Genomic DNA, 72,089 nt, shown 5'->3' with positions numbered 1-72,089 from the left:
TAAACAGGAACACACTATACAGGTGCTGGTCATAAAATTAGAATACCATGACAAAGTTGATTTATTTCAGTAATTCCATTCAAAAAGTGAAACTTGTATATTAGATTCATTCATTACACACAGACTGATGTATTTCAAATGTTTATTTCTTTTAATTTTGATGATTATAACTGACAACTAATGAAAGTCCCAAATTCAGTATATTGGAAAATTAGCATATAAATTAAGACCAATGCAAAAAAAGGATTTTTAGAATTGTTGGCCAACTGAAAGGTATGAACATGAAAAGTATGAGCATGTACAGCACTCAATATTTTGTTGGGGCTCCTTTGGCCTGGATTACGGCAGCAATGCGGCGTGGCATGGAGTCGATCAGTCTGTGGCACTGCTCAGGTGTTATGAGAGCCCATGTTGCTCTGATAGTGGCCTTCAGCTCTTCTGAATTGTTGGGTCTGGCGTATTGCATCTTCCTCTTCACAATAACCCATAGATTTTCTATGGGGTTAAGGTCAGGCGAGTTTGCTGGTCAATCAAGAACAGGGATAGCATGGTCCTTAAACCAGGTACTGGTAGCTTTGGCACTGTGTGCAGGTGCCAGGTCCTGTTGGAAAATGAAATCTGCATCTCCATAATGTTCGTCAGCAGCAGGAAGCATGAAGTGCTCTAAAACTTCCTGGTAGACGGCTGCATTGACCTTGGACCTCAGAAAACACAATGGACCAACACCAGCAGATGACATGGCACCCCAAACCATCACTGACTGTGGAAACTTTACACTGGACCTCAAGCAACATGGATTCTGTGCCTCTCCTCTCTTCCTCCAGACTCTGGGACCTTGATTTCCAAAGGAAATGCAAAATTTACTTTCCTCAGAGAACATAACTTTGGACCACTCAGCAGCAGTCCAAAGGCGAGATGCTTCTGACGCTGTCTCTTGTTCAAGAGTGGCTTGACACAAGGAATGCGAGAGCTGAAACCCATGTCTTGCATACGTCTGTGCATGGTGGTTCTTGAAGCACTGACTCCAGCTGCAGTCCACTCTTTGTGAATCTGCCCCATATTTTTGAATGGGTTTTGTTTCACAATCCTCTCCAGGGTGCGATTATCCCTATTGCTTCTACACACATCCCTATTGCTTGTACCACATCTTGTCCTTCCCTTCGCCTCTCTATTAATGTGCTTGGACACAGAGCTCTGTGAACAGCCAGCCTCTTTAGCAATGACCTTTTGTGTCTTGCCCTCCTTGTGCAAGGTGTCAATGGTCGTCTTTTGGACAACTGTCAAGTCAGCAGTCTTCCCCATGATTGTGTAGCCTACAGAACTAGACTGAGAGACCATTTAAAGGCTTTTGCAGGTGTTTTGAGTTACTTAGCTGATTAGAGTGTGGCACCAGGTGTCTTCAATATTGAACCTTTTCACAATATTCTAATTTTCCGAGATACTGAATTTGGGACTTTCATTAGTTGTCAGTTATAATCATCAAAATTAAAAGAAATAAACATCTGAAATACATCAGTCTGTGTGTAATGAATGAATCTAATATACAAGTTTCACTTTTTGAATGGAATTACTGAAATAAATCAACTTTGTCATGATATTCTAATTTTATGACCAGCACTTGTACACTCATGTTCAGCAGTGAAAGTGAAAGCCCTTATAGCTTTTAAAGGAAATAGCTAGATGACTAGATGATTTTGGAATACACAAGGAATTAACTAACAAAACTAGATGGATGGCCTCCTCCATTATGAAAAATTATTCATGTTCTTATGTTGACCTTCGTAGCAGTTGCATAATTTTCTTAGTGTTCTTCTTTGTAACATGAAGCCTTCAGAACTGCAGAAGACCATCTGTACCAAAACAAAATGCAATCCAACATGTAAAATACACTAAAATATAATGCATATTCATGTCATGCATTTCAGATATCAGTAAAATGATTAACTGTTTTTTAATATGGCAAGCAATGAAGCGTATTGTTTTTGTTTCCATGACTGAGCACTAATCTTGCCAAAAAGAAACAAAAATGACCAATTAGTGTCAAGAGAGGGCCAAGGGACATCAACAGTAGAGGTAAGAGGCATTGCAGTCACAACTGTATAGTATGTTCTTAACCAGTGTCTAGAGCTATGTGATCTTGTAACAATCCCCAAGATGAGTTACTAACACACCAAGGTTGAATTCAAAAAACTATACCCCTTTAATTTATGGTGTGAAACAACCAAAACATATTTAGAATTCTAGAATGAATGCATCAATAACTACAAACACTGGAACATACTGTACATATCTATAGATACAGAAGTACAAGGTTTAAATAAAATCAAGCAAAATGAGTCTTATTTTCTGCTTTTCCACTGACCAAGGGAATATTCTCCATTTTCATTACAAAATAGGACTATCTCACCCATTCCTTGTGGACCTTCTTAACCAATGCTGGTTGTTTTTTTTTTCCCTTTGTCTAGAGTCAGGGAACATCTGGTAAGTATAATCCATTATATTAGTTATCTGGAAGCTACTACATTCCACTTAGAACTCCACAACCACTTTGTAATACTTTGTAGTCCTTTGTAATCCTCATGACTAGTCCCAGCAGCCTACTTTCCAGGCCTGTCTTCCCCAAGATGGAGGATCTCCTCTCTCTTCTTTCTTTTCCAGTTTTCTTTTCTTCCTCAGGATGATGAGCTTCCTGTTATACTTTCCATCAACATAAAAGTGCTTCCTGTGTTCACCTTATCCCTGGCAGTCTTTTCAAAATAAAAGCTTACAACAGGATTTGAGTTTCAGTAACCCCCGCCCCCCCCCTAAAAATCACTTCCAAGTATAAAATTCTGGCTCACTGTGCCTTTGTCACAATCTAAAAAGGTAAAAAATATAATGAAACTGAGATGGAAGACACACAAAGAAACCACACAGGATGAGCAATGTGAAATCTTAGAATAACTGACGTTTCAACGTTTTGCTTAAAACAAGCAAACTCCTTTCATCCTCCTTCCATCCTCCAGAGGAACACCTCTCACATGATCTTCATCACTGGAAATGCAGTTAAAAAACACAACTTTACAAACCTTGACAATTTAACCACACTGATAATCAGCAACAATCAACATTAGATTACTTATCCTGAAAGTAAACTTTTTCAGCAAGATCAGAATTACACATCTCACTGCTTTGTTAAATCACATTGTCTGTGGGATAGAACATTTTTAGCAAGGACTGCACCAAAACACAGCACTGTTTGGAATGCCTTCTTGTCCTTACCATTGAAGCCCTTTGCCCCACCCCTTAATGCAGATTTGTCATTTGACTTTATATAATGTTGGCACAGTTGAAGCATGGTCATAGAAAGAAAAGCAATGCACTCCAAACAGACACTTAGTTAAATATAATATACTAGGGGGCTCTGCCCCTGTTCGCTTCGCTCGCCAACCCCCGGACGGGCGTTACGTGCTAGCCACTTCACGGCTCTGCTGCTTATGGGGAAGCAGATGTACTTAAACAATATTTAAACAGATTTTTATTTTCATGGGAATTGTTACATATGCATAATAGACTTAACTATTTTACATTACAGCGAGTAATTAACCACATTAAAAAATACTAAAATGTAATAAATTGAAAGAAAATTATGTTTCATGTTGTGTTAGAGGTATTCATGGCGTTATATGTTTTCATTCTGTTTGGCTTTGAAATTAATGTGCAAATACTTTTTAAACTTACACTTTTACTGTAAAACTTCAGTAAAAACAATATTTGCAATTAACTTTTCATCAATATCCAACTGAATTTTGATTCCGTTTTTGGAGTTACATCGTGCAATGTATAAATGCTGTGAGTGAATATTGTTTCTTTCTCTCGAATAAGTAAACTGACTTTTTCAAATGTTTTCTCCCTGTGATTTGTTAAATGTCATAGCAAAAGCTATTCTAACGAGAGAAACTGTAAACGTTTTAATATGAATGGCATATCAAGATCTCCTTTGGTGTCTAATGTTATCCATGGAAGATGTACTACATTACCTTTCTTGTCGCCTGTTAAAATTTTACATGTCAGAAATGTTCGACCAATTTTGAATACAACTAATCTTGTCCTATTGCATAGCCCATCACTCATACATAAATTACACAATAACATTGCTATACATCCTTCTTTCAACAGTAATTCGGCCGGTGGAAGACCGGATGGTGTTAACAGTTGTAGATATTCTACGGGATATTGTAAGTTGATGTTTTCATCTTCTGCACCATCACCACCAACTGTTTCAGCATAGTCTATTGATATGCATTTAACCAATTTGCCATGTAACCAATCAACAATTTTCACGTTAATTCGTTTGACTTCATCGTTTCTTGGTGATAGGATTGCCCGTGTACTCATTTCTTCTGTAGATAACCCAATCGGGATGAAATTCTTCAATAAGATTTGGATATAATAAGTCCTCTTTTATTGGGAACTTAAAGTGAGGAAAATGTAAAAATTTATAAGAGCTGAGAGTGCAGGAACTGTGTCTGACAAAAGCATTCACATGAATGAGAGGTGAGAGGACCATGGGCGTGAGTCGTTTACCTGAAATGGTTGAGAGGTGGGCGGGTCTTGAAAATATTTTTTGGCAATAGTCTTGTCTCAAGATTTTCTTTTATAATATATATATATATATATATATATATATATATATATATATATATATATATATATATATATATATATATATAACTAAAATTAAGCTTTGGTATTGCATTTCACATTGGTTCAAATATTGTATGTCACATTGAAAAGAAGTGAATCATTTGACTAATTTCTTTTTAATTATGTCATGAAAGAATTGTTAGATTTCATTTAATTTTAACATGGAGAGTATCTTAATGCTTCAGTTTACTTAGCTATTTCTGAGATTAGCAAAATGTCTGTCAGGCTAAAGTAATGACTGGTACATCTTTGAATTAGATTTGTTTGTTAGGCTCCAAATGATGGACAACTTAAATTTCCTACACAGAAAATGTTGAAGATTAAATACATGTACAAGTATTTGACCATTCATTTGACTTTTAAAACACTCCCATGAAACTTAAAACTATTTGCTAACTGCAAAGTAATTTATTTGAAAAGCCACCTGTATAAGAGAGCACATAAAAATAAATACACCACCCAAGGAAATCCAATAGCTTGTACACAGCATGCCACAGATTCAGTTACTGAAAGGCAGAGACTTAACTAAGTCAGGGTCGAAAATTGAGCTCAGTCTTCTGGTCATTTTTATAATGTGTCATGACACGAACAAATTAAAAGTCAGAGTGAGGTTACCATCTTACTCTGAGGTTACTCTCATGTGATGTCATATGAATTACATGCAGAATACTGTAACTGAAATAATCAAATTCAAGTAACCAATCACAAATACTTTTCTATTATTTTTCATTTGGTGTACTATATTAATCCCCAAGTAGAAATTGTCTTTTCACATGACCTCACCAACTCAAGTAAATACCTTGAACAGTAGAATGTGTGACAATATTAAATGACACAATGATGGCTACTTTACTAGGTGTAACAGTGAGTAAGAGCCTGAACTCTGCAATTCTTCTATGCTGTATGTAGTGACCTCTAAGTTGTAAGAGACAGAAAATGTCACAGTAGAAAAGAAGGAATAATAACCTTCTTGAAGATAACACTCAGCAATATTCAACTCAGTCTCAGAACTGTTAGAATTGTACCACTTTGTACATCTAGGACAGTGTTATCAGGTCTTGCAGCACTGCTACATAGTGCATTCATTTTTTTTACCTTATTACCTGTGCCATTGTTTTGTTTTGTCATCCTGATGTCATTTGAAAAAGTATCTGGAACACTCAGAACAATGGGGCAGAGCCTAATGATGGCCCTTGAGAGTAATCATTCCCGGTGTTAGCAGTTGCTATGGACTTTTGTTTTGGCACCATCAAAGGCCATTTAAATGGAATTGAGAGCCACAAGAAAAAAGAGTTATAGACCCCCGTGACCCTGTGTTAGGATATAGTGGGTTGGATAATGGATGGATGGATGGATGGATGGAGAAGAAGAAACAACAACAAAAGCAAACTTCAGAAATAGCCATATAACATAATGGCTGGTGTACTGAGTAGTAGCTTCTCCTAACCAGCAAAAAGATGGTAGATCACTGGTGGGTAGGAATCACATTGGAAGAGGTGGCCATCAAAGTTGATATTTCTAGTAAGCAGCTGGAGAGGTATTGCTTCATAAGCTTCCCAACAGTAAATTCGGTGAGACCAGTGAGAATCAGTTTTATATTTTGGGGATAGTGTCAATGGCAGACATACCCACCAGCTTTGCCGACCTGTATACATTTCCTTCCTATTACTGTAAAGTTTAAAATAAAGATTTTGATTTTGCTCTGGACTTTCTTAACCTGTGGATTATATGTAAACTGTCACAGTATCAGGATTCATGGTAACCTATATTTGTATAGATCTGTGAGGTAATTTGGGGTAGTTGGTGAATGTTCATTGTCGAAGTATATTATGTTATATGTTTCTTATTAATTTTATGTTATTACTGTTTAGACTTTAATCAGTTTTATTTGTTTTCTTGCTGAGTGTAATCATGGGGATTCTTGTTAAAGGGTGGGAGGAGTCAGAGATGATAGATGATGAGAGTGTTGGCCTTCTTTTTCACTTTTACTCCATCCTAATTATGGTGGTGAAGTGCAGCAAGTCACACTTTATAGGTGGCATTTGCTATTGACTTTATTTTAGTATGTTGTTTAGTTATGTTAATACTATGTCTCAAAAACTGGAATTCAAAAAATCAAATATATAGAAATTATTTTGCTCCTGTAGGCCAGACCAGCATAATGTGGGGGCCTAAGGAAAAATTATGATTCCAGATTGAGATGAAATTGTATACTAATCATTGAAAGGGTGTCAATACGGAGCACTCTGGCAAATATGGCTCCTACATTTTATATTGGTTCAGACATAATAATTAAACAGGGATCACCAAGTATAGTCACCTTTATCTCAGAGGAGTTGGCTTCTAAGTTGTTGAGCCTACACATTTAGTCTCCTGCCGTGGCTGTAGCATCTGACACATCTATTAACATAGACCATTGAAAGTGGTGTCTGACCTGACCACCACTGTCGAGACCTGAAACACCTTCACAAGGAGGCTACTTGAATAAGATGGCATGAAGAAAAAACTGTAAGTATAAAAGAATAAAGAAGAGAGAAAGAGCATATGATGGTAAATGGATGATCCTCTCAACAAAACAGCCATCCATTTTTACATTGTGATTCATGTGCACAGGAAGGAGAGTCTGCATCTTTACAGACATTGTTTAAACAACGGTAATTTTTTTTCTTCTGATTTTTTTTTTCTAGGATTTTAGATTTTAAGTTAGCTAAGAATAGAATGAAGTATGAGTAAATTAATCAAAACTGATAATGGATAAATTAATGTGTAATGGCATGGAAGTATTGTTTTCTGACGGCTCTTGACTCTGCTTTCTCTCTGTCAGAAGTGTAAATGTGAGAATAGTCATGTGCATGCATTCAGATTTTTTTAGTTATATTCAATGTTTCTTCCAAATTATATATTATTTGAAATTTGGATGACACTTCTGTCCAAGATAATTTGCAAGTTCAAGATGCTTTAAATCAATACAGTCTTTTTCACATAGATCGTTTGACTTGTTTAAGGTTACAAATTCAGCAACAGGCAGGAATTGTACCAACAGCCTTGGTGCTTTAATCCAATGCAAGTCCCTTAAAATGTAAAAATTGTAATTGGAATGCATGAAAACATGATAATGTTTAAACAGAGATGAGAAAGAAGTCATAGATAGATAGATAGATAGATAGATAGATAGATAGATAGATAGATAGATAGATAGATAGATAGATAGATAGATAGATAGATAGATAGATAGAGGAAATTCACATACTAGACCAGCTCCAGTCAAGTGTTCTTATTCAATTTTCAAATGAATACATTTTTGTGTTTTGTATTTGTGCATCTATCTATACATTTCCAAACCTGCTAAATACAGTTCAGGGTCACATGTGAACATCTGCTAAATTATTTTTAAACCTGTGCTCTTATTTGTCTTGTACTGAATGCAACAACCAAAAAATACCACATTTCTCATTTGAGGATACTTTGTATTAATGATATATTCAAGTAAATTTAAAGTGAAACTTAAAAAACAACAGCTGCTCCCCTCTGAAATGACTTAAAAATAAGTCACAAATGATTCATTTTTTTAATTCCAAACAATGTAATAAACAAATGCAGTCTGATTCTTGTTAGAACAAACAAAGAAGATTGACAAAGAAATTGCAGCAAACACCATTCCCAGCAATAGGTCATTCATTCACACAAAAGAGATGCACAATGAATAACTAAGATGGGAATTAATAATAAATGTATCTTTAAATTATGCATTCAATAGGCAACAAATTATTCTGGCTGAACAATAAATGGCCTTTGAAAAATACAGTTCCCTTGTTACTTTAGAAGACCAGGACTAAAACCAACAAGGAATAATATTGTCAAGGCTGCACTTGACTACATGAATAAAAGCAGACTTGCTTGGTTTACACACCTTTCTGTTTCATGCATGCAGAGTATGAATGTAAACTGTAGAAATGTTAACTGTAGTAAAAAAAACAAAGTATTACTTGATAGCTGAAGAAATGCTTCAAATTAATGGTCATTAGTGACATAAAGATAGGGATCTCAAACTCTAGTCCTGGAGGGCCACAGTGGCTGCAGGTTTTCATTCTATCCCTTTTCTTAATTAGTGACCTGTTTTTGCTGCTAATTAATTTCTTTTGAATTAATTTTAATTGACTTGCTCTTGAAGACTCAGACCCCTCAATTGAATCTTTTTCCTTAATTAGCAGCCAAACATTAATGAGATACAAAATGAACCAAAACATGACCAGCAAACTGTGACCATCGTGCAAAATCTGAAGATAAAAAGGATGGAGGTATCAGGAATGTTGATTTGCTCAGGTCCCCAAAACATTTTAACAGTGTGCTCTTATAAAGTAAAGAAAAAAATCAACAATTTTGAAAATGTATGCTATTGCACAATGAGAGCATCAACAAGCCATGGAATTAAAGAACGGGTTTAAATAACAACAAGAATCAGAGCCGAATTAAGCAACTGGTTGAAGTGAAATCGGTTGGAGTTTGAGTACCTGACTTAGTTGGTCTTTTGTTGGCTCACTCACTTCACATTTTATTTCTGTTCAAGGAAAGAAATTAAGCAATTCAGAGGAACGATGAAAAAAATTCGGGGAACAAATCTTAAAAAGGTTGACAATTAAAATTAATTCAAAAGAAGTTAATTAGCAACAAAAACAGGTCACTAATTAAGAAAAGGGTTAGAATGAAAACCTGCAGCCACTCCGACCCTCCAGGACTAGAGTTTGAGATCCCTGATATACATATATATATATATATATATATATATATATATATATATATATATATATATATATATATATATATATAGTAAGACAAGAAAACAAACAAGTAAAAGATTTGGGAATCCATCCCATATATTGTAACACAAGGACTTGAAGAAATAATGCCAGAGCAGTTTCAAGGTTGTAGTCCAAGATAGGACAGGAATAATTCTGGCCTTACACACAGTGTGATTTGGATTGTCTCCAGCTAATGTCAAATATTTTAACATTTTTGCTATTAATAAAACTAGTAAATCCACATAAAATTGAAACAAATATTTTATAGTAATGCATCTTGAGTTTACTAACAGGTAGCAATTTACTTGTGAATTGAATTAACAGAAACTTTCCTCTTACTGTAGGTCTGTTTCTGAGGCTCTTGATTTTCATATCACTATTGAAGAGTAACATACACTATGTGTTAACAGCCTCTGCTCTTTACTGAGATGTACCAACACCCTCACAGCTACACACAATACTAGGTCAGTCTGCTTGCCTTAAAGGCTTTAACTTATTGTCTGACATTAATAATAATAATAATTCTTTACATTTATATAGCGCTTTTCTCGTGGCTCACTGATGCAGGAGACTATGTTCATATCACAACCTAGACTCCATGTGGGCTAGGGGTGGCATGTTTTCTCTGTGTCTATGTGGGTCTTTGTCAGGCTACACTCATCCTAAAGACTTTAGTGTTGAGTTACTTGTTGACTTTAATTTGGCCCAGTGTGAGTATGCCCTGAAATAGACTGCCACCCTGTCTAGTGCTCAGTACTATTTACATAATGTACTTGTTTTGTTGACATTTATGTTTTCAATGAGAGCATCAACAAGCCATGGAATTAAAGAACAGGTTTAAATAACAGAAACAATCAGCGCCTAATTAAGCAACTGGTTGGGGTGAAATTGGTTGGACTTTGAGGCCCTGACTTAGTTGGTCTTCTGTTGGCTCACTCACTTTCATTTCATTTCTGTTTGGGTGCCATTTAAGGAAAGAAATTAAACAATTCAGAGGAACAATGAAGAAATTCAGGGGAACAAATCTTAAAAAAACAAGTTAATTAAAATTAATTCAAAAGATGTTAATTAGCAGCAAAAATATTGCATTAATTAAGAAAAGAGTTAGAATGAAAACCTGCAGCCACTGGGGACCTACTGGACTGGAGTTGAGGACCCCTGGTGTAGATATTGTGTAGATATTATTTTTCAGATAGATAGATAGATAGATAGATAGATAGATAGATAGATAGATAGATAGATAGATAGATAGATAGATAGATAGATAGATAGATCATTATTTGCCCCATAGGTAAGGTCAGGTGAGGTTGGGGAGCATGCGCTGGTACGGCACATTGCTGCTCCCACCACAAGATGAAACAGCTCAGGATCTCGGGCCAACCCTCCAGGCAGTCATCTATCTGACAAAGGCAGGTGTAACGTGGGTGTCTCCTTGGTCTTGTACAGCTACTAAGAAGTCTAAACACCAGGAACGTTTACTTTTTTACAGAAGCTCAGAACAACACAGAAATATTTGAAGAAAACAACAATAACTACACACCCACACAAACAAGTATCATAAAAAGAAATCTTTAACACTGAAATTAAGGAATAATATGTTGTGCAGAACCTAAGCATTTTAAATTAATTTAAGGAAAACAAGTAGAATAATAAAGAATAAATAAGGTATATCAAACAATCAAAATACCAAATCTACACAATGTAAATCTACAATTCTGAAATACAAATATCTATCCAAATTGGCATTACTGCTGCATAATGAAATCATCACCCACACACTTACTTTTACCACCTAATCCAAGTTAAGTCATGTAGCCAGAGCTAATCCTGGAAGCACCAACCTTGGCAAGGATGGCAGTCCACTGCAGAGCACACTCATACACCTGCTTACTCGCAATTTTCTGTTCCTGCATGACTATTCCCCTGTGCACAAAGCCAATACATAAAGACTTGGTTTGATAAGTTTGATAAGGAGAAACTCAAGTGGCCTACACAGACTCCTGACCTCGACCCTGCTAAACACTTTTGGGATGAACTGGAACACAAATTGCAATCCAAGACTTCTCGTCCAACACCATCAATGCCGTTTTTGCTGAACAGGCACAAATTGTCATAGACACAGTTCAAAAGCCTTCCTAAAAGAGTGGAGGGTGCTATTTTGTACACTGTATTAATCCCCAAGAGGAAATTGTCTTTTTGCATGACCTTTGGAGTTACATTCACAAAAGAATTAATGCCAACAAGATCACATAGATGTCTAACAAGATCACATAGGTGTGATGGTCAGAGATTTGACAATGGTGTCAAATTCCAAAATACAGGCTATAGCCTTTTTTTTAACCTGTAACTGCTGTTCGGTCTTGCTTTGAGGAACCCCGTCTTCTGGCTCGTAACAAAGTGTGAGACAACTCCTTCTGGCAATGTCCAGCTTTATATGACTTTGGAGCTGTGAAGCATCAGTATTTGATATATTCTCAGAAATGTTTAACCCAACTAAGGGTCAATGGGGGACTGGAGCCTGTCCCGGTAGCATGTGGTACAAGACAGAAAACAACCCTGGACACATGCCAATATATTATTGGAAGCACAGATATACACACACTCACATTCACTAACATTGGGGCCATCTATCATAAGTATTATTTTAAAAAATAAATGTTTAATATATTTAAACTATAAAATACCACACAAGCAAAAACAGCATAATATAACATTTTTCAATCTGCATTAATATAGCAATGCAATGTGGAGTTTCACTCAGACTTCTTATAAAACCAGGCTTGATTAAAATTCACAATCTGAATGACATTCACTGCGTTGGGTTGGCACCCTGTCCGGGTTTGGTTCCTGCCTTGTGCCCTGTGTTGGCTGGGATTGGCTCCAGCAGACCCCAGTGACCCTGTGTTCGGATTCAGCGGGTTGGAAAATGGATGGATGGATGAATGACATTCATATGTGATTTTTAACTTATGTGAGTTTATTTTGTGGTGGCTCTGAGGTTAGGGATCTGTGCCGGCAATTGGAAGTTTGTTGGTTCGAATCCCCTAAATGCCAGAACTGATCCCACTCCATTGGGCCCTTGAGCAAGGCTCTTTATTTTTTTTTGTTCTTTATTTCGCCTTATACAATTTCTTGCATTAGGAATTTGTTAGTTTTCGCATACCCCTTGGTGTCAGAGCGCAGGGTCAACCATTGTACAGCGCCCCTGGAGCAATTACAGGTTAAGGGTCTTGCTCAAGGGCCCAGAAGAGTAGGATCTCTTTTGGCAGTGTCAGGGATTCGACCCGGCAACCTTCTGGATACCAGCACAGATCCTTAGCCTCAGAGTCACCACTCCTGCGATTGCTCCATCCTGGGTATGATGTTAACCTGCATCCAGCATTGCAAGTAGATCCTCCAACTTGCAGGGAATACTTTGTGCTTGGAGGCAGGATGGGCACTCCAGCCACTGTAAAAAAGCTCACACTGTTCCAGTGTGGTGCTGAGGTGTCACCCATTGCATGAATGCGCTTGGGTCCTAATTTGGGATCCTGAGGTGGTTTGCCGTGTAGCAACGTGCTGTATCAGTGCACGCTCACGATCTGAGTTTAGTTACTGATTTTTGAATGAATTGCTGTAAGATTATTCTGCAAACTGGAAAAGCTTGCCGAATAAAGTTATTAACCTCCCCTCACATTTTAATACAAATCCAGAAATTGCTGAGCAAGTATTTGAATGCTCTTGCTTATGTCATATGAACAGACACTTATCTCTTAGAAGGCTATTTGCTTGTGGGCAGTGTGCTGGATGGCTCAGAGGTTAGCACTACTGTATCATATCTCTAGCGAGCTTATCAGTGGCTAAGCACAGTTTTTATGTTGTGTGGATTTTCTACAGCTACCCCAGATGATCACATTTGGTCGGAGGGGGTGTATATGTGCCTTTTGTTTAACTAAACAAGCTTGATGGACTGAATGGTCTGCTCTCGTTTTTGAGACTTTTTATGCTCTTTCTTTTCCATCAAGAGTTGGTTCTTCTATTGCAGGTCTGACTCCTTGCAATTTTTTAACAGGACAGATTCCAAATTTGACGGATGACTTAAGTAAATATCTTAAAGTTATAGTTGGATGCAATTAACATAACGTAATAACGTAATTAAATGAAGCTGCAGAGTGTAACCTTCTCATACGAAGCACTATTCTTAATCATCTTTGCTGTATCATAAAAGTAACTATTAGCCTACAGCCCAGGAATTTTGTGGTACCATTTTCTTGGACTGTTACTCATCACCCTGCGCCAAGAGGCTCGGTATTCAGATTCTGGGAAGGTGCACGTCGCCATGGATACTCAGCAAACACCGTTTGCTTTTTCCGCCGGGGTTCGCACTTTAAATGTGTATCGCTATTTACGCGAAGTGAGCCCGGCCCCTCGTCGTGTCACCGGCAGACACCGTGAAGTTTCACGTTACACTAGACGAATTTGATCGCGACAGCCTAATTAAAGGCAACACTCTTCACGGGCCCTTCTCATTTAAGATCATGTCAGTTTCAAGTAAGTTGTACACGCCTCAGGCTTCCCACGCGAAGACGATCCTCATGTACCGAAATGGGGATCCCTTTTTTCCTGGAAGAAAGTTTATCATAAATCCACGACAAACACCGTCTTTCGAAAACTTCTTGAGCTCGGTGACCCAGGGAATCGAAGCGCAATTCGGGGCCGTCAGAAACGTGTACACTCCCCTGAACGGACACCGGGTGCTGGCCATGGAGCACCTGCAGCACGGACAAAGATACGTAGCAGCCGGCGCTGAGCGCTTCAAAAAGCTCGAGTGAGTAGAGCCAAAGAGCAGTAGCAGTGCATGCAGTGCGAGATCGCGTGTGAGTGGACAAATGACGAATGAGTGGACTGTGTTTAGAAGCATCCTAGTGCTTAGGCTAGGAAAGCACCGAACATACACGTCAGCGCACATTCACGGGCTGTCTGTGGCAAAGGGGTGCACTCTATGAGGGGAGGAAAGAAGACTGTTATACTAACCGGGGTGTGTGGTTTTTTCTTGTAAATGTACTGATCTCTTGGTTTATCATTATTGTTTCAGTATTATTTAAAACGAAATCTCACCTTATAGTCGTGAATTATTAAAACCTGGAATCAATAATAACCGTGTCAACAATGTAATGACTTTGCTTTATTGTATGCCTGAACTTTGTACATAAAGATTGTTTGTTTTGAGTCATACGGCCTACATACACATAATCTATCCTTATGTTGTGTAACATAATTTATCACCCTGGCAAAGTGTTTTGCTAAGAAAAAAAAAGATGCAGGGTTATAAACAGTATATTTTCAAGCCCACTTAGAGTCAGGGGAGGCCAGAGTTTATTTGGGCACAGTCTAGGAACCAACCCAGGGCTGGGTGCCAGCTATTAATAGGGCACATCATCACCACTACAATACCTATTGATACTGAGCCAATTTAGAGTTGCATACATCTTTGGCAGTAAAAACAGGACACAAGTAGTAACTAGGCCTGACACTTGAACCCAGGAGGGGCTGTGAAGTAGCAGTATTTTAAACATTCTCAAAAATGTTTAATCTAGCTTAGGGTCAATGGTATGGTGGGGGCTGTCCCAGTAGCATGTGGTAGAAGACAGAAAACATCTCTCAATATATTACTCTGATGCTCACACCCACACTGGGGCCAGTTTAGAGCTGACAGTAACCTACATGTGTGTGGAAACTGAAGTACTTATAAACTCTACATAGAAATCAGGAAAGTGCTAGAACAGAACATTAGAACATCTGAACAATCTAGACGAGAACAGGCCATTCAGCCCAACAAAGCTTGCCATTCCTATCCGCTTAAATATGCTAAAATTTGATGTCACCTAATCCTAGAAAGCACAGTAATGTTAGTCCTTAATTCTTTGAAACCTAGGACTCTGGATGCATGAGGCTACAGTGCTAACCATTGCAACACTATGCTATGCTATATATACAGTATATATTCTGTATATAACTGTATATAAAATTAGAAAGTGTTTCTTCAAACAGAGAAAAATAGACACACAGAATAAATTACCAAGTGGTGTTGTAGAGGCAAGACTAGAATAAGACTCCCACCGGCCCCAAGGATGACTTAGCTCCTTAACAAACTGTTGGTCATACTTTTAAGAGTGCAGCATGTGGACACCGGGTCATTTAATGCAGAGTGGTATGTCTGACTCTTGATTTCAGCACAAGACTTGGTCACTTCATCATGCCGGTCATTTCAACTTACGGAAGCAATCAGTCCCTTTGATCATTTCATTGAGCTGGGGGGGATCCCTCTTTGTCATTTTGGCCGTTGTGTCATTGAGCGAGGGTTAGGACTACCCAGAATGCCTTTATGGTAGATCCACTCCTGGATAGAGAGTAGGACTTTAGGGACCCTCACATCTTATTTTAGACAATCTAAGTGAACAGGATGAATGAGCTTGTTGGGCTGAAAGGTCTGTTCTCATCACAATTTTTTGAATATCCTCATATACACATTATACCAAACTGTTTATGTGAATGTGCGTGTGTGTGTGTACTTTATGTTTTAGATGTGATATAGTCATGTTTCCAGGAGAATATGTATTGTTTTCTGTCAAAAACATATTTGACCTTTCTTCACCCAGTGGGTAAATCTAAGTAATTGAACTGTTGAACTTTTAGAGTGTGCATATGCGGCCAGTATGGGTAGTGCAAGGACTATATTTAAAAAAAACAAAACTTTATTATAATGAAGACTAAGAGAGACATTATATAAAATGAGCTATTTTGAATAATGTGATTTTTTTATTTGTGCGTGTAATAAACTCACGATATAAGGAAAAATAAAGGAGTACATGAAACTTGCCGTATTAAAAGATAAATAAATTAGGAATTACAGAATTTTGAAATGATATGGGTAGTTTCTTTTTTATTCTTACAGCCTACTTTTTCAGAAATTTCTTTTATCTGAGTCCTTTCACAGTGACTATAACCTAAACTTGTTCAACAAGATCATTAGATAGCCTAAACCTTAAGGCTCTGTACCCTCAAACTGTTCTTTTCTCTAGCAGGCCACCCTTCTCGGTGCCAAAGACTCCTTGATTGCACTGATTCAGTAGAACACTTCATGCCTCATCCCTAACCTCACAGCTCTGCATGATCTCCATTAATGTTCTGACTAAATGTAATGTATGTGCAAATTCCTATACTGGCTTCCAGTGTTTACAGCTTATGTTAATAATATTGTCATTTAACACAAAGACAGTGCATAGCAGACTTTAAAAATGGCAAATTCAAGTAGAATAGTAAAGAAGTAGCAAAAAGGTTGTTGTTTTGTTGCAGATGGTAATAATTGCTGAGGTTTTGAATGCATATCAGCAGTTACCAACTACAAACCCAGTGCTATTTACTTTTCTAGTTGGTGTTTTATTGATTTTCTATATCACTCTAATAGATAAAATATACTGTACACATATCTATACACTGCTGCTGATAACTGCTTGACATATGCTTGGCTCAGAAAGTCATTTATCTAACATTGCCTGTTTGTTTTTTATAGTTACCTTCATATAACAACAAAGAAACCACAAGAAAAACAGCATGAAATGGTAAGTTTGTGGACATGGTAAGTCTTCTTCTGAAGCTACAACACATAAAGTAGATATTATTTTCCAGTAATCCGGACAAAAGAAAGAATTATCATTGATATTCCTGTTGCTTTTCGTGTAGAACAAGTCTAAAATACATCAGGTATAGTTCAGTACTTAATAAAACCAGGTCAGTTCCATTGTCCTGCAATGGGAAAGGCCCAGGAGACTCAACTAGGAAGACAAATGTGTGACAGAGGCCTCTGCCCGAACTATTTTTGTTTCAGTGTTAAATGTTTAAAGGTTTGCAAGGCAGATGGCAATTCTCTAAAATGGAGACCTAAGCACAACCTCTTACTATCTGTTGTTTTTCTCTAGTAATTGTAAGAATTTAACGAGAAACTCTCAGTTTTTGAAAATGATTAGTGGCAACTGGCAAGTCTGAGTGTAGACTTTAGGAGTTTTTTGTGATCAGAACCGGTGTAGGGTTATGATAATGTAGAAAGTTGCCTGGTTTTGTTTCTGATGTGACATGCAATGCTGAAGCATCTATGAAACATAACTCTGTTTTAGATAGATAGATAGATAGATAGATAGATAGATAGATAGATAGATAGATAGATAGATAGATAGATAGATAGATAGATAGATAGATAGATAGATAGATAGATCCACATAAAAGAAAGTGGTAGGATTGATCAATGAAACAGAGAAAAAGGTAGAAAGATAAGTCTTACACGGAGCTGCTGGAAAGGCTGCCACTCGCGGCGGCACCTGTGGTCTTGAAGGATAAGTTTGGTACATTTCAGGTCAAAGTTATTTCATCACAGTCGTGGTATAGAGATTAATTAGACACATTAAATTGTGTTCGGGTGGCACAGTGATGGTAGCACTGCGGTCTTGCATTAAGGAGGCCAGGATTCGCGTTCCAGGGCCTCCATGCAAGGAGTTTACAAGTTCTCTCCATGTCTGCATGAGTTCCTCCAGCTGCTATAGTTTCCTACCACTGTCCAAAGATGTGCAGGATAGGTGAATTGGTGATGCTAAAATTGACCCTAGTATGTGTTTGGTGTGTGGGTGTATGTGTTTGCCTTGTGATGGACTGGTGCCTTGTCCAGGGTTTGTTCCTTCCTTGTACCCTATGCTAGCTGGGTAGGCTCCAGTCCCCCAAGACCCTGGTCTGGAGTAAGCGGGTTAGAAAATGACATGACAAATGAGAAAAATGAAGTATTTTTAAGTGAAACATTTTTGATCAATTTAAAAAAAATATATCTAGTCTGTTGTTGTATTTTAAAATAAAGGTCAAGGGGCAGAGGTCCAATCATGCACTCAAAATCCTTAAAACCTCCCAAATACATCAATATTTCAAGTGAAGAGTATTAACAAGCATTGCGATTGCACATATATTGTAAAACAGCATATCCATTTAAGAAGGAAAACAGTAAAAAGCAAAACATTTTTGTTTGATTCAGCAATTTTTAAAAAAGACCCACTGTTCTGTTCACCTCAGTACTCATCTTCCCCCATGCAACTTTTCAACCCCACAGGTATGGTTTCCTCTAGCATATCCATGTCACTTTGAAAATTCCATGTTAAGCTAACTTTTATTTTAAATTGATATCAGTTTACGGTAGCTAAAAGTCTGAACACAAGAACCAAATATGTTTATATGCCTTGGAAATAAGACAAAGTTAGATATCACAAGGATTTTTTTTTGATAATGATAGTTTGTGTTTCAGGGGTATTTTAGATAAAATTATTTTTCTATTCCTCAAAGAATATTAAAATGAATAATGGACAAATACAGTTTATGTACAGTGGGTCCTGATTTGCTCACTCAGAAAGTGCCACTTTTAGACTTTGCATAGTAGTTTAGATTGTGTACATAAACTGTCACATTAACAAAAGCATGTTGGAGAAAAATGTGCCAACAAAAGTTCAGGCAAACAAATACATGCAGTAAAAATATTCTAAGTAACAAATGTACTCATGTTTAGAGTATTGCATCGCCTGTTTTGCTAGATCTTGAATGCACAATTGAAGTTTGCCAGAATGCCAAAATTATTCATAGCAGCACAGTTAGTGGCTTGAGTTTTCATCTTGTGTTGTCACCTTGGAGAAAAGCGCAGGAACTGAATTTAGTGTACACTTATAAAACAAAGAGAGATGTTTGTTTGCACATTAAGATATTATAAACTTTACATTTTGTGCTATGTGATGATATGTTTACTTCTGTTGAAGCACTTGTGGATCCTTTCTCTCCAGAGTTAGATGTATCTAAATCAAGATGTGTCTAGCTGATACAGATAATACCGATACCTGGATAAGTGCCGGTTTTAGACTTTTAGCAAAGAACTGCATATACTGTAGTGCTGTAAATTGTGCAGCTTATTTACACTTTTATTTTCATAGATTTCTGTTTTCTCTCATTTTTATATAGTATTTCTCCTCATGTTACATGTTTTGTTTTGCTACATTTTTAAATGTAATTAATTTTGACAAATTAATTCTCCTCAGGGATAAAAAAAAACTTTTCAGTAGTAAAATCACAGTTCACAAGAGACTAATACAATATAACTGAAATTATATTTATATGTGTGCAGTATAGGTAATGGAAAAAGTACTACTAAAGGGGTTTTCCTTTCCTTAAATATATAAACATTATTGAACAAATTTGTCACTGTGCACATTTTTCCTGAGTGTATGTGTCTATGAACGATTTTCTAAGCATGATGTTGTCACATATACTTTAGTCATGACCACCTAAACTTTTATCAAAGAAATACAAGTTAAGGAGAGTGAGAAGTGCACTATCATGGAATAAGAAAATGTAAGTTGTGGTGATTGGTAGCGCTGCTGCCTCGCAGTTGGGAGACCTGGGGACCCGGGTTCGCTTCCCGGGTCCTCCCTGCGTGGAGTTTGCATGTTCTCCCCATGTCTGCGTGGGTTTCCTCCGGGCGCTCGGGTTTCCTCCCACAGTCCAAAGACATGCCGGTTAGGTGGATTGGCGATTCTAAATTGGCCCTAGTGTGTGCTTGGTGTGTGGGTGTGTTTGTGTGTGTCCTGCGGTGGGTTGGCACCCTGCCCAGGATTGTTTCCTGCCTTGTGCCCTGTGTTGGCTGGGGTTGGCTCCAGCAGACCCCCGTGACCCTGTGTTTGGATTCAGCGGGTTGGACAATGGATGGATGGATGGATGGTGATTGGTTACATGGAGAAATAAAAATGGAAGGACAAGAATTAGAGGTTGGTAGATTTGACAGAGACAGTATTACCGCAATTAATTATTCCATTATCCCACATAACTACCACTGTGCCACCGTGCCCTCACATTTAATACAGTAATCCCTCCTCCATCGCGGGGGTTGCATTCCAGAGCCACCCGCGAAATAAGAAAATCCGCGAAGTAGAAACCATATGTTTATATGGTTATTTTTATAATGTCATGCTTGGGTCACAGATTTGCGCAGAAACACAGGAGGTTGTAGAGAGACAGGAACGTTATTCAAACACTGCAAACAAACATTTGTCTCTTTTTCAAAAGTTTAAACTGTGCTCCATGACAAGACAGAGATGACAGTTCCATCTCACAATTAAAAGAATGCGAACATATTTTCCTCTTCAAAGGAGTGCGCGTCAGGAGCAGAGTCTGTCAGAAAGACAGAGGAAAGCAAACAAATCAATAGGGCTGTTTGCTTTTAAGTATGCGAAGCACCGCGGCATAAAGCTGTTGAAGGCGGCAGCTCACACCCCCTCCGTCAGGAGCAGGGAGAGAGAGATAGAGAGAGACAGAGTTTGTTTTTCAATCAAAAATCAATACGTGCCCTTCGAGCTTTTAAGTATGCGAAGCACCGTGCAGCATGTCATTTCAGGAAGCAGCTGCACAAAATATAGCAACGTGAAGATAATCTTTCAGCATTTTTAGACGAGCGTCCTTATTGTCTAGGTGTGCGAACAGCCCCCCTGCTCAATCCCCCTACGTCAGGATCAGAGAAAGTCAGCGCAAGACAGAGAGAAAAGTAAGCAGGGTAGCTTCTCAGCCATCTGCCAATAGCGTCCCTTGTATGAAATCAACTGGGCAAACCAACTGAGGAAGCATGTACCAGAAATTAAAAGACCCATTGTCCGCAGAAATCCGTGAACCAGCAAAAAATCTGCGATATATATTTAAATATGCTTACATATAAAATCCGTGATGGAGTGAAGCCGCAAAAGGCGAAGCGCGATATAGCTAGGGATTACTGTACATGCTTTGTTGCATTTCATCATGAAAATATCAACTATACATCTTAGTATTCTAAAATGTTCGGAGAGCTGTAATTTGAATGTAATGTATTCTGTGTGGCGATCACTGCCTTCCACACTCCTGACGACATAAGAGAAAGCCTGTTTAAGAAGCAAGTAGCAATTAACGACTGGGTCGGGGAACACTTAGAATGCGAAGCATTTATAGTGCTACTGCAGTTGGGGTTTGAGAAATTCTAGTAAATTAAACATTGATTTTAAGATGAAGTTTACAGTGTTCTGCTTTAATGACAAAATAAACTACAAGATGGTAGTTCTGATGGATGCAACTCGCCTTTTCACATCGACTTTGATAGGTGATACCTTCTTTTTTTATTTTGGGCACTATGCTACTTTCTGAACTTGAACTTTTGAATGCTTGTGCCACTGTGCCACTCCATCAGTTTCCTTTTGTTGGTTATACCACTGCTTAAGCCACTAAATAGTACGTTTTACCATGCTTCCATTATACTGAGCTGGACCACCATTTCACATTTGCTGAAATTCTTCTTTTTTACACATGGGTTTGCAATTTTCTGTTAACAAAACTCTAAACAGATGGGTCTATTTATATTGATTTGCATATTCAAATAACTGTAATTCCAGGAGTAGTCGGGGTGGGGCTTAAGATGCATGCATGTGTATTAAGTTTCATGTTTGTTGGGATTTATAAAAGGAAAGTTGTATGAAACTTTGCTTACACACAGTTTTATGCATCTGAATTTTTTTGCGTGTATGTACATTTCTAGTGTAGTCCATTTTTACACCATTTAATGTTTTTTACACAATTTTTTAGTGTGAATTCAGTGCATGGCATTAGCCATGGGGCCCTCAAGTGTTTTATGGACATGAACTAATTCAACAGTCCTTAGGTCATGTACAGAAAAAAAAGGATGAAGTGTGTGCTGCATTTGATTGTTATGCTGCTTGTTGTCTTGACCAAAGTGGGTGCAGAAGGCGTTAAGTTCATTAGAGTGAGAAAATGCAGATGTCTATTCACATGATTCTTAACTAGCATATAATTACATGCTTTAAATGACATATAAGAACACAGAATGGAAATAAGAGAAAAATGAAAAGGAGACATGAGCTAAAAAACATCCAAGTGGGATCTGAAAGTTTTTAAACCATTTTACAAGTTATGTTTTATCTTCCATATTTCAACATGATTTCACAAGGCAATTTGGACTCTTAAGGTTACTACTATCAGTGGTCATGTTTTCAGATTCATTCTTGAAAAACAGCATTATATAAATAAATATTTGGCTAACTTAGCAGCATCAAACCCAAAACAGAAATCAGCTCAAACACTAGGTGCCTCTCATAGCATAGAAACACACATCACACTCAGAGAGACTGCACCAGTTTAGATTGTATAGTTATTTGCAGAAAAAGCTGACCTTCAGGGTCATACAGTTTGCCCAGGAATTTGAAGTTTTATTATTTAAGATTCATAGCATGTGCTCAGTCTTCATAATAGATTCACAGAGAATATTTAGCTCTGCAAAATGACATCCATCCATCCATTTTATGACCTTGCTTTATTCTTTCCTGGATCATATGAAGCCCTGCCTGTGCAAGGCAGGATTCACCCCTCAAGATCACAATAGTTTATTACAGATCATTTTAGGCACAGTCACTCACTTACTTGATCAGTGCTAAACAGTACAATGTCTTTAAACTTTAAAGGAATTGGAAGTCCCCAAAGGCAAGGCATACGTTTGGCTTTAAATGGATTAACTTAGATGTACTTTTGCATAAAACCCACCTGTCGAAATGGCTGAAGTGAACCATTCATACAGCATGTTGCTTTCAGGATTGGGGCTTCTCATCATGATTTCAGAAGTGAAAAGCTTTGAGGTTTAATGTGACTGGGGTTAGCCTTTTAAAAAAGTCCTTAATTTCCTTTACTTTTGATGTTTTTGTATACCATATAGATAGATAGATAGATAGATAGATAGATAGATAGATAGATAGATAGATAGATAGATAGATAGATAGATAGATAGATAGATAGATAGATAGATAGATAGATAGATAGATAGAGTAATATTATTTTGGATTCTGGGAAAATATGCTTCATGCAAGGTTGGAAAATCTCAACATCTCTTGGATCTCTTAATATCCCCTTGATAGGGACTTCAGTCACTCATCACAGTTTTTAAATTTATCACCATCATCTTCAAGCATTCATTCTCTCCGTTTAACAGGATTTGCTATTGTCATTAATTATTTCCTTGGTGAGTTATAATATAACATATGTGTAAAAAATATTCAAGCTAATTAATTATATTTGCTAATGACAATAATTCTTTGTAAGATTAATTAATCAACTAAATTAATTAATGAAAGTTTTCCATGCAGCTATAAATCATAGTTTTTGTCTGATAATTAAAATGCTTATTTAACATTAAAGGAACTTTTATGTAGAATGAACCTAGTGAGGGCAGCATGGTGGCGCAGTGGTAGCGCTGCTGCCTCGCAGTTAGGAGACCCGGGTTCGCTTCCCGGGTCCTCCCTGTGTGGAGTTTGCATGTTCTTCTCGTGTCTGTGTGGGTTTCCTCCGGGCACTCCGGTTTCCTCCCACAGTCCAAAGACATGCAGGTTAGGTGGATTGGCGATTCTAAATTGGCCCTAGTGTGTGCTGGGTGTGTTTGTGTGTGTCCTGCGGTGGGTTGGCACCCTGCCCAGGAATGGTTCCTGCCTTGTTGGCTGGGATTGGCTCCAGCAGACCCCCGTGACCTTGTGTTCGGGTTCAGCAGGTTGGAAAATGGATGGATGAACCTAGTGAATTGTATGAATTTGACTATATCCAAAATTGCTTTATAACTATATGGCATGAATTAAGAACAGAACATGGAATCTTCATTTTACTTGGTTATGAGTACTGGTTTTGTGTGGTGTGTAGTGGCCGGAAAAATGGTGCATTGTTTAGCATAATTTCTTGTTGTGCAAAACATGTTATACATACAATTTATTCAAATGTGCATGGTGCTATCTATCTTACTAAACCACAGTTAATTTATGCACGGCGGACGCACCGAAGCGCATGCGCACTGCGGCCTTGGCCTCCGCCCCAGAGTCCAGAGTCAAACGCTGCCAAAACGCGGCGGCTTCCCAGAGTCAGTAGGTGGCGCCCAAACAACACAACCTCTGAGCGCCCAAACAACACAACCTGTACAGTCAAACGCAGCGGCTTCCCAAAATGCGGCGGATTCCCAGAGTCAGTAGGTGGCGCCCACACAACACAACCTGTAAAATACACTTGCTCTACTCCACTGTGCCAGGAGGCTCCCACAACGCGCTTCACACACACCAGAAGCAAAGACATCATGGCTCCACAATGAAAGAGCTCAACTAACGGAAATACAAAACGACCCCGTATGGATAAACACAATGAACGAGCATGCCCACAATGCGCTTTTGACACAGCACGGGCAAAGGAGACACGTATCCAAATGGAGGGAGCTCAACGATTAGTAATACAAATACGAGCCCGTATGGCTATGACCTGTAAACGAGCCCGTATGGATACAGACAATGAACGAAGGCGCCCACACAAAGAAACCGCTTTAGTTCAAATAGGGTTATTGAATTAAATGGAAACTTTACCATGCCTACGACCTGTGAACTAAACCTGAGGTAAAGCGTGCACGCCAGGTTGTACAGCCGCACGGATGCGACTGCCCACACCACCGCATATACCCTCCATGATATTTCATCATGCAGCGGCTTCCCACCGAGGTGCATATTACGCCGTGGCGCACGCCCCAGAGTCAAACGCAGCGGCTTCCCATAGTCAGTAGGTGGCGCCCAAACAACACAACCTGTTCACTGCACTTGCTCTAATCCACTTTGCCAGTAATATAGATCACATAACGGTCAAAGACTCGAACCCAGCGGCTTCCCCGACTCAGTGGCTGGCACACGAACACCACAATCTGTGAACTAAACTTGCTGTGCTCCACTCTGCCAGCGGTCGGTGTCAGCAAAGGCAACAGAATCACGTCTTCACAAAATGAAACCGCTTTAGTACAGATATGCTTATTTAATTAAATGACATTTCCCCAGACGCACCCACCCTCCATGATATGTCATCCATCCACATATCGGACGGAACAGAAACTGATTGTCATTCTCGGATTTCCGATTCGCTAGCGAACCACGGGTTTACTTGAAAGAATGATAAAAAACACTGTGTGAGTTAATGGTTGTGTATTAAATGGCTGTTAGCTCCAAGACTGAACCTCAGATCATATGGTGATAGCACCATTATTATTTTTTTTAACTCTGAAAACCCATAAACTGTATCCATACAATTTGTATTTAGGCTTTAGAACTAAAAACACTAGTCTAATATAAAAATTAAATTAAATGTCAATGTCAATTTATTTATAGAGGACATTTAATACTATACCAATAATGCTGATGTAAAGTGCCAAAGTGCTTTATATAGAAAATAAAATACAGAAAACATGATAGAACCAACAGTAAAGTGAAACAAACCACTGAGTAAGAAGATAAGATTACCAGTATTACTGAAGATCATCAAAAGCTAGAGAACAAAAGTGAATCTTCAGTCTGGTTTTAAACAGATTAATTGAAGGTATGTTCTTAATGTAGTAAGGTAAAGAATTCCACAAACGTGGTGCAGCGGCCACAAAAGCCTTGTCATCCTTAGTTTTACACTTAGTACGAGGGACCACAAGAGACAACTGACTGGTAGACCTAAGCTCTCCGGATGGCTGGTGTAAACCACTGTCAAAGTATCAAAGTTTAATGATTATAACATTTACCCATAGTTCCTCTTTACTGTACCATTGCTAATGTATGCAAATGATGCTTTATTATTCAATGAATTCTCAAGTCGTTTTTTTTAGCTCTAACTATTTTAGTATGGCAGAAGGAGTGAATGTGAAGAGTACAAGGCCAAATTAAGACTCCCCACATGCCACTGGCTGACTTGGCTCCTTGACAGAGAGCTGATCATACTTTTAAACAATGCAGCACAGAATTTCTCACTTTTGATTTCAACCTGAGACTTGGTTGGGTCCCCCCCAAGTCTCATAAGTTTGCACCACACCTTTTAGCTTGTAACAAACAAAAGTGTTTAGACAAGCATGCAGGAGGTGTTTTACTTTAAACATTTACATTTGTTTTAAAGCCTATTTTGCATTTTATTGTTTTAAAACTAATCTTCTTTTATTGTTTCATATTTTCCCAAAAGCAAAACTTTTATTTTTTTTGTCCATTGTTCAGAGAATTCACTGTATTATGAAGTCAGTTGGGTTAGGAAGGGGATGTGAGGGTTGACGGTAGATGGGTGGCACAAATGCACTTTTCCTCAGGCGACGTTATTCTGGCCTGAATTAAAGTTATTAAAAGAAGGTTGGCTGCAGAAACACTTCTTTGTTTGCACATTGGATGTTGCTTTTAAAGTGTGTGTATTATAGTGCCGTAATTTCTATGCACTACGCAAGATGTCTTTTTAAAGACTAATAAATTTGAACATGTCTTTTATGGTATGCTGTGTAGGCCGGTGTATGAAATAGTTACTTAATTTGCACTCTGAGGATATGGCTGTTTTTCCTAGACCCAATCTAGATGACAAATGTCTAAGTGTAATGAGAGCCTCAAAACTGAATAGGTATGAGGTACTGGCATGTCATGTTCTACACCCTTGTAATTATATGATTTTATTTATTTTATCATGGCTTGTGCTAAATGACCACTATATTAAATAGCCTTAAATATAAAACCCTCTTTTATATTTAAGGCTGCTTTATTCTTTTTTATGAAGATGGCAAGAACAATAATTAATTTTGTTGCATTTGCTTTATGAATGCAAAATGCTTGCATTAGGTTTTAGAGTATGAATCCTACTTTTGTTTACATTTTAAGGGCTCCCGTGATCAAAAGGAATTGGCACACATTTACGGACTTGAAGATTCATATACTGGACCTGCTATTTTCAGATCTGAAATTGTAAACACATTCATGTATGGCATTTGTACACAAAGCTTATAATAAGGATGTGCAAAGCTTGCCATCTGATTTCTTGTATCTATTGTAAATCTATTTTCTTTTTTTTGCCGATGGGCTGCATTATGCCAGCAAAAACAACAACATTTATTTCTATACCACATTTTCATACAAGGAATCAAAGTACTTTACACAATATAAAAGAAAAGTTACAAGAGAAAAGAATAGCAATTTACAAATAATTATGTATAACTAAATAATATATAGGTGGCATGGTGGTGCAGTGGATAGTGCTGCTGCCTCACAGTTAGGAGACCTGGGTTTGCTTCCCGGGTCCTCCCTGCGTGGAGTTTGCATGTTCTCCCCTTGTCTGCGTGGGTTTCCTCCAGGTGCTCCGGTTTCCTCCCACATTCCAAAGACATGCAGATTAGGTGCATTGCCGATCCGAAATTGTCCCATGTGTGCCCTGCGGTGGGCTGGCGCCCTGCCTGGGGTTTGTTTCCTGCCTTGTGCCCTGTGTTGGCTGGGATTGGCTCCAGCAGACCCCTGTGACCCTGTAGTTTAGATATAGTGGGTTGGATAATGGATGGATGGATAAATAATATATATAAATGAATCTATAAAGAATCAATATGCACTTACAAATCACAGATATACTATCAGTAGAATACTAATTTGAAGATAAGTTTATTAAATCCCTGTGGTGGGTTGGCACCCTGCCCAGGATTGGTTCCTGCCTTGTGCCCTGTGTTGGCTGGGATTGGCTCCAGCAGACCCCCGTGACCCTGTGTTCGGATTCAGCGGGTTGGAAAATGGATGGATGGTTTATTAAATCCATTAAGATAAGTCCAATCTATCGTTAGATTTCCAGGGAGAACAACTTTGTTGATACCTGGTATCTAAAACTATCCTGGACTAACAGTTTATTTCTAAAAGTAGACAGCTTTTCATCAATTGTTTCCACCTAGTGAAACGTTTTTGATCCTCAGCATTATGATGAAATTTCAGCGTTGTATAAGTTGAAGTGAATGCATTTCAAAGCTGCAGTATTCAGACAGCAGTACCCTCCAAACCATGCAATGAAGGGTCAGCAGGGCTGCGTTTCAACATCTAATAAATTCAGTGGTAAAGACACACTGCATTTTTAACCCACCTTCTGGAGGTACTTTTATGTTGTGCGTTCTTCACTGTTGACAGGTTAGCTTCTGCTGTTATAGATAATTTGTCAAACATGCTTTGTTAATTTATATCCAGTGAGACAATATGCATTTAGAGGTCCATGTTATGAACTGTGAAGACATTAGACAACTTGAATATTTTATTGACTTGGTATAGTTGTTTCTGATTCAATCACATTCTCTCCAGTCTCCACTATATTCGTACTGTAGCCTAAATGAGCAGGACAAGTGGAGTGATTGGGTTAAAGTCAGATGAATGTTTAAGAAATTACACACTAAACCATCATCATTCAAATAACCAGTGTGAATGAGGAACTTATACTCGACACTCACTAGTACATTTGTTGAAGCTGAAATATAAAATGCTTGTCATTGATGATCTCATAGCTCCAAATCATACATTTACTATCTGTGTGATCTCAGCACTTCAAATAAAGTGCCTTCTTGGAGTAAGACTGTCTGACATAAATTCTCTTGCTAGCCATGGAGTCTTTATCATAATACTGCATGTTGGTACTGTGCAGGATTCAGATAAGAGTAATAAATATCTAAAAAAATGTAATTAAGATGTTAAACACCACAAAAACATTACTTTGTCAATATTCAGTCAGGATTCAACCTTGAGGTCCATACCCTTGGGTAGCTGGTTCCAGAGTGAATACTGACTTTCAGTCAAGTTGTGGCTCATAAGGCTATGCAGATTGTACTGGGTGCCTTTGTAAATAGTTAAAGTGATTTTTGGGATCTGCCTGGATTTTTCAAGAGAAGTGGTCCCCTTGTCTAACTGCAATATCACAACAAAATTGGCAAAGTTACTGGTAGAACTTTAATGCATGCCTACTTTAAGATCATTAATGACTTGGCCCTCGCTGTGTAACAAGCATACAAGGAAAAAAAAATTGGTTTCAGCTAGTGAGATGTGCTTAAACCACTCTCACCCAAAAACAGTGCTGGGTGATATTTGTTTCTGTCTGTAACAAATCATCTGTTTCTTACATTTGTGGTTGTTTCATCCCCTCAAGGCTGTATGTGGGTCGTCAGTGAACTTACAAAGGTCAAAATGTGTCCTGAAGCCACAAAGGTTGCGAAACACTGCCAGATTTTCCATTCTACATGTTTTTCAAAAAATAAACAACAAACTTGCAGTGCATTCTAGTACAGTCAACGCATATACTGTATATATAACTGGTCACTATACACAGGCAACACAGCACCACATGGCTAGTTATGCTTGCACATTAGGCTTGTGCTCAGCAATGCTCTCAAAACAAGCCTTAAAGGAGCCCTCCCCCTATCAGGAAACAGAGGATAAAATGTGACATATTAGAAACAAAAGATTTATTACTATTTACAAGGCATTTCTTTATTCTTGATGGAAGAAAAAAGTGTGAAGCATCTGCAAAGATACATGGCGAACAAAAATGGCATGCCCGTTGTGCTCAGAACTGCCATTGGAACAAGGCAGTCCCTCGCAGCCGCTTCATTGGACAGCCAATGTGTGTCCAAAGATTGTTGCTCTCTCAGCACAATTACCCATGTTTTATTTTTTGCTAGTTTGTGACCATTGGTTGTATTTTATTTTTGTTATTTGTTCCGTCTGTATCTTTTGCTGTTTGAGTCACAGTGGTTAGCCTTGCAGCTCAGATCATATATTTGGCCACAATAATCAGTCCAGAATTGTTGGCAGACATTTCCCTAGACCTCAGGAACACTTAAAAGACCATTGCCCCATTATAATCCACTCAAAACCTTTTCAATTCCTCCTTCCTAATTGATTTCAATGCATTTTGTGGAGTTAAGCGAAGTTTACAAAAATTTCTGTGATTACACCGAACTCGGGGCAAAGTGAATTCAGCGGGGTTTGCTCAACAAAGTAAAACTAAATTTTAATTAATAATGAATAAAAATTATATTAAACTAGCCATGTGTGCACAACTACTTGCGCGTGTTAAAGTTGTCTGTGAAGGGCTCCCTGTTTAAACGCGGCTGCCAGTCGTGAACTGGGCCCTTCGTCGCACAACATTATGATTTTTTATAAGGGAAACAAAATTACAAAACAAAACCCTTGGACATTTATTCGATAGGAACGGCCTACTCGGAATCACTGTCCGAATAGTAATTATGTGGTGGTGGAGGAGCATTTCTGCTTCTCTCCGTTCACAGTCCATCTCGTTTTCATGACGCTGTCATTTCCTCTCACGATCTCTTGTCAACCTTTCTCCAATCTGGCAGGTTGCTTTTTGGTAATCCAAAGAGTAAAGGAGAACCAATGCTTTTTTCTTGAACTCCAAACGCCAACTGATGGAAAATCACAGAAGTGTGTCCGACTTATATACTCTGACTGCCGACTCCAAGAAGTGGGTGAACATTCGATTTGGACGAAGTGCTGCCAACAACGGTCGATAGAAACACAAAAAACCACAGTCTCAACAACGAAGCAGGTGTCGACGCCAGATCTAAACACAAAGCACGGTGTTGATGTCAGATCTAAACACAAAGAGCGCTATCGACAGTGTTTGTAAAGAAAAGTAACAACCAAGGCAGTGTCAGGGGAACATGAATTCGTGGACAAACAAACATCAAGATCCAAATGAAGATTATATATAAAGATGCACAGATGTGATCATTGTGATAAATAATCAATCATTATTATATCATATGATCATATATAAAACTTCTGAGCAGACAGATTTGCTCATTGTGTTGGTTACTACCATGACTTCAATGAGGTGTCTGCTTCTTCTTGAGGCGTACTCAGCAGCAGCTTCACTAATGAAGACTGACTAACGTACTGATGTTCACAAGGCACAGTGGTTTGAAAAGCATGACAATAATATGAGCTGTCCCAGTCACCAGATCCCAACACAGTTGAGGGCCTTTTGAATGGTGCTCACAAACAGAAAGCTGTGATTAGTAGATAGAAAGATGGAAAGGTGTGATATTGATTTAGAGCAGCTATAAGTATCTGCAGGATAGTGTGGTGAACCTTGTACTGCATAAATAAGTAAATGAATAAGCACTTGCTCTTCAGTGTTTGAATGATGAAATTATTTTATTTTTTTTATTGTAAAAAGAAATCTTTATTTAAACACAAAATGACAGGCAGACAGGAGCTAAACAACTTTCCTTATGTTTTAATGGTACAAATTTTGCTAGTTGTTAATTATTTTAGTCATCACTAAAACTGAAAAAGATGCAACAATACAATGTACAATGGCTGACCCTGTGCTCTGACCCCAAGGGATATGCGAAAACTAACAAATTTCTAATACAAGAAATTGTATAAGGCAAAATAAAGAACAAAAAAAAAAAAACAATAAGTGAATTTTTAAATATATAAAAAAACAACACTTTGAAGTTGGCATCTCCAAAGAAAAGGGTATATCCTGTGGGCAGACTTAAAACTGTGTGCTGGTGATTAATATTTTTGCCAACAGTTTTTTAAGAAAGAATGCCTGTAAATCACAGGGGTTGGGATGTAGAAGGGATAAGATACCTAGATCTGAGAAAAGGGAATGCATTAATTGTGTTGATGCCCGACTGACACTAAGGAAGGGACGACATATGGCAACCTCCAATATTCAGTGCTGAGTTGGGAAAAAAAACATTGTAGAGGTGCCAACTCAGCTGTAGAACCATTAATTTTTCAACTTGTGTCTATGTTTGAATGAATAAGATATTAATAATGCCTATAACAGGAGAGGGAGACATTAATGTATTAGAAAGAAATGGGAAATGAGATAGGACAAAGGGGGGAAATATATTTAGTTTCTATGAGAAGCCAGAAAGGGGCTTAGGGGTACAGATTAAATGATGTAACTCAAAGTCAAAGCAGAGACACCCCCATATAAACTGTTGAAGATCAGTGTGGATTGTTTCATAAATGGCCTTTTGTGATTCCAGAGCGATAAAGAAACAAGTGACTTGATGGTGCGTTAGTATTTAAAAAGGGAAGGAAGCAGCACTCTAGAGTGCTAATAAACTTAATTCTGGGGAGCATATTCATTTTTATAATTGCCAATCTGGTAAGGAACAAGAGAGCAGGTAAGAGAGGAAAGACCAAGCAGAAATGGAGTCTCTGACACCCTTCAGTACATGGTAATAGTTGACAGCTCTAAGCTCTTAGACTATAGCACAGATGTCCAACCCTAGGTATGTGGAAGACTCTGCCTGAGGAATTAAAGAGGAATGTGAAGAGAGATGACAAGAAGGACTTAGTGGGAAAAGAGCAGCATTATACAAATTAGTTTTATAGCCAGACAGAGCTTCATAGGTGTTGAAGACACAGGTTGAAGACATACAAAGAAAGATCAGCAGAGCATGTACTAAGATAATAAAGACTCAAAGTTAGGCAGACAGGTGAAACCTACAAGAAAGGCAATGTTCCAGCTCAGGCAAGCAATTTAACTTGGTAAACGTCAATAACAAGAAAGGGTTGAGGCAGAATACAACAACAGCATTTGGGATTCCCGTAAAGTGTGGCCAATGTATAAACGCTTGCATGTTTCATTCTAAAGCCAAATTTCATCCCATACACATTTTCTGTCCCAGCTAACTTAATGCTTACAGTATTTGCTATGACCACATAACAAAACACTTTTTTTTGAGTTCTTTCAGACCAACATGATTGATCTCCCCTTGGCTCTATTGACAACATTAGAAGGATTCTGAAGCTAAAATTTAGCTTTCTTAAGGCTTACAGTATATATTTAATTTCGTAATTTGAAAAATTGTAGCAATTAATTATCTGGAGTTTCACTGACAATTTAATGTCATACCAAGAGAAAATACCACTCCCACCTTCTTTAAAAATGCCATAATTATCCCTTTGCCAAAAAAAAGCAATAGTGGTCAGTCCCAATAATTATCAATCAATGTAATTTGCTCTCACTGTGAAGAAATTCTTTGGGAGACTAGTGCTGAGTCATATTAAACATAAAACTTCAGAAAATATGACCATCTCTAGCTGATATAGTTTCACGAATGGCTCACAGAGGACACAATATCCCTTACACTTAATGCCTCTTTAATAAAATGCCAGAGTACTGCTTATAGACTATAAAATTTAACACTGTTGTACTATCAAAGCAGATCACCAAGCACCCTCAGCTTGAGACGAAGTATCAACCTCTAAAAATTAATATAACTGGCAGAGACCAGCATGTGTAGATTGGTTTTATCACTTCCTCCAAACCTACAGACTTGTATGGTGAACCTGATACTATAGCCCTTGTTTACCTATAACTATGTGGCCAAACACAGTTCCAGCTCTATCATTAAATTTGATGATAACACAACTACAAGCAGTCTGATCAACAAAAAAGACGAGACTGTTTACAGCGAAGAGTTTTGCCATTTAAGATAGTGGTGGTGGGACAATGTTCTCTCAATCAATTTCACAAAAACCAGAGAGCTGGCCATAGCAGGAGGTACACCTCTATACAGGAAGGGGTGCTATGGAGAGGGTCAGCAGCTAAATTTGTGAAGCTGGCCCAACAAATCTTAGTTATCTTAAAGTCTCATGAATGCCTTTACTTCTTCAGATATCTGAGTAAAGGCTTGGATGTCTCAATCTATGTTCCCCAACTTCTACATGTATAACACAGAAGTCAGTAATAACTTGCTGTATTACATCCTGGTAAGCAACTCTTCATCTCAGGACAGCAAAGCATTAAAGAGAATGGAAAAGTGGCTTAACAGAGAGATATGAAGAGGGAAGTGGTGAGGTGAGGTGAGCATTTAATGGTACCTGGGAGGTGGACAAATGACTAATTCACCCATCCTTGTTGACAAAGGTTTAGTAGTAATTTAAGTTAACCCAGAGAGACGACAGCTTGTTTCTTAGGAGTTTTTTTCTCCCTAATTTATTTAACTTTGAATAATCATTTCAGTTTTAATAAATTTGGCCTCTTTGACATTTTGCTGTGTGCAGAGAAAAACTGAGGCCTTGGGAAGTGTCCTCTCTTGTCACAGTATATATTCTCTCTGAATCTGTGCTCTTAGATGGCATATTAAGAAGGACAATGCCCAATAAAATGAGATCTAAAGGCTTATTATTTACTAATTTAATTATGCCAGATATTAACACAGAGTTGACAACATGGGAGTAGTTAAAGGAGACATAATTTTATAGGGTATTACAGAACAAGGCAGCAAGGGTAACCTACATCTCACATACAGTACATGCTCCATGCTCCATCATATACTACTATTCAATCATTTCTTAATTTTTAGTTTAGGAAGACGTTAAGATCCCAGAAGGAAATTTGTTAATTGTTAATTACTAACGTTGTTAATTTTGATCAACATACATTGTAGTTCACATACAATACATTCTTAAAATGTTATTTACAAAACTAACAGATTGTTTTACACTTGGTTTGGACAAACCAAGGTTGTGAAGGAGGGCTGGAGCCTATCCAAGTCAGCATAGGGTGCAGGGCAAGAACAAAGCCTGAAAAGGGCGCCAGACCATCGTAGTGCGAACACATTCACACACCCACACACTAAACACACACAAGAGTCAATTTGGCATTGCCAATTCACCTAATATACATGTCTTTGGACAGTGGGAGGAAACCAAAGCACCTGGAAAAAACCCATGCAGACATGTGGAGAACATGCAAATTCCACGCGGGGAAGACCCAGGAAACAAATCCTGGTCTCCTTACCGCAAGACTACTGCACTACCACTGAACCAACGTGCGGCTCAAATAATAATAATCATAATAATAATAGAACCCAACAGGTACTGGAGACATCTTAATAATACAGGAAATGCATACCCATAGCACTCATCAATTCACATTGAAACACTAAAACACATTTAGGGATTTGCTTTTGTTATTTTTGCTACACTATTCTATTTAAGGCAGACATAGTGCATCGGTAAAACAATGAAAAGAATTGAACATAATTCCCATGCTAAAACTGTCCACCTAATTTTAAGAAACAATTATACTGAAAATGTAGAATTGGAAATTAATGAAATAGCAAGGAATTTATTGCTGTGTTTTAAGTCTTCAAATGGCACTATAGCGCATTACTTGTTTGAAGACTTGTTTTACTCTTGACAATAGATCATCCTGAATGAATAATCTAATATGTACAGCTGGATAGGTCAATTACTTTTCTAAGCAAGCTACATATAGAAAAACACAGTGTTGTTTAGGAGAAAGGCAGCTTTCCCCTCCCTTCCAAAGTGAATTTTGGAAAATACATCTCAAAGCAGTCTAAGACCAAGTAGGTCTGTCAGTTTTGCCTACACTTATAATGGCACACAAGGGCATTCTTTAAAACAACAGAGTTGAGACAGACCTACAGTGTAGCTCTACAGTACCTTCATTTTCCTACCTCTTGTCTACAGTCTGCATTTCAGTGTGTGGAAAAGTCCAGAAATATATTCCTCAGTTGCTGGATGGACCTAATTTTCTTTGCAGCCTACAGATGGAAGCCAGACTTCAGTTAAACCTCTGAATTTCATCTGATTAGAGCTCGTGTTGCTTTTCCTGGGACCAGAAAGGCTCCAGGAACAATACAATTGCCTGAACTGGAGAGTTGAATCCTAAGATACTAGATGTAAATGTGCTAGGATTCTAACATGTTACTAAACCTCATAAACGCTGGCCTCAAAGTTCCAGTAAGTCTTAACCATAAATTAAGAGTTACCTCTAAACTAAAGGTGCTTATCACCTGCGAAGGCCCAACAATGCGTCTAAGGCTTTGAAAGTCCATAAGCCTCAGAATCGAGGGAGAGAGAAACTGTGAAACCTCTGGCTCTGTCTATATATTTATAATTGTTAAGGAAAAAAAATCAATGTTCCTTTATATTTACAAGTTTATTAAAAAAAATTGAAAAACAAGAACAAAAGCAGCAGCACAGAAATCAACAATAAGGTACATGCAAAATGCAAACCTACAATTAAATAAATCCAATCCATAAAAGAGAAATCCAAATCAAAAAAGCAAAGCTGAAGTTAATTAACCAAAGACAATTTTCAAAAATTACTGTAGTAAGCAAAATGTGAAATGCAAAGAAGAGCCAAAAGCAGAAAGTTTAGCCACAATTTCAATATAGCCTTTAATTGGAATGCTGGCTCTTAAATAGCAATGGAGGCAGTTCCCCAACTCCAGCATTGGGAAGCCCCCATCCCTCTGCTCCACCAGATTCAACAGACAGAGAACTACTTCTTCCTCTTCATCTTTTCCCACCTCTATGTGTGGTTGATGTGCTTTTACAGACAGAGAACAAGGATCATAATTTACAGAACTGACACCGCAGTAAAATATTTAAAAACCCATAACACATATAAAATAACAAGGAAAAACATTAATAATGCAAAATAACAATAAATAATCAACCAAAAATAACATAAACTTCATAATGTAAAAGAAAGACTAACGAGCAGGGGCCTGGTAAAAACATAAGAATGCCATTTAAAGACAACACTGAACATCCAAGAAGCAGGCTGTGACTGGCTTGCTAGGAGTAAACTGTGAACCAATCAGCTGCAAGTAAAACCTCATGACCAGCACTGTAATCTGACAAGAAGGTATAGTAAAACCTTGTTTCATCAGTGTGGAAGACAGCTGTATCACAGATCAACTGGGTGCCACTGAACGAGTCACTTTTCCGATGACATAACAGGCAAAGAACAAGGAATCTTCCAACTAAAGCCAGTCCCAAAGATCATTACTGAAAGCTTGGGTTTAATTTGTGCCAAGCTAAATTAAACAAACAGTGTGGTGTAGTGGTTAAGGCTTTGGATTTCAAGCCCTGAGGTTTTGGGTTTATATCCCACTACTGAAACTTTGTGACCTTGAAAAAGTCACTTCACCTGCCTGTGCTCTATTTGGAAAAAAAAGTGTATCTCGGATGTTGTAAGTTACCTTGGATAAAGGCATTAGCCAAATAAATAAATGTGGAACAATTAAGAACTAGTAAACAACCAGTCTAAATACTGCTGTATTACTTTCTCATATTGAAATGTTACTATGTAACAAGGGTCAGTAATAATGATGTGGAGTAAAGATCTGCATTTTAATAGATTTTCAAAATAAGTACATATGTAGTATGACATTTTTTTCACAGTCTCATTAAAAGTTGTGCATTATAGCAAGAAAGTGTTAAGTGTGCATGACATGACACCATAGAAACAGATGAAGTTAGCAACAAATGTGTAACTTAACAAACAATGTGAGAGATATTGTTTGAGATTTATAATGTGACAATTTTAGAGATTTACAAATTACAGTAATTTGAAATTAAACCCTATTCATGTGTGAAGAACAGAAAATCCGTAAATAAACGCAACACAGCAGAATCGGGATGATAGTTATGCATGTTTCCATACAAGCAGTTGTGTTTCTATAGTATAACCCTTGTGTTTATCCATAGATCATATTATTTCTATTTCTTAAAGCAAGTAGAGTTCAGTTTCCTTTATTAAAGTCTAATAACTCAATCCCCTGCCAGCAATATATGAAGGATTTTAGGAGTCTTACTGAAGGTTTCATTAATTATTGGTTTTGGCAAAAGAAAAGCTGATAAATAATTTAATAATATAACTTTTTTTTCCACTTTCCTACAATATGATCTATCCTCAATCAACAGTTTTGGTTTGTTGTTGGGAGTAATAGGGGAATACAATCCCTCCAGTGTTGTCCCTTCAGTATTGCTATACTGCATTTTCATACCTGTTACAAGTGGTGCATAAATAGTTTAAATCATTGAATTTTCTTTTTACAATGATGTTAGAAAACACAGTGGTCTTCCACAGGCCAAAAATAAAGACCTTATGGGGTATCAATGGTAGGGTCTCATTTATAACAAGCGGTAAAAGTTTCTGCCTGCTGTAAAATTCTTGAGCTCAATATTTTCTGTATATTTACTTAGGATTATCTGAAGTTAGAAGAATATACACAGAGTGATTTAACTTACTATATACTGTATATGTTTAAAGAAAAGCAACTATGATTACAGCAGTAATGCTTTGGCTGTCTGAGAACATTTTTTTAATGAAAATGCAGGGCAGAGACAATGTGTTTTTAATTAAAATAAACTTTAAATTCCAGACATAATAGAGAAGAGTTTCATTTTGGATACTACAGTCTATTTCAGCCAAAACTATCATTAGGAAAATTGTTCGTGGTTTTAACTTTGGCAATAAACACTTTTTATTTGTAAAGTACAATGCATCCTTACATTTCTTCTTTTTGTTTCACCTTATGCTGTGAGTAACTAACATGCAGAGTTCTGCAATGGAGCATAACAGTTTACTAATGGCTTTAAACTAAGTGCTCCATCATTATTTATTACGTGATCTGTTAATTTTACAATAGGCTAGTGCTGTGCTGCACTTTTTAGAGGTGTTGCTTCACATCTCCAGTGATCTGTTTGATTCCTAGGCCAGTTGCTGTGGAGTTTGCAAACAAAGATGTGTGTGATTTGTGTAAATGGACTTCAGTCCCATCCAGGCTTGATGCATGCTTTGCACTTGAAGCTGAAAAGGAAAAAAATGAACTGTTTGGAAAATAAGTGGGTTCTAGTGTAGACAGCAGTCACTCTCGTTTTACTCTACATACATTAATTCTGAGCCATTCCTTCAGCCTCTCCTGTTCATTTCACAAGCAATTACTAAAAGCATCAATAACTATTTATTGTAGACACACAGCATTCATTTTCTGCACATAACAATACAATTTGAAAAATTAAGATATACCATCCAGTTGACATTATGTGGTGCAATTTCACAGTTTACAGCTTACAAATCTTACAAGTGATCTCAAACATTGATACACTCATTTTATAAATAAGTACCATGTATGAGCATTTTGCTGATAGTGATTGTCAATTGCATGTTTTGAACAAATTATTTTTGAACATTGTAGAAAATGTTTAGAATAGAGATGCTATCATTTTATTCATTGAGTATCCTGACAGCATTATTTTTTAAAAAAAATGTACTTTGACAGAAGCTGCTTTAAAAAAATAGGTGTGCTGTATATAAATAAGATGGCCACAAGGGGGCACCAGGAGCACTGGCATTTGATACCAGGTCTGGGAATGATTAATTTCAGTAATGCACCTTATAGTAAACACAAGGATGGAACTGCTGTTATTTATGTGTCTGTTAATTTCAAATTGATTGATACAAATGTTGGACAACCATTATTTTTTATATTCTTTGATTACAATAAATAAATGTCAGTCAAGTCACTTTTAGGGCACTCTCAAATAAAGCAGTATTTCCATAATTTTCAATAGTATCTCATGTAAGAATGTTTCTTGACTTTTTTCACAGACAGGTTTGATTTTGTGCACTTTGATATTTTTAATTGATTGTTGTTGAACTGATTGTCTTCACAATGCATTCATTATAGAACAAGAAATATACTTTGTGAGGAAGAATTAAAAAATGAAAGAAGCCATTTATATCATGAACAAATAAAACATAGACAATGATTTTTAAAAACTTCCTTCTATCAATCCATTTTCAAATCCCCTAAAAACTAGTTCAGAGTAGTGGGCTGAAGTCTTTACCGGCATCTTTAGATGGAAAACAGGAGGAGCGCACTATCATGCACACAACCACATTGGTGGAGTTAACCTAACATGGTTGTATTTGTGATGCAAGAGGAAAAACACAATTGTCTTGCAAGTACAAGATCATTTGTCATTCTACGTCTGTATTTAAAGCTAACAAATACTGATCCTCATGATTATTCAGCACCTAGTGTTGCCTGACTTACAGTGCTGGGAATCCAAATTGATTTCATGATGACTTGACTATTGTGCAGAATTTTTATATCAATACTTCATGTCTTTGTTAATTTGAATTTTCATCAGTTTGTTCAGTTCTCTTCCAGACTATCCATACATGTTGCTATTTTGATTGCCACAGGTGAGTGTGCCTAATAATGTCCTGGCACCACAGCCAGTTTTGGTTCTTGACTTTGTCCTGCTGCTGCAAGGATGGTCTCTGCAATTTGGAGCAGAAAAAGTAGGCTCATAAAATGGATTCATGACATGGATGAAAGGCCCTTGCTGAAACTTTGCCTATAAAGAAAACATTTGTACATAGTTAAGCAGACGTTTAGTACTGTAACTTTAACAACTAATTAGTTCAAAAAGACGAGCTTGTCTTTATGTTTGACATTCCAAGGGCGATATGATTGTGAAATGCTATAGGAAACATGCAGCAACTATTGTAGTCCTGTGTGATGTCAATGCATACAGCCTTCTGTTTTAATTAAAAGAATGCTTTGTAACTTTTTGTAAAACTAGTTGTAATACATTTATGTTAAAATAAATGGTATGTAATGAAATCAATGACTCTACAAATTTATTGTGACACTCAGTGTGTTGAATTATTAATTAATTAATTACATTTGTATAGTGCTTTTCTAACCTACTCAAAGCACTATATTAGCTTGACAGAACCTAGCAATGTGTGTGGAACATATTCATCAAAAACTTTTGTTTTATTCGTCAAGCAGCAATATTAAATTTTTAAAATGTATTTATTTATTTAATTATTTATTTTTGTTCTTTGCTATTCTGCAGATACAACCAGTCGTCCACAGCAGAATCATTGTTTCTGCAAGATGGAAAAAAGTTCTTCATGAATCTTGCACTATAAAGTGAGTACTACTTGTTTATTTTCATTTTTCTTCACCTATAAAGTGTCAGCATGTTTGTGACCCATAGCAGGCACTTCTCGAATGAAGGTATTACACCATGTGTGATGTTCTTATCTCCAAAAATTCTGAAACTTTTTTATTTGTCCAATTCAGTTTGTTTACATGTAATCAAAGGCTTGAAATCCCCTACATAATGAAAAACTGCATTTCAGGACAGTCGATAGTTTAGAATACTTCCTCGTAACAGAGTGTTACGGTCTCTCACAGATAATAATAATAATAATAATAATAAATTTTATTTATATTGCACTTTATATTTTAGCAATCCCAAAGTGCTACAGAGTAAAAATAGAATAATAAAATAAAAAAAAATAAAAATTAAAAAAAAACCAGAAGAGTCTATAAAATACTTTAACAAAATGACTTTCTAAAAAGAGGTTTCGCTTAAAGGCCTCAGTCGACTGTGGGGCTCTCAGGTAATCAGGGAGGGCATTCCACAGCCTCGGCGCCACCGATGAAAACGCCCTGTCACCCATGCTGCTGAGCTTAGTTCTGGGGACTTGAAGAGTGTTAGTGTGTACAGAGCGGAGGGAACGTAAGGAGTTATGAGGGGTAAGGAGTTCCTGTAGATAAAGAGGGGCATGTCCATAAATGCACTGGTGGGTAAGAAGGGAGACCTTATACTCTATTCTGAATGAAACAGGGAGCCAGTGAAGGGTTTTCAGGATTGGGGTGATGTGATCATACTTTCGCACCCTCATCAGGATCCTGGCAGCGCTGTTCTGAATATACTGGAGTCTCTGGATACTCTTGCCAGGAATCCCAATGAGGAGTGCATTACAGTAATCCAGCCTGGAAGAGACAAAGGCATGGACGAGTTTCTCTGCCTCTGCCAGGGTGAGTAATGGGCGGAGTTTGGCGATGTTCTTGAGATGGAAAAAAGATGACTTACAGAGATATTTGATGTGGGTGTCAAAAGTAAGTTGGGAGTCCATACTAACACCCAAATTAGTAACAGATGTGGAAAGAGGAATATTTTGGCCAGAGAAAGTAATACTGGTGATGGTAGAAGAGCGAAGATGATGTGATGTACCAACTAAGATGGCTTCTGTTTTGGATCTGTTCAACTGAAGAAAATTGAGCCTCATCCATGCCTCTATCTCCTCCAGGCAGGTAGACAATGTAGATGTTGGCAGAGGAGCAGTAGAGGAGGTGGGAGTAGTCCTGAGGTAAAGCTGAGTGTCATCGGCATAGCAATGGAACGATAAACCATGTCTGCCAATGACAGTTCCAAGGGGGAGCATGTAGATAGTAAAAAGGATAGGGCCCAGCACAGAGCCCTGTGGAACACCACAGGTGACGTTGTGGGTGTAGGACTTTGCGCTGCCAAGGGGGCGACATGCTCAGTTCTGCCAGTCAGGTATGATGTAAACCAATTTAGATCCATCCTTGGCGATGAATACAGGAATACTCACATTTTGTGTTCTCCAAATCTTCATTTACGTTTCTGTGCGGTTATGTCTGACCTTATTATGATGAGATGCCTCTCCAACACAACTGATGTTGGTCCTGGGTTGTTGTTATCCACCATGTATATGTAGTATATATATATAAAATCCAACATCTGTCTGTCTGTCTATATGTCTGTCCACTTTTCACGAGAGAACTACTTAACGGATTTAAATCAGGTTTTTTTCTATAATTTGCTTGAACATTCCGGTGATTTTGCGACTTCTCTCATTGTGCTAAGTATCATAGTTCACTAATGGTACCGATTTATTTGCACAAATCTGAGAGAGACGCAATGGACCGAGGGGAAGGGGGCAGGGCCTTCCTCACTCACACTCCAGCCTCAGGGCATACCTTACCTCCGCTTAGATAGCGAACAAGGGAATTACTTAACAGATTTAAATTGTTTTTTTTTCAATAACTTGCTTGAACATTCCGGTTGATTTTGTGACTTGTCTCATCACACTAAGAATCAGTGGCAGTGTTCCTCCTGTTCCTTCTCGCATATAAGAGTAGATACTGGTCCTGCTGCTGGGTTGATGCCCTTCTATGGCCTTGTCCAGCTTTTCTCCTTGCTCTTGAGACTGTGCTGGGAGACACAGTTAACCTTCTTGCAAGGGCCTATGTGGATGTGTGTCCTGAATGGGCTAGACTACTTGCGCAACCTGAATCTGCTGCAGGTTTCACCTCATTGCTACCTGTGCTGACAAGGACAATAACAAAATGCAAAACTAGAGAAGAATCAGACAGGAAAGATAAAGAGAGAGCAATTTTCTGTGGCCTCCTCCCTTTTTGAGGGTTGTCTTGCTGTTGCCTCTCCAGTGCACCTGTTGTCACTTTCATTTGCACCAAAGCAAGAGGAGTTGATTCACAATCACTTATGCATCCTATCTGGACAGATCAATATCCTTGAAGCTTAAATGACTTGGTGTTAGACTGTGATGATTAAGGATTCCCTTAACTTTTTGAGCAGTACAGTGATCCCTCGCTATATTGCGCTTCGCCTTTCGCGGCTTCACTCCATCGCGGATTTTATATGTAAGCATATTTAAATATATATCGCGGATTTTTCGCTGCTTCGCGGGTTTCTGCGGACAATGGGTCTTTTAATTTCTGGTACATGCTTCCTCAGTTGGTTTGCCCAGTTGATTTCATACAAGGGACGCTATTGGCAGATGGCTGAGAAGCTACCCAACTTACTTTCTTTCTCTCTCTCTCTTGCGCTGACGTAGGGGGGTGTGAGCAGGGGGGCTGTTCGCACACCTAGACGATAGGGATGTTGCTACCTTCTGTGTGCAGCTGCTTCCTGAAGGACATGCTGCACGGTGCTTCGCCTACTTAAAAGCTCAAAGGGCACGTATTGATTTTTGACTTTGTTTTTCTCTGTCTCTCTCTCTCTCTCTCCCTGCTCCTGACGGAGGGGGTATGAGCTGCCACCTTCAACAGTTTTGTACCGTCGGTGCTTCGCATACTTAAAAGCCAAACAGCCCTATTGATTTTTTTTTTGACTGCTTGCTTTGTTCTCTCTCTCTCTCCTGACGCACACTCCTTTGAAAAGGAAGGAATAGGAAGATATGTTTGCATTCTTTTAATTGTGAGACAGAACTGTCATCTCTGTCTTGTCATGGAGCACAGTTTAAACTTTTGAAAAAGAGACAAATGTTTGTTTGCAGCGTTTGAATAACGTTCCTGTCTCTCTACAACCTCCTGTGTTTCTGCGCAAATCTGTGACCCAAGCATGACAATATAAAAATAACCATATAAACATATGGTTTATACTTCGCGGATTTTCTTATTTCGCGGGTGGCTCTGGAACGCAACCCCCGCGATGGAGGAGGGATTACTGTATACACATATATATTTTACTACATACAACATTTTAGCTTTAAAATATTGTAAGATATTGACTTTAAGTATTGAAGCCTGCATATTTATTTTATAATACTTTAGTAAACTTTAAAATTAACTATTATATGAAAGTGCTTTGGCAACCATAAAACTTTTTTTCCTCAGGTGTTGGCTAAAATAGACACACAAAGCGGGAAATAAAATAAGACATACTAATATTTAAATGCCCACTATCAGCCCTGCAGAGGATTATGATTGTTTAGCCAGAGTTGACCCAAAGTATGTTTGCTCATTTTCTTTGGTCTGTTACTAATCTTCCTGTCATTCTAAAGACTGCTTACTCTCCCCACCCAGCTCACACTGCTCCCATTGCTAACACAGCTCTGATATTGTTTTGTCCCTGCCTTTCCCTACTGATGCTGTTATAGTACTTAGCCCTTATACACCCACTGTACTAACTGTACTGTGTGAAGATTTAAACAAAATAAACAAAAACATCATGATTGGTTAGTGTGCAACCTGGCAACTCTGTTGGTAAAGAAAAAGGTAAAAATCGGTACCCGAGGAAAACAATGTAGTGAAGGTTGGGACAATATTTGGGTCTCATGGCTGGTAGCTTTTTTCAGGTAAGTGCTGTGTAATTTCGATTAGGGACCAGATGACGTGGGGTGGAGGTAGGGGTTGACATCTTCAGGTATTTCTTGACTGGTTGGACTCTTCTAGACAGAGTAACTTCCAAGTACTTCCACTGTGTGTTGTAGAAGTCTGAACGCAGGAAGACACAAACTATGCTTCCTTATGTTACAGAATTGCTTTGTAGAATGACTTTTAACAGTATGTTGTTGAAACATGCTTTTTAAAATAAATTTTGAATGAATAATTCACTTTTAACTTTTACTTATACCAAATTTTGTGTATTAAAAAAATAAGCTTGTGTAGTTTTATTTGCTAATATTGATCTTATAAATCTCAGAAAACCTTAACGGTATGACATTGCAAGTATGACATATTTTACTATCTGTGTTGTGTAGACCAGAGGTGCACCTGTCGCCCCAACCCAAACACAAACATGCAACAACACCAGTTCAGTCCAACACAAAGCCTTTTATTCAGGGAAAGGCAACCTGACCCATACCAGCAGTCACAAGCACAGTAAAATTCCATCCCTTTCCTCCAGAGCCTTACCTTCTCAACAGGCAAGTTTCATAAGCACTGTCCTCCGACTCTGGGTTCCCTCTGTGAGACAGCTGGCTTCTTTATAAGCCACACCCGGGAGCGATCCAGGTGGTTCGTTAGGGAGATCTGGAATTGCTCCCAGGTGTGTCTGAAGCCCAAAGTAGGTTTTTGCAGCTCCCACATTTCCTACAGTTCCCCCTTGGGGCATCCACAAAACCCAACAGGGCTGTGCCAGCAAATAGCAATTTCCATACAGCCCTGTGGGAATCCGAGGCGCAATTGCAACCCAGAGGGGCTGCCAAGTAACAGTTCAGGGGAGATAGAGTCCTTTGGAAGTCCTTTCCCCCTATCCTTCCATTTCAGATGCATCTCCACCAGGTAATGGTGCTGGCTGCAATCCGTCACAGTAGCTGGTCATTAACTAAATCTATCAATTGTAAGGAAAGCGTTGATCAGTTTTTTCTCCTCTACTTTTCTAGTACATTCATCCAAGTAGTTATTGCTGTTTTCTTTTTACCTATCTTTTTGAAATGACTTTACCCTGAAAACTGTAACTATTACTCAGTCCTCACTATCTTAAATATTGTCTCTTTTAGTGTTTTTAAAAATGGGGATGTCTCGGTACCACCCATTCGAATACTAATACCGAAATACACTTTGAGAAGTTGGGACAGAGTGCTGGCTCTAATAACGGAGAAGATCCGTCTGCGTACTGGAGCAGTACACAGGTAAGAAGAGGGGCTCAGTGATATTTTGAAAACCTTCACAAAGATTGTTATGTGTAGCATGTGATGTGTTAGGTTTCAGTTTCCAAATTGGTGGTTTAAAGTTTTTCCAGAGACATTTGAATCCCTTCAATATACCATACTTCTATCTATCCACTTGCCTGAAAATCGTAAGTAGGAATATTGCTCCCTTCTATGTTTCTTTTTTTAATTAAATGAAACTTACTATAATTGAATAGGTTTGAATAAATGACACGAGTTCAATTCCCCGCTGGGGATAAAGTGTTACTTCTTTTTTTTCTTTTTAACCTCAAACGGACATAAAATTTGTAAATTGGTATGCACTGTCAGTTAATGAGATCGTTATATTTTCATGTGGGATGCTCCTTTTAAAATATTTTTTTAACAATTGAGACTGCAATTAACCTCCGTTTGGGGAATTGAACTCATGTTTGTGAGGCAGAGAAAAGCTACTCGCTCTGAGAGGCAAATCTTAGTGCGCTACGCCACGGAAGCTGTTGTATGGCATGTGAAGCTTTTGTGGAAGTGTTTATTCGATCTTAGGAACTCGGGCTTTACACATTCTATAGTTTATGCCTACATTTTGTAACATTTATTACTAAAATATGAAAAAGTTTCTGTTTTAACAATGTGTTTACACAGATTACTGTAGAAACGGTACACACATGGAATGCGTGCGTTCCAAATAACGATCTATTATTTCAAGTCTAAAACTCCAGTTCACTCCCAGACAATCAATCAAGGCATGAGCTGGGAAAAGTGCGTTCACGTTCTAAGTCGGAGGGGGGATGGAATAGCCGGCTGCTGGCAGCTTGTCTTTTATCAGCACATTTAGAGGACAAAAGAAGCTGGCGGAGAGGTGTGAACGGATTTAAGAAGCAATTTAAGGTGGGCCGGATCTTCGAGTTTTTTCGTAGACTCTGGTAATTCTAGTGTTAAAAACTATTTTAAATGCTGTTAATCAGGGTCAATATATGTGAACAAAGTGACTGGTAATGAGCAGCACTTGTGTTTAAGAATGCATTATTTTAAACTGTTGTTAAGAACTTGGACGAAGGGCACACCATCCTACCAAGCTCCTGCTAGTCATGTTGCAAGGCCTAGGAATATGTCATGAGGCCTCCTGTCTCGGACTCAATTCCACTGGTGCCAGTTCTCATCAAAGGGATAACAGATTTCCAATCAATAGCAAAGTGTAGCATTTTAAAACTGGCAAATCTGCCTGGTTGCCAGTACAAAAAGAAGAGACTGTTAAAACACAAAATGTCCTTTTCAAAAGACATTGTCTCAGGCAGTAGCATTAAGAGTGCTTCTCATCCTTCTGATTTCAGTAGCTTCAGGAGAATACAGGTTTTGATTTATAAAAATACCTCTTCAGTACAATGACAGAGCACAGTCTTATTGGACTAGGTACAAATTCCATACAGCATGAAGTGGCACAGAAAATTGAAACAGAATATGCAGTTAAGACCTTTGCAGTCACGGGTGACCATGAAGGTCTGGCGTGCACAGATCTGAAAAGTCAGCAGAATTGATATAATATACTCATTTATGTAATAATGCTTTTTTAGTTGTTTAAGGACACTGCCAGTTTGGTTTGCATGGAAATGTTTTTCCCTGTAGACTTTCACAATTGTGTTTTGCCCAGAGCAGCAGAATGAAGTGTGCTGGTCCTGTTGTTAATTCATAATGAGCTAACTAAGCGATTACTATTTTTATACCATTTTATACACAATTTTATAGCATTCCAGAGACAAAAATTAGGGCAAGGTGGTCATAATTATACAATATGTTCTTCTGTATCTCACTGAAATAAGCGAATAAGCATTTTAATTATTTTTGGAAGAATGGTGGTGACTTAGTGATCATTTTTTGAGGCCAAATTGAACACATAAAGAAAAAGAATAACAAGTAACAATTTCTTCTACAGACTCTGCACATTACATGGCGAATCACTGCTTGGCTCAAGTGAACTGGAAAACAACAGCTATTACGTTGCAGTAGGAGCTGAGCGTTTTAAACACCTGCCATATTTCCAATGGATTCCATCTAAAGGGTATATGAGGGTCACAGGCCCCAGGTAAACAAACATTTTGAACTTGATTATAAGTAGTACATTTACATTGTTTAATTAACATACATGGATAACAGGCACCTGAGCTGATATTCACCAAGCAAGAGCTGGAATAAAAGATATTAAATATTTGTCTACCCCTCAAAGTGCATATACTGTGATTAGTCACAGCAGTTGTAACATTGCGTTGAATTAACCCTGGGCAGTGCATTGGTACATTACATTGCTTTGCCATCTGAAAGAGCTTTAACCTTGGTTTGATTCATATCTTGGGTTCCTTTTCTTTAAAGTCTGCATATTTTTTTCTGTCTGAACATTAATTTTTCTATTTCAGATTCCTTCCATAGTGCAAATACAGCTGATTGGTAACACTAAATTGGCTGGCTTGATATGTGATTGTAGGCATTGTGGGAGTAACCCCTGTTATACACTGCCATTCCATCCAGGGTTGGTTATTGCTTTACATTCATTGTTGTAGGAATACATTTTGTCACCCCTGTATCCGGGATTATTAATGTAGATTTTTCTAAAGATCATAGACCACACAGCAGAGTCAAAAACAGAAAGAGTGTATTTGAATGGTGAATCAGATATTGCATGATTCCTTTTAATTTCTTTAAAAAACACTTAAAATGCCTTGGCTAACTCTATGTAAGACTCACTTAATTTTCCTTTGATACAAACTCTGCAGATGTGCTTAAATTAATACATTACTTAAATACTTTCAGTAATTACTGAAGACTTCAGTCTTAAACAAGAAGATGACTTCTGACACCTCATCATTTGACATATGCGCACCAACATGCTACAACAGAGCTGCACTTTTGTACCTTAAGCGTGATGTTAAATAATAAATTTAATAATGAATACAATGATACAGAAGAAATAAACTGTAGCTGCATACGCCTGGTTTCCAAAACGTACTCAGCTTTTGCTTTCTAATAGGGATCAGGCAATGAATGTGACTTCTCGACACATGTGTAAATAATTCCACAGTTCAAGTGTCTTCGTTTTAAAAGTTTTAGTGAAAGATCAAAGCAAAACAGTTTACAAAGAAATAAAGAGAAAAATTGATAATGCAAAAGAAAAGTTTTTATATGTTTCTATTCAAGTCTTGCATATCTTATGGCTGAATTATCTTATACGTTCTCTATATAACGTAGTCATATGTTCATACGTCAAATTTGCAGATATGATAAATGAATGGTCAGAAAACAGTATTCCATTGTTACCCCAGTGAAAATAAGGCAAATTAAATAATTAGGCTTCTAGCTAACTAATGGCTGACTAAAATCCTATTACTGGAGTTCAGAATAAGCTGAGCACTAAGTTCCATTACAAGTTAGCTTTATGGGTTAAATAGATTCCTCCTTTATCTATGTATTTAAGTGAAGCTCACATGTGAAACAAATTAAGCAATTATTCATGCATTTTAACACTAACATTAAAAGATTGGTTCTTACGTAAACAATAGAAATATTCACTTTTGAAGAAGCAAAACAATTTAATTCACAGTGTGTTGCCAACATTATGTAGAAAAGTTTGGTAAATCTGAAATGTTTTTGGGATACTTAACTTTCTTCTCAAATATTCAAGTTAGATTGTCTGGTGACAGACTTGGTATTCTGTATATGAGTGTAGATATGAGCCTTATGATGATCTTCCTGTTTAGAGTTCTTTTCGGCTACTAGAATAAAGAAGCTCAAAAAACTGATAAGATATTTCTGAATATTCTGCAGACAATGAATGAATGTATTGTAACCAATCTTCAGTTTCCATTTTATAAATAAGACGATGAGACTATTGCATCTTTGTTAATATTCCTTTATTGATCTTAAAATTTCCAGCTGTGCGTGTTTGCTTCTTTGCACATGAAAATATAAAATTGCTTTGAAGCTTCTATGTAGCAATACTTGATTTAGAGCATTTACAGAGAACTGAAAATTGGTGGTGTATGCTAAATGGGTTTTATGGAATATTCCAAACATTTCTGAAGTAAAGAAATGGGGATTCTTTTACAGTTACTAAAATTTTCATTATCTAATTTGTTAAGTTCAGTACAAATAAAACAGTAGGAAAATGGATTGAAAAGCTGATAAACTCTTGAGCATTTACACAGGCACATTTAAGCTAAAGGGTTTTCTATTTCATTGTTTGCTGTCTTGTGGTAAATAGAAACTCTAGCTTCATTTCCATTTTTATAGCTTTAGTGTTTGTATAGGTAAATGCATATTCAAGCTTCCATTCTTTTTTATTTGTTCAGTAATTGGAGTCCCTAACCTTCTGTGTGCAAGTAAAGCAAAAAGCATGAAAGCATAACTGATTGAAAAAAGGAAAACACATCCCTGTTATGCCGTTATTCATTAAGACTATGTTTTTGTTTCTCAACTACCAATGACTTGTACACTCCTAATAACATGGTATTTATGCAGCAATTCTAAGATATCATTTGAATTTATTCAGACTTTTACCCCTCATTTGTTATTTGCCATTACATCTAAAATGCTTCCGGGGATACATTCTGAAGGGATTTCAAAGTAATGTTGCAAGGGTACTGTACTGCATGTCTAGTAGCATTTTACGACGAAAGCAGTTCTACTTATTGACTTTATCTATTTCTAACACAAGACTAATTTTTTTGTAGGACTCTGCTTTGGGTGTTTGTGCTTAACTTTATTTTCCAATGTCTGCTATATTGAAAGATAAAATTTTGATATAATGTGCTTATAGAAAGTATTGACTCCCTCGAAGGTTTTCACAGTTTATTATTAGACAATAGTGAATAACAGTGGGTTTTATTTGGCTTTTTTGACATTTGCAAACAGAAAAAGACTCTTTAATGTCAAGATGAAAACAAATCACTGCAAAGTGGTCTAAATTAATTACAAATATAAAGTGAAAAATAATTCTGTCACACAAGTCTTTATCCCCTTCAAGTCGGTATTTGGTAGATGTACCCTAGGCAGCCATTCCAGCATTGAGTCTATGTGCACAGGTCTCTGTCAGACTTGCACATATGGACACTGCAATTTTTCGCCATTCTTCTTTACAAAACTGATTAAGCTCAGTCAGATTACATGAAGATCGTGAATGAACAGCCTTTTTCAAGTCCAGCCACAGATTCTTAATTGCATCGACTTGGCCAATCGAAAATGTCAACATTTTTGTTTTTTAAGCCATTTGTAAGTAGGTTTTTCTTTATGCTTGGGGTCATTGTCTTGCTGGAAAACAAATCTTCTTCCAAGGTACAGGTTTCTTGCAGATAAATCAGGTTTTCCTCCCACATGTCCCTATATTTTGCAGCATTAACTTTACCTTCTACCCTCATAAGCCTTCTAGGGCCTGCTGTAGAAAATGTTTAATTGTAATTAATAATAATTCTTTATATAGCACTTCTCTTACTACTCAAAGCACTCTCCATGCAGGGAGAACCCGGGAAGCAAACCCAGGTCTCCTAACTGCGAGGCAGCAGCACTACCACTGCGCCATCATGATTGTGTGATTTGATAATGTGCAGTAAGCCAAGCATGGTGTTTGATCTGAATGCCATAAGCTCAATTTTGATCTCATCAGACTATAGATCCTTCTTCTAGCTGACTTCAAAGTCTCCCTTGTGCCTCCAGACAAACTCCAGCTGAGATATGATGTGCTTTATCTTAACCAGTGGATTCTCTTTGCCGCTGTCTTTGCAGCTGGTGAAACACCCAGGCAACAGTTGTATGCACAGTCTCTTCTATCTTATCCAGTGTAGCTTGTAAGTCCATCAGAGTTCTCATAGGTCTCTTGGTGGTCTGCCTCACTAGTCTTCTTGCCGCTCAGTTTTTTGTCGATGGCCTGCTCTAAGCAGATTTACAGCTGTGCCATATTCTTTCCATTTCTTAATGATTGATTTAACTGGACTCCAAGGGACATTCGTTGACTTGAATGTTTTCTTGTCTCCATCCCCAACTTGTGCTTAGACATCACTTTTTCATGGAGTTGCTTTGATTGTTCTTTTTGTCTTCATTGTCTAAGTTTGCCAACCATCCTGACTCACCACAAGTTGGACCTTCTAGATAAAGGTTCATTTATGCTACAATCAGTTCAAACCCAAGAACTGTGATCTCAATTTAAATAATTTTATGACTTCTAAAACCAACTGATTGCACCAGTGGAGATTTAAATGTGTTGTGTTAAAGGGGGTGAATATTTATGTAATCAATTATCTTGTGTTTTATATTTGTAATTAATTTAGTTCACATTGCAGAGATGTATTTTCCCTTTGACATTAAGGAATCTTTTTTTTTTGTTATCAGTGTAAATAAAGCCAAATTACAGCCATTGCAATTCAATGATGTATAACAATAAAACATGAACATTTGAAGGGGTAAACACTTTTTACTCTGCATGAAGGTACCTGCAGTGGACTGGGTTCTGATCCATTACTAGTCCTTGAATTGACTGATGATAGTAGATGAGCAAAAATAAGAATAAGGATGAACCTTTTGATTTGTCAGGGAAACAAATTTACTTCCTGATACAAATTAAAGTCTGTTTCTCAAAAAGAGTTTCAGGCTCCCAGTGAACCTATTTTAGTATAAATAAGTCAGAAAATAAATCCATGCATTGATGTTAATTCTTGTATTTTATAAAAACATATGCCATTGAAAACATGGTCTTGATTTTGTTAACACATTAAACCATAACACATATTAATAACACAGACCTAAAAACTGGATATAAAGTTTTAAGTTTAAGAAGCTGAATTGTTCTTCATAGAAAATTGAATTTCTTCAAAAATATGAATAATTTATGAAGCCTGTTTTCTGAAATAAAGATACTTTTGTGCTTTAGGTTCCACTCAGAAATATTACCTACAATCAATAAAGGCAAAAGAACAAAAACTATGGTATGTTTTATTTTTTTTTTTGGATTAAGTCTATTGTTGTACTGGGATCTTGTTGCCTGTTCAAGGGATCTTCAGGGAAATGTCCCAAAAGGAGGTTTATACTCTAAAAAATGGTAAAAAAGGAAAGGACTAGAGAAACAGAAATCAAAAACTTGCCTTTTGTATTGTTTCAAATAAGATCAATGAGATATCCCCATGGATACTGAAATGTACATAGTCCTTGGGTTGATGATCACTGTTAATTGCTAGGTCACTGGGTAATCTAGACAGGCCTTTTTCTGGTAGAAGTTGGCATTGGTTCTTGGTATATGGACTGCAGGTTTACTCTACGAACAGAATCAGAGTTATTTCTTTTTAACTCCATGACAGATGGTCTACATTGGCTTCCTGGGCACTCTGAATCTCCTGTCTGGAGGGCATATAGTTCTAGATCGTGCCAATAAATGACAATATGCTGTGATTTAAAATGTTACAGGTGTAAATTGCACTTTCCATGGGCTTAACAAATATTCAATGTGTTAGGACTTCCTAGAGAAGGAGGGAGTGGTGGTCGAAGGAGTACCACTTACTGATCTTGCTGAAAGACTTCAGCACTCATCCAGTGCTGGCAGAGAGAGGCATGTGGAGAGGCATGACGAGGATGAACTTTGCCTAATCTGCACAATTGTTACTGGATTTCACTTAATCAGAAATTGTATTTGCTTAAAAGCTTAAATAATAGAAAAACAGGAATTTTGTGTGAATAGAATACTAAACAAAGTGATATATATTGTGAGGGATGCCCAAAGGATGGAAGGATCGGGGTAGGCACATACTTTTGGACACTGCCTCCCCCAAAACGCCATATGTCAGCTCCCCTGGAGTGTAGCGGTGCCCCAGATACCCGCAGGGCATCCTGGGGCTTGGAGTTCGGTTATTCAGCCCTGTTGGGTACCATGGGTATTGCCAGGAAGAGCTATAAAAGGACTATAGGAGCCATGCCTCATCCATAGCCTGGAAGTACTCACAAGTCACAAGGACGGAAGCTCCGAAGTACTTCCGGGCTGAAGAAAAAAACAGTTCTTCATCTGACCTGGAAGTGCTGGCAAATCATGTCGGAGGAAAAACAGAAGCACTTCCAGGTTGGGCACTATATAAAGGACTGCTGAAGACCCAGCAAGTGAGCCAGAGTCGGGAGGTAGTAGACAACGCTTGCTGGGAGGTGTGGAGGAGATAGAAAGAGAGAGAATCGTCATGTTTATTGTATATATTTGCCTGTTTATTGTGGCTGTGGTGGTTTGGGCACTATTTTCAAGACAATAAAGTATTCAAATACTTCTTGGTGCTTTTAACCTGTGTCCAGTGTGTCTATCTGTTGGGGTTAAAGGGGCAACAGCAACCCCTAGCATTCACCCCTGGCTCACAGGGGTTAGTTGACATTGCGGAAAGTAAGGCTATTTTCAGTTTCAGTGAAAGAGTCAGAGTCCTGGCCCGACTCATTTGCACATTCGCTCCCAATTTCGTTCTTGGCTGGAGATGATGCAGCAGTGTTATGTCCCAGGAGCTCTGTGCTTTCACTTTCCTGTTCCAGGTCAGTCTATGCCAGGCCGTACCTTGAGCTTGAACTTGAGGCCTGTTTATGCTTGGTTGAGGCTTTAGCTGTGTTTTCTGTTTCTTTCTGAGCCTTTTTTTCTGCCAATCATGCTTAAATATGCTTACATATACTGTAATTAAAGCCCCTTGGGTTAAGTAAATACAGGAGACCACAGGATGATAAAAAAAGGAAAAATAACGCTGCTGCTAACGGAGTTCCATCTCAGACGTTCATCTCCAGAAATGGATGCTCCTTCAAATTCATTTCACTTTGCTTTTACCTATTTATCACTGGATAGGTTTTAATTAAATATTATAAATTAGCTCCCTGCCTCATTGCATCAGCAGAAGCTAATCTGAATCAAATGTAGAAAATGTATCCTTTAGTTCAGCAAATAAATAGGTTGTTACTGTAATAACAACTGTTATTACTGTTATTATTAACCTGTTCAAAAAACTGAGCTTCCAAATGATGTGTGAAAAGATTATTAGATGAGACATTTTCTGTTACTGTAGTTATTACCAAGATTAATAAACTGAATACATATTTACCAATTTTTCAAAGACTTCCTAGAGATGATTAACTTAATCTGCTATCAGAAGTCTTGTTTACTTATTTAAAATTTAGGAAAACTGACAGATCATAATACATCCCCAAATTATCTGGTTATTAATGAATGTAAATCTGTATCACAGTACAGTACTTTACATTCTTATTTCTCTACATAGACATTTAAGACATCTGACAACAGATGAAACTGATTCATTCTGCCTGAGAATGTCAAGCTGAGAATAGTTTAAGAGCTTTTTTATCAGGTGGAACTGCAGTATTTTTACTGACTGGTTATTAAGCTGTCTTGACCATTTTCTTCTTATGTAAATTAAGATAAAATAAGATGAAACAATATTGGCACCCCAGATGGTAAAATCGTATTTTTTGTCAAAGAGGTATATTCTGGAAGAGCCTGCCCAAGCACATTGGTGGCAGCGACTATAGCACATACAGCACTGGTGGGGAGTGAATTTGTTTCCATGTAGTCTCCAGATAGCAGGAATATGAATTGTGTATAGTGACTAATGGGTGTGCCAGTAGATAGAACAAGGTCTGGGGACATTGGTTTAATTCTCTGTTGGCATCTTCCAGGCTATGGAAGGAACTAGTCAGACATGTCATATTCCTGGCCTCAGCTGCAACCTCATTCTGCTTTACCTTTATGTTAATTCCCTTAAGCACTCTCAAATAGTCATATTCCTGACATGCCTCTCCTCAAATTCTGCCTTACTGGTCAGAACATGATCAACCAGGAGGCTATAAGACTAGGAACTACTTGGTTACCCAAGGAATTAGGTCTTAGTGGAAAGCCATCCTCTGTAATGCAGTGTGATTACTGGCCTGTGTGATCCCTGACTTTATAAGCAATACCACAGTTGTGTAATGGCACAATGGAGTAATGGAGCAATGGAGTGGAGGGTGAAAATAATAGCCATAACTCAATCCTCAAGTCTGAACTAGCATGATGTGGTCCTATTGCTGTATACTTATCTTTCATCTGCAGGATTGACTATGTGACAGCATTCATGAAGAACAGACTGGTATAACTAAAAATATAATTATTTGCTTACCTTGATGGCTGACCCATATTTTGCAATCTAAGTTTATGCCGGTGTCCTATACCTAATGTACTTCTGAACAGGTATTCCATGTGAAGATAAGCATGTTTGAACCAGGCCAACATATGGATGAAGACCATCTAGGTAAAGTTTAGGTTGTTGCTAGAAGAGGTGTTGGTGATGCCATCCGGGGGCACTTACCCTGTGGTCTGTGTGTGTATCCCAGTGCCCTAGTGCAATGATGGGGACGCTACCTTGAAAAAGTGTCACTATTCTTTTAATGAAACATAAAGCTAAGGTATTGACTCTCTGTGGTCATCTTTTGAAAAAGTGGAAAGTGATTCCCGATGTCCTGGCTAAATTGTCCACCACAGCCAGGTCATTCTGGATCCTGATCATCCCTTGGCTAACTCTCCCAGCTCTTCACCATGTAATAGCTAATGGGTGGTGAGTGTCCTGGGGCATGTATGGCTGTCATCCCATCATAATGGTGGATGCTGCATTGTTGGTTGTTGAAGTGGTTCCCCACTGTCTATTTAAAACACTTTGAGTAGTTTGGAAAAGTGCTATATAAATGCAATTAATAATTATATTAATAATAATAATTATTATTATTACATTGCCTCATTTTTTATTGGAGCATGATACAAGTAAGAAAAGACTTTTTCTGGATGATAGGTTGCTTTCTTTACTCTAGACAGATTGTGGGATCTGTGGTCCTCCATCAGAGGAGCAGCAGCTTAAAGTAAGAATGTTAGCTGTGAATACATCCTGATATATATGCATGCACACACCAGCTTTATTTGTGCACACTTAATGTACATTTTTATAAATTAAAGTCACAGTGTGTCAGATTAAATATTTTGACCCAACACATGCCTGTTTTGTTGCTGTCATTCAGAAAATATGCAAAATTGCACATTACAGGGGCTTTATGCTTAGTCAGGCTGAATGTAGATAAAATTTTACTACAAAAACAACATTTATAATTTGGTAGCATTTAGGGCTGTTGTGTTTGAATAAGATATGGCACCAGTGAAAAGCTGTGTCTTTTAATTAGGTAGTCTAATTACTTAGGTGGGTGGCGCAGTGGTAGCGCTGCTGCCTCGCAATAAGGAGACCTGGGTCGCTTTCCGAGTCCTCCCTGTGTGGACTTTGCATGTTCTTCCCGTGTCTGTGTAGGTTTCCTCTGGGTGCTCCGGTTTCATCCCACAGTCCAAAGACATGCAGGTTAGGTGCACTGGCGATCCTAAATTGTCCTTGGTGTGTTGGGGTGTTTGTGTGTGTGTGCCCTGCGGTGGGCTGGCGCCCTGCCCGGGGTTTGTTCCTGCCTTGCGCCCTGTGTCGGCTGGGATTGGCTCCAGCAGACCCCCGTGACCCTGTGTTAGGATATAGCGGGTTGGATAATGGATGGATGGATTACTCAGGTATTGGACTTTAAACCATATGCTGTTGATTCAGTTAAAGTGTCCAGATCACTCTGTGTCTGTAACAAATTACTTAACTTTAAATTGGTCGTGCTGCAAATAATTAAAAAAATGTACAATATCTCTAAACCGAAAGGCCATTATGATAGAGTATCAGTAAATACAGATGAATATGTGAAATGTTTGACTGATCAGCGTAAAATTATAAAGGATTTATAACTCAGTATAAATGATACGTTTTGTGTTTACTTATTTATGTATTTATTTCATAATTGATATAGATCTGCCTTGTATACTTTCATATTTAATTAACTTACTATGTGAATTAAAATACCATAATATAAGTAAACTTCCTTTTAACTCACTCTGTACCTGTAAGTCATTTGATAGTAATTGATTTAAACTGATTAAAGCTTTTTTTCTCTTCTGTGGAGCCGTGTACTACTGGCCATAGTGCCAAAGAGTAAAGTCTCCTGACTTAAACTTTCAACAGCTAAAACTCTCTTTTGTGTCAAGAGAAAGATAGATGAGTGCCTTAACTTTTTTAAGATGTGAAGTTGCACTGAATATTATTTCAATAATTCTGTGCCCCTTTCCATCAATGAAAAAAGTTTTTCCCTGATAGAATTTCTTCTTTGCAGTCCCTTGGATTTGTACTTTTTCATCTTGTTTGATAAATAAAGCAAACCAAGTCAGAGGTTTGTGGCTGCTGTATTTCATCAATAAATGATTAGTTTATTCCTGTTCTTTTTGATTGATAGTTGCTGCATGAGTTCTATTGGAAACAGAACTCAATAACTTCTGGGAGTCACAAGGGAGCTACACTGCCTATTGGCTCATGAAAAGTTAAGAGCAACAGGGTGAACCAGACTCTATTAAAACACAAGATGAATAGTAAAATAAAATACCAAAAAAAAACCTCACAAAGTGTATTTTCATTTTAAAGTAAGTTTAGGTCTGTGTCAAGCTGAATTGAAATCCTGCATTTCTGTTGTGACTAATATATATATTCCATCATTAATTCTCGTCTTAGCCAGAGGATCACAGCACATTATCTACAGGTGAAGAAAGTTCAGGAGATTCAAGTACGTCTAAGGAACAGTTTAAAGATCCCGTAGACTTACAGCTCCAAGATGAAGAGTCTTTTTTCTATGCCAGACAAGTCAAAGTCAAACAACAGAAACATTCAACCAAGTATGTACTTCCCCTGTCTTTGTCAGGTAATTATTTCTTAATTCCTGCATGAAGTAATATCAATTTCAAGGATTAGAAGCAAGGATTAGAACATAAGAAGATTTGCAAACAAGAGACCATTCAGTAAATTTTGCTCCTTTGATTAACTAAAGGCTGTAGTACATTGTTTCAGGATCTTCTCCAAAGAATTTTATTATGACAACAGTACCTGACCCTTTGTTCCATTACAGGGTAGTTTGGCATATACTCCCATACTGACTGATTGAGGATAGGTTTTAGAAATATAAATAAAATGACCGTCTTTGGGAAGAGGGATTAGAATAAATATCAAAAATGTACATAAGTTCATTTAAACACAGAAAGAATATAAAATCTCCTCTCACAGGAGAGGCCAGGGAATCCTTCTTAGGCAACTGAAACTGTATGGTGACTTCTGTGCCACTGCACTTCTCCAGGCAGTTATATTTAAGTTAAATATTAATAAGAAACATGGCATTTAAATTCCTAGGGAGCCTACTTGATCTTATGTGTGGTATCCAGTCTAGGTCAATGAGACCCTGAATTAGACTTAAAGGCTATGAAAAAAGATGTATGCATCATTTGCATATATATAGTACATTCAAGAAAAGAAGGATAAGGTCAATGCAGATGAGTGTCAGAAACCAAATCTGAGATTGTCACATTAAGAATGTAATGAAGAAGAGGTGTGGCTTGAATGTTACGACCACATAATAGCAGTAATAAATGACCTTCAAAAGAAATGGTGTCACACAGCTTCTTGACATATAAGTTATAATATAGACAGAAATTATGGGGTGTTTGATTACAAGGCTTTGAATTTAAGAATCAGGGATTCCTTTGCATGTATAGCATATGAGTTTATTGATATGTCACTTCCCCTCCTCGAGCCGCCACCTTATCGTGTGTCCCAATGATCCTAGGAGTTCTGTTGTTGGGGGCTTTATGCCTCTGGTAAGGTCACCCAAGGCAAACTGGTCCTAGGCGAGGGACGTGACAAAGAGCAGTTCAGAAAACCTCTTATGATGCATACAAACATTGGATGGCATTTTCCATCTTTCCTGGACGTGGATCACTGGAGCCCCCCTCTGGAGCCAGGCCTGGAGGTCAGGCTCGATGGCGAGTGCCTGGTGGCGAGCGCCTGGTGGCCGGTCCTGCACCAAGAGGCAACGTGGGTCCCCCTTCCCATGGGCTCACCATATGTAGGAGGGGTCAAGGAGGTTGGGTGCAGTGTGAGTCGGGTGGTGGCCAAAGGCGGGGACCTTGGCGGACCGATCCTCAGTTACAGAAGCTGACTCTTGGGACATGGAATGTCACCTCTGTGAAGGGGAAGGAGCCTGAGCTAGTGCGCGAGGTTTAGAGGTTCCGGCTAGATATAGTTGGGCTCACCTCGACGCACAGCGTGGACCCTGGAACCAGCCTCCTTTTTCAAAGACATGTAGTTAAATCAACTGGCAACTCTAAATTAGTCTGGAGCAAGTCAGTGAACATTGTAATGGACTGTATCAGGTTTCTTCAATACACCCAGTGTTCCTTGGGACCCTATGCTAAACTGCAGAGTTTCAGAAAACAAGAACGATTTCATAAAGCGGAGCCAAAAAACAACTCTAACTAGTCAGTTGAAACTGCAAATTGTCTTTAACTTAAATTTTAAAAATAGTTATTCATCTCAGCCGATTTCATAGGGGATTTCATGAGTACTGAAAATTCCCTGCATCCCCAAAAACACACGTCAAATGTGTGGATTGAAGGTGAACATTTTCATCAGTGTTTGATAAGGGAGGTTATGTTCAAGCTGTATAACTCATCAGTAAGGTCTCACCTGGATTATTGTGTACCGCTTTGGTCTCCATATTACAAAAAAGGCAGAGCAGTGCAGAGAAAGTCCAACTAAGTATTGCCAAATAAGAGGAGAGATTGAAGGATTTCAACCTTATCAGTTTAAGAAAATTGAGATTAAGAGGTGACTAAAGTGTTTAAAAATTATGAAAAGAATTAGTACAGTGGATCCCTGATGTTACTTTAATATACATTTTTCAAATATATGGCTGGAAAATTGTTAAAACGTTTTTCTTCACACAAAGGACTATAGATATCTTTATATATAATACGCTACCGTGGCTGTTTGTTTGTCTGTCCAGGATTTTAAATCACCTGTAGTTTGCAAACCGTTTGACCTATTGACCTGAAATTTGGTACACAGATACTACGTGATGTCTACTATCTGCTAACTGGTGATGATTGATCTGCAAAGTTATTCCTCTTTTTAGTTTTATTTTATTTTATTATAGAATCAACTCTCGGCAGTGGCCAGTAGGGCGGCCGTGTGATGCATGCATACGGGCGCCATTCTCATCCCTACCACCTTCGCCGTCACTTCCCTTACCTCTTCATATCTTAAATCATTCTTGATGCAGATTGAAACATTAAGTGCCAGCTTAACTGAAGAATTAAAGAAAACGTACTAAGTAATTGCAACACAAAAACTGACTTAATCAGTTTTAACGCAAAAAGAAGAGAAGAAGAGGGTCGCTAGGGTGGAGAAAAGAAGAGCTACTCAAGAAGCAGCAAGCGCATCAACCTCTGAGCAAATGAATGCTAATTGTACAGGGAAAGAGTATGAAAACTATGAATGTTCAACTCAAGTGTATTCGTGCAGTGCGCTGTTACTGGTATGGAATAAATAATCAAAAAGTGAGGCAATAATGTGTATTTCAGGGACTTGATGATATTTTGGAGAATCTAGCCAAATATGTTTGTCAAGTTTGTTGTGCTGAATGGCCTGTTCTCATCAAAATTGTTCTAATGTTGTAAAAAAATCAAGTCTATTATGTCCAATAAAACAAGCTTAGTTTGACAAGTATGGCCAACCACTGATGAAGGAAAGGGCTTTGTTTCATAGAAATTCTAGTATTACTTTGGCCCTCAAAGAGCAAATTTGTACACATTTGTCAAAGCCCCTATACTCCAGCTCCCAGGTGCTGTCTTACCACCATGACTACTGGTATTCTTTCTAAGCAATTTATCCTTACCTTAAATTAATGGGGTTTTTTTCTAATTTAATTGGGTTTATAAAGAAACAAATAGTTTGGTTAACTCCTCTAATGGATTTAGGAAAGATATGTGTCTGTTAATTGCAAGAACACATATGCATCCTTTTAATGATGAACACACACATTCCAATGAAAGTGAATTATTGTGTTCTTTTTTCATTTTAAAGCAAACCATTTAGAAGCAATTAAGAGAGTAAACTGTTAACAAAGAAGCAATTACTCAACATGAAAAGAACATGATTAATAAGTATGAAGAAAGTCTTGTGTGCTGAAAGCTATGACAACAATACATTAATCCAATCCATTTTCTATTCTTGCCTTTCCTAAAATAAGTATTCCAAAATTCTTGCAAAATTGTTATTATACAGTACAGTTTTGTAACTCTTCAAAAGGAAAGCAGAAATGAGGTGTCTAATTAAAGAAAGAAAGAAATTAGAATCCTGAATAAGAAATTGGTTTGACCAAATGAAAACAGCTACAGTAGTAACCCCAGACTGGAAATCCATTGCATCGTTGTTGAATCCTTTAGATGACAGCACGTTTGTGGTGATCCTTTGTTCATGACTCTTGACTTAAAGCATTTAAACTCAGCTGATGTACTAGGTGGTAAAAAACAACCTCCAGCCATAGTTTAGATAGGTTTGTGTAAAATAAGGAATAAAGGCAAGCAAAGGAGTATGAGAAGCTAAAGCAATGCTAAAAGCAAATGCTGACTCTGTGTTAACATTCGCCTTGAGTAGTTTATCTTTTCTGATAATTAGCAGTAGATCTTTTAATGGTTTTAAAGTCACTCAGTTTGAATCTGTATTCCTGCAAGTTTTGAACCTTTATTTTATTAAGATTTAAACTTTTTCAGATAGATTTTTATTTTTAAGTATCAACAAATTATATTTGCATTGTTTTTACTGACTACCCCGAAAGAACAACTAAGCCCATAGCAGCCACATGAATAGAACACTGCTATACTAATAGCAGTAGTACTTAATTTAATTTATAGAAATCTTTTGGGGTTCTGTGACACTTATCCTATTTAACCTACTCACCACAAGTCCCAAAATCCCAAATCAGCATACGATGAAAAGTATAGAAGAAATGGGGAAAAAAAATCTATATTAACAGACAAAACAGTTCAAACATAACTCCCCAAGCAATAAATACATAATGGGAATAAAGACAGAAGCTCACAAATTAGGATGTGAGCCGTATTGGCTAAAGATTACCTGTTTCCTCCAAATTATCAGAGTTTGGTTTACTATCTTTAAAGTTCAGGAGGGTGATGAAATTCTGAAAGCACAACGGAGTTTTCAGCCAGCTGATGACAACAGCATAATCATTATGTCCTACCAGTCCATAGGTTGACTGTTTCAGAGCAACCTAAAAAAAAGTACATCTTCGGAGACACGTCTCAGTTGTAAACCTGGGCAAAAGAAACCTTCCAGCAGGTGGCTCTTGATGCTAAAACACTGTTGCTACTTACTTCACTCGATGTCTCTCTCTCTCTCTCTCTCTCTCTCTGTCTCTCTCTCTCTCTTTCTCTCTCTCTCTCTGTTCCTTCCTTTATGACATGGGTGTCAAACTCTGGTCCTGGCAGGCCGCAGTTGCTACAGGTTTTCATTCTAACTCTCTCTTCTTCATTAGTGACCAGTTTTTGCTGCTAATTAACTTCTTTTCCCTTAGTTTTAATTAACTTGACTCAGGCCCCTTAGTTGTCTCTTTTTCCTTAATTAGCAGCCAAACAATAAAGGAGACACAAAATGAGCCGCCGCATGACCAGCTCACCTGTGCCCATCACACAATATCTGAAAATAAAGAAAGGTGATGGTCTCGGTAAAGCTGATCTCTCAGGTCACCAACACATTTTCATGGTGTTCTTAGAAAAAACTGAAAAATCAACAGTTTTGGAAATGTCTGCTATGGCAGAATGAAAGCAGCAGCAAGCCATGGAATTAAATACAGTCGACCCTTGATATACGACTGGCCTGACATGCAAACAACTTGGTTTACGACCAAAATTTTTGTTTTGAATTACGACCAACATTTTGCGTTATGACCCAAATGCAGTCACGTGTATCCGCTTGTGCGATTGTAAACAAACAGCCGAGAGCATTTGTAAGTGTCAGTCGGAGCCCAGATACATGTGTTTGTGGACGTAATTTTGGTCAGTGCAGTGATTTATATAATTTATTTTGATAATTGCTAAGGAAGGAAGAGAAGGTAATGAAGGTAAAGAAAGCGATCACAATCGAAACGAAGAAGGAAATTGTGTGGAAATATGAGAGTGGCGTTCGTGTGACCGATCTCGCTAATATGTACAGCATGTTGAAATCCACCATCTCGACAATTTTACAAAGAAAAGATTTGTATAAGGAAGCTCCTTCCAAACAATAACCACCTTCCATTTCATTCTCCTCCTCCTCCCTTCCTGCAAGCCAAAGATTTCAACTTAAATGGTGAGTACAGTATGAAATTGTTGTTTCTGGTAGGCTAGGCACTTTTTGGTTAGTACATTAGAAAAATTATTGGTGTTTTTGGTACATCATGCACATTATACAACCCTTTTTTATTAAAAAAAAGTTAAGTAAGTGTTGCTGTGGGAGGTTCGGAACGCATTAAGGGTATTTCCATTATTTCTTATGGGAAAAATAATCTTGACTTACAACCAACTTGAGTTACAACCAGCCCTTGCGAACGAATTGAATTCGTAAGTCAAGGGTCCACTGTAACAGGTTTAATTAACAGCAAGAATCCGCTTCTCATTAAGAGATTGGTTGGAGTGAAATTGGTTGGAGTTTGAAATCCCTGTTTAGCTGGTCATCTGTTTGCTTGCTTCACATCTCTCTTCTGTTTTGCTGTCATTTAATGAAGAAAGGAATCAATTCAGAGGACTGAATCCTTAAACACAAGGCTATTAAAATGATGGGAAAAGAACTTAATTAGCAGTGAAAACTGGTCACTGATTAGGAAACGGGTTAGAATGAAAACCTGCAGCTGCTGGGCCCTCCAGGCCTAGAGATTGACACCCCTGCTTTATGGGTTAAATTCTCTTTTTTCCAACTGTCCTGTCTGTGCTGTGTCTTCTCCTTAAAGGAGCAGTTCCCCATTTTGGGGTGAACCGACAGCAACCCATTTTCAGAGGTACACGTTAAGGAGATGCAATAGAACATGTGGCACCTGCTACAAGTTAAGACATAAGGATTAAGTCCAGCTAACATGCATGGCAATTTAAGATGTATTACTTACAACACATAAACTCAAATGTGCTCCTGCAAAATGTTTTCTTACTTGAGCATGTTCTGAATGTCAGACTTGTTAAATGCACAATCATCACACAACATTTGTTTTTCACTCATTATCTTGTTGCAGTTTTTTTTTTTCAATTAAAGTGATGGAAAACTGTTGTAATGGTCATATAGTTTTATCCCATTAATTCAAATGGAAGAAGCTGTATAATCGATTAAGAAAGCTACAATTAGTATTGATTTTTTGCCTGTTTTACTCAGAAGATGGAGGTGTATTTAATGCCCCTGCCACCAGAAAAGAGACCCATGATGCAAGTGAAGTACAAGAAGAAGCTAATATGAAGGTCGACATGCCCATTGATCAAGTAAGTGGTTGCAGTTTTATTGTGTTACAAGGCAATGTTAGTTTGATTGTTCGCAGAGTGTCACCGAAAACTAAAGTACAGCTATAAAAATCATAAAAAATAACAAATAGTAACATGACATCTGCAGCAGTTATTCATTTAACAAGCTGCTGAACTGATTATCTTGTCATATGCTGCTTTTGTTTAGCCATGTAGGATGTAGCTGCAGAAAAAAAGGCTTTAAAGGAACATTTGATTTTTAAATGGAACATCTGTGGAAGTACAATGGCACAGGGGTTAAGCCAGGAAATGGCTTAAGTTCTTAGAGTCTGCATTTTTCACCCATGTCCATGTAGGATTCCTGTAGTTACTCCGTTTTCCAAATACAATGAGTATAAAAAGTATAAAAAGATTTTTCACATTGTATTAATATACATCATTGTTTTACAGTAGATTTAGTTTGTCCTTTTTGACCCTGGGCAACAGAAAAAGACTTTATTATCAAAGTGAAAACAGATCTCTGCAAAGTGATCTAAGTTGATTACAAATATTAAAAACAAGGTGATTATGTAAGTATTCTTCCCCTTCAAGTCAATATTTAGTAGATTCACCTTTGGAAGCCATTCCAGCTTTGAGTCTTGAGCAGGTCTTAATCAGCTTTGCACATCTGGACACTGCAATTCTCCCCCAGTCTTCTTTGCAAAACATCTCCAGCTCTGTGAGGTTGCTCAGGGATTGTGAGTGAACAGCCTTTTTCAAGTCCAGCTACAAATTCTTAATGGGACTCAGAGATTTGAAATCTGACTCGGCCACTTAAAAACATTAACATTGTTGTTTTTAATGCCATTCATATGAAGCTTTAACTTTATGCTTGAGGTTGGTATTTTGCTGGAAAACAAATATTCTCCCAAGGTGCAGGTTTCATGCAGATTGCATCGGCTTCTCCTCCAGTATTTCCTTGTATTTTGCTACATTCCTTTTATGGTCTACCTTCCAGGGCCTGCTGCAGAGAAGCATCCTGGTACCACAGTGCTTCACTGTTTGGAGATGCTGGTTTTTTAATAATGTGCTGATTCTAAAATGCCATTTAGTCTGAAGGCCAGAAAGCGCACTTTTATTCTCATCAGACTACGAAACTTTCTTCCATCTGACTTCAGTGACTTCCATGTGACAAACTCTATCCAGGATGTTGTGTGTTTTCTTTTTAACAGCGGCTTTCTCTTTGCTACTGCAACATAAAACTGTGACTTGTGAGATAACCTGGGCAACAATTGTTGTCCACGCAGTCTCTCCTGTCTGAACCACTATACAGTAGCTTGTGACTTCTTCTGAGTTATAATAGCTCCCTTGGTGACCTTCCACACTAGTCTTTTTCTTGTGTGATCACTCAGTTTTTGAGATTTACAGCTGAGCTATACTCTTTCCATTTGTTAATGATTAATTTAACTGAACTTCAAGGGATATTCAGTGACTTGGATAATTTCTTGTCCCCCGATTTGTGAGTATTCTTTTGTCTTTATTGTGTAGGTCAGACCATGAGACTGTCTCATCACAACATGCAGCTGCATTATACATCATTCAATTTAAACTCTTTGACTAGAGAGAAGTGAACTCAATTGAACTATTTGTGTAACTTCTAAAGGCAATTGGCTCCACCAGTGATTATATAGATGTGCCATATTAATGGGGGGTGAAAAGATGCAATCAGTTATTTTGTGTTTTATATTCATAAATAATTTAAACCTCTTTGAAGAAATCTATTTTCACTTTGACATTAAAGAATCTTTACATCCAAGGGGTGAATACTTTTTATAGGAACTGTGTTAAACACGTGTATGTTTTGGTAATGGGCAACTTTAAAAGGCCCAGCCTCAGTGAATATGCCCTCTAATGGACTTTGGTACTCTCTCTAGGAATGGTCCCTACTTTACTCCAAATGTTTTGGCGATTTTTGTTAATGGATTAAGTTCAGAAAAGCATGAATGAATAAATGGATCAATATATATGGGTGTTAGCCAAAAAATGTGAAGTGAAGTATGTAGGCTGTCAAATTACCAGGATCTTTGTTCAGAATTAATCAGTTTAAAATGGTCTTAAAAAGTATGCGCATTCTAATAACTGTCAAAACCCTTTTTATAATTTTTTTTTCATATTGCTTATGCTTTGAATCACAGATGGCTGCAGAAGTTGTACATGAAGAGCAAATCCTATTACCCAATTATGAAAATGAATCTCATTCTCGTAAGAAGAATGACAATGATTCACCAACAGCCAGCCTTGACACAGAACTGAAGCGTGTAACTTTAATGCAAGATGAGCATATTCATGAATATATGACAGATGAAAACACACTGGTTGAGAACCCGGAGATTAATGGTTTAGAATAACTGCATTTTTATTTGAACAATTAGGTTTTCTTCAATTTGCTTGAAAGCTTGTAAAATATATTAACTGGCAGAAGGACATCATGTCAGTAAGTCAGGTGTTTTGTATTCACACTTAGTGTTTAAAACATAAAATGCTTGTGAAAAAACAATAAAAGGATTACACTTAAAATATGTCTTTCCAATGTCTTATTCAAAGAGGTAAAATATACCTCTGAAAGTCTTTCTGAAAATCCAATAACAAATATTTCCTGTCTTATAGCTAGCAGGAATGGCCTATGGAAGTCCGTCCAGAATCAGCACAAAGAAATGATAATATAAATGTATGTGTTTGGGAAAAAAGTCTTTCTAGCTCACACTAGTCAGTGCCACAGGAAATACAATTTTAGTAGTATTATGTTTATCAACTTTATAACAAGTTTGTAGTATTTTTCTAGTTTTAAGTAACAGCTTTGTTAATGTGTTTCTCAATTTGCTAAACTCTGAAACCCTGCATGTGCGTTAAACTTCGAACCAATCCGCTCACTGTCTCTCTCTCTCTGCCTATCAGTAAGAGATGTTGTATCTGCTCTTACGAAGTTAGTCACATGAAGCCACTTTGGTCTGCAAAACATGGTGAAAAGGTAAAATGACCACCAGTGCAGTGGTGGAAATCAGCAGCGACCAAAACGTGAGGCTAGAAGAGACAATGCCAGAACTGGCAAGGCAATAAAAGATTTGGATTGTTTACCTCAAAAAAGCAAACATTAGCAGCTAAACCTGTGCAGAGCAGGCCAACTACTGATATCAAAATAAATCTAATTAAAATAAGGTATAACAAAATCATTTATTGTATCACTGGTGATTAAGCAATGTTCTGCGTGTGTTGCCTACAGAATAACGTATTTGCAGCTTTATAATATGATGAGAAAATAGGTGGATTGAAAAGAAAGGTTTTGGACTCTAGGTTTTAGAATATGTAAATTAAAAATAAATGGTTAGAATTTACATTAATAGAGCCAATTGTCCTAGTTTGTCTATTTTTATTCACATCAAGTAAAGCACTTATTTAAAGGTGACTGTTTTGATGATGGTCTTAGTTGCTGTGTGTAGCAGCAGTTAAAGCCAAGCTAAAAAACCATGTGCATGATAACATGAATTTTTCAGAGACATGATATCTTAGAAGAGGAAAATAAGGCCACCTCTTGTTTTAAGCCAACAGACAAGATCACCACCACCCTTCTCACACCAGAGACCTCCTGCTTCTGCTTTATATTCCAAGTTATCTCTCTCTCTTTCACCTAAGGGTGATTTAAACCCAAACTCAGGTTCACTTCTTGTCAATCCCCAAAGTCATTTACAGGGCCAGGCTACCCTGTTTGGATACAGCAACACCAGAGATATTCTTCTAGTGGCATTTGGTGTCAATAGCCTAACACCATCTTGGAATGTCACACGTACTGTAAGTAATGTTACCTGCACTGTGTCATCAGTAAGATGTCATTATGCCTGTTTGGGTCTGATGTGCATAGTTACCTGTCCTTTAGCATCCTGAAAGAATACTTCATGTTTCCCACCAAAGTGCAATGCACAGTGTCTTGTTGGTGGTCTCAGAGGAGGCCTCATGTTGGTACCTTTAACAACGGACCACATCTCTGTTCTTGGCATCCCACAACACATCTAATTTCTTTATTTTCTTTGTTCAACTGGAAATAATTTCCATTCCCTACACCATTGGTACAGTTAGTAACACTGAAAAATGCATTATTTATTCACTGGCTGCCTCCTTATTTTGTGAAGATATTTATTTAAATGCAACTTTCACTAATTTTAAAGACTATGTCTGTTCCTTGTAATTTCAGTTGTATATTTAAAAAGGATATACTGTATAATACTTTTCTGTGTCATTTAAAAATATTACCAAAAAAATCTGGTCATTATTTTCCTATTATAAAACTATTACAGAGGTTAGAGGTTTTTAGAATTGCTTGTCTTTTGAAGAAAATACAGTATATCAATATGGAGAATTCACTTTCTAAAATGAAAAATTTTCTTTAAACAACAACACATTAAGGTAATAATACACCTGCTGATACACAACTGTGATAGTGAAACGTACAAATAATGCCTATGTTATACACCAGTCAGCCACAACATTAAAACAGCTTGCTTAATATTGTGGAGGTCCCCCTCATGCTGCTAAAACAATGTTTACCTATCAAGGCATGTACTCCACAAGAGCTCTGAAAGTCTCCTGTGGTGTCCATGACGTTAGCAGCTGATTTTTTAAGTCCTGTAAGTTGTGAGGGTGGGCCTACATGGATCGGTCTTGTATTTCCAGCACATCAGATGCTCAATCGGACAGAGATCTGAGGAATTTGTAGGCTAAGGCATAACCTTGAACTTTTTGTCATGTCCCTCAAAACATTCCTGAGCAATTTTTGCAGTGTGGCAGGGCAAATTTTCCTACTGAAAGAGGCCACTGCCATCATGGAATACCATTGCCGTGAACAATCCTGTATGGAAAGTAGCTGGTCTTTGTTATCCAATCCAGAAGCTTATATATGTTTTGGGGAGTTGAATGTTGTAGTTTGTTTTTATAATTATTCATTGTTTTGGAGCTTCTGTTAAATTTTTATTTCCCTTTTTGGACAAAGTATCTATCTATCTATCTATCTATCTATCTATCTATCTATCTATCTATCTATCTATCTATCTATCTATCTATCTATCAAAATCGCACTATATACAGTATCCATCCATCCATCCATTTTCCAACCCGCTGAATCCGAACACAGGGTCACGGGGGTCTGCTGGAGCCAATCCCAACCAACACAGGGCACAAGGCAGGAACCAATCCCGGGCAGGGTGCCAACCCACCGCAGACTATATACAGTATATATACTGTATATGTGTATATATATATATATATATATATATATATATACACACACATACAGTATATATATATATTGTGACAGACAGCTGGGGTCCTTGCCCGGTCGGGATGCCCTTTTGAGGAAAGGACCGGGGGAGAGGACATGCCAACAGAAGTACCTCCCCTGGGCAGCCCCCTAGGTTGCATCGGAGCTTAGAAGCTGAACCCTGCTGGTGGCCTGTGGCCACCGAAAGGGGGCGCCTGGACAGCTACTGAGCCTTGGCATGCAGAAGTACACCAACTTGTTCGGTGGCTGGTGTGTGAGTTAGGAGTGCCCTTCCCGGCTCCCCACTCCTGATGTTAAGCTTCCGTCTCCCCTCAGCTAGATGTGTGTCTCTTGGATTAGCGCAAATATATTGCATCTGCAAGTGAACTATGATTCTTAGCATAATGAGAGAATTTGCAATATCAACAGAAATTGTAGAAGATAACCCAATCTAAATCTGTTAAGTAGTTCTCTCGTGAAAGGCGGACAGACATACAGACAGACAGACAGACATTGGATTTTATATATATATATATATTATATATTGTGAGCTGCGAAGCTGATCGCACCCCCAGAAGTTACAGACGCCCCTGGGAAAACCCCTAAGAAACACATAGACAGATTACCTTCACATTCCTCCTTTCCCTTCTAGCCGGCTCTGTCGCATAATATGCCTCTCGCGCGATGCTCCGCCTTCCTAAAAAGCCTGCACGGGCTTCTCTCAGTTTGTTAAACTGATTGCTTGCTTCTCCTTATCTCTCTCTCAGACATTCTGTCCTCTTGGGGAAACTGTCATCTCTGACTTGTCATGGAGGAGCACGTTTAAACTTTTGAAAAGAGTCAAATGTTTGTTTACAGTGTTTTGAATAAAGTTCCTTTCTTTTCTACAACCTCCTGTGTCTCTGTGCAAATCTGTGACCCAAGCATGACATTATATATATATATGTATATATAT

General features: G+C 37.8%; 1 protein-coding gene across 1 annotated transcript; it reads left to right on the top strand.

Moving 5' to 3' along the window:
• The first annotated feature begins 13,665 nt into the window (after positions 1-13,665).
• Positions 13,666-68,383, top strand: LOC114649660 (doublecortin domain-containing protein 2). The gene is made up of 9 exons (XM_028799119.2): positions 13,666-14,292; positions 17,038-17,086; positions 41,072-41,148; positions 46,278-46,409; positions 48,358-48,507; positions 53,335-53,389; positions 59,033-59,219; positions 65,765-65,868; positions 68,022-68,383. Exons 1-9 carry the CDS (start codon positions 14,003-14,005, stop codon positions 68,232-68,234), a joined length of 1,257 nt encoding a protein of 418 aa, XP_028654952.1. The 5' UTR covers positions 13,666-14,002; the 3' UTR covers positions 68,235-68,383.
• Positions 68,384-72,089: the final 3,706 nt, after the last annotated feature.

This window comes from Erpetoichthys calabaricus, chromosome 3 (assembly GCF_900747795.2).
Source record: "Erpetoichthys calabaricus chromosome 3, fErpCal1.3, whole genome shotgun sequence".
Classification (NCBI taxonomy): domain Eukaryota; kingdom Metazoa; phylum Chordata; class Cladistia; order Polypteriformes; family Polypteridae; genus Erpetoichthys; species Erpetoichthys calabaricus.
Note: the sequence above shows the minus strand (reverse complement) of the source record. Positions and strands in the feature narration are given on the sequence as shown.

What these genes read in the sequence shown, in the direction of transcription:
- LOC114649660 (XM_028799119.2), top strand. Translation starts at nt 14,003, where the DNA reads ATGTCAGTTTCAAGTAAGTTGTACACGCCTCAGGCTTCCCACGCGAAG. An exon ending in ACTTCCCCTGTCTTTGTCAG is followed by an intron (nt 59,220 to 65,764) that starts GTAATTATTTCT and finishes TGTTTTACTCAG; the next exon opens with AAGATGGAGGTGTATTTAAT. An exon ending in TCGACATGCCCATTGATCAA is followed by an intron (nt 65,869 to 68,021) that starts GTAAGTGGTTGC and finishes TTTGAATCACAG; the next exon opens with ATGGCTGCAGAAGTTGTACA.